General features: G+C 42.6%; 1 protein-coding gene and 2 long non-coding RNA genes across 7 annotated transcripts; 2 read left to right on the top strand and 1 right to left on the bottom strand.

Moving 5' to 3' along the window:
- The first annotated feature begins 7,247 nt into the window (after positions 1-7,247).
- LOC130911588 (uncharacterized) lies at positions 7,248-9,404 on the top strand. The gene is made up of 5 exons (XR_009062309.1): positions 7,248-7,535; positions 8,350-8,424; positions 8,531-8,665; positions 8,760-9,131; positions 9,226-9,404. It is a non-coding gene; the product is annotated as an uncharacterized LOC130911588 (long non-coding RNA).
- Positions 9,405-25,255: 15,851 nt separating this feature from the next.
- LOC130911587 (uncharacterized) lies at positions 25,256-34,904 on the top strand. Of its 5 annotated transcripts, none has more exons than XR_009062307.1 (6): positions 25,256-25,437; positions 26,895-27,011; positions 27,140-27,292; positions 27,502-27,530; positions 30,795-31,110; positions 31,221-34,904. It is a non-coding gene; the product is annotated as an uncharacterized LOC130911587 (long non-coding RNA). The 5 variants fall into 5 exon arrangements; XR_009062308.1 differs by having other exon boundaries at positions 25,259-25,437; positions 26,932-27,011; XR_009062306.1 differs by having other exon boundaries at positions 25,259-25,437; positions 26,920-27,011.
- Positions 34,905-41,492: 6,588 nt separating this feature from the next.
- Positions 41,493-52,048, bottom strand: LOC130911586 (collectin-12-like). The gene is made up of 8 exons (XM_057829266.1): positions 51,881-52,048; positions 48,358-49,166; positions 48,194-48,297; positions 44,123-44,247; positions 42,475-42,539; positions 42,280-42,365; positions 42,034-42,211; positions 41,493-41,934 (listed from the first exon to the last, which is right to left on the bottom strand). Exons 1-8 carry the CDS (start codon positions 51,942-51,944, stop codon positions 41,785-41,787), a joined length of 1,581 nt encoding a protein of 526 aa, XP_057685249.1. The 5' UTR covers positions 51,945-52,048; the 3' UTR covers positions 41,493-41,784.
- Between the last annotated feature and the right edge of the window lie 2,462 nt (positions 52,049-54,510).

Raw genomic sequence — 54,510 nt, 5'->3', positions numbered from 1 at the left:
GCTACACTAGAGTCATTACATTTTTCGTCTTTATTGTACATATTGACTTTATTCTCGCCAGAGGTGCCGACAGTGGCCGTCTCAGTTGTACCAATGAGACGTCGCAACAATAACCACCTGACTCCATTATACGTTATAAGTAGCGGTAACAATGTTTGTTCTCCGCTAGAGGGCACTCATGCTCTGGGTGATGTTTCATCGTGTTGTTCTGGTCTGAATTTGAGGGTTTGTGTGTCATCTTTTTGGCCGGATAGGTTATAGTACAGTAATGTAATGACAGTTCATCTACTAGTAGATGAAGTTGTGCTGAGAAAAAAATATATAACATTATTATTATTTTTTTTTTTCATAAGACATTGTAAGCAGTTACTGACAAAGTTACTCCTTACTAGAGTATTCTTTTCAACGAATATTTTTTACTTGTACTTGAGGAATGTTTTGGATAACTACTTTTGCTTTTAACCACCTCAGGTCAGACCTCGAAAAACACTTGAGTCTGGTCACTCGTACATCGAAGCGCCACTATTTTTGCTATTTGACTATCACTTCACCATTAGCAAATGGACTGGACATTTGTCGCCGTCAATGACACAAAAACACGATCATTCAGAGGCAGCTCTGTGTGTTAATCTTGTCTTAACACAAAATTGGAATTGCCAGTGGGTCCAATGCGTGTCCATTGGCTCTTGATTCAACTCATCGTTGACCATAGCAAATTGAGCCAAGTCTTATCACCAAATTCACAACAACATTAGGAACGTCTTGCAGTCCTCTCCAGCATTTACCACCTACAATATATGCAAGCAGAAAGCTGTTGTTGTGAGAGTTAATACTGGCTCGGAATAAGACTGGTTTGGTTTAACAGAGGTCAGAGGGGGGTTTGAATGACATGAGAAGGTAATCCCATGAAAACGGGAGGTGCGACTACAACAGTTGGCCGATATCCAACCTTATTCTGACCTACTAACGAGCACATGAAATCAACTAATTTTATAGATCAAAAATGTCATTTATTTACACACTGTGGTTATGATCTCCCCCCCCCCGTGAGTCATCACCTTATCGTGGTGGAGGGGTTTGCGTGTCTCAATGATCCTAGTAGCTATGTTGTCTGGGGCTTTAAGCCCCTGGTTGGGTCACCAATGGCAAACAGGTCCTAGGTGAGAGGCCAGACAAAGTATGGCTCAAAAAGACCCCTTATGATGAGCAACATTAATGAACCCCAGTTTCCCTCGCCCGGACGCGGGTTACCGGGCCCCCCCTCTGGAGCCAGGCCTGGAGGTGGGGCTCGAAGGCAAGCGTCTGGTGGCCGGGGCTGTCCCCATGGGGCCCGGCCGTGCTCAGCCCGAAAAGGCAACGTGGGTTCCCCTTCCCATGGGCTCACCACCTGTGGGAGGGGCCAAAGGGGTCGGGTGCGTAGGGAGTTGGGCGGCAGCCAAAGGCGGGGGCCTTGGCGGTCCGACCCCCAGCTGCTGAAGCTAACTCTTGGGACATGGAATGTCACCTCTCCGACTAGTTCCGACTAGATATAGTCGGACTCTCCTCCACACACAGCTTGGGTTCTGGTACCAATCCTCTCGAGAGGGGTTGGACTCTCTTCCACTCTGGAGTTGCCCATGGTGAGAGGCGCAGGGCAGGTGTGGGCATACTTATTGCCCCCCGGCTTGGCGCCTGTACGTTGGAGTTTACCCCGGTAGACGAGAGGGTAGCCTCCCTCCGCCTTCGTGTGGGGGGACGGGTTCTTACTGTTGTTTGCGCTTATGCACCGAACAGCAGTTCAGAATACCCACCCTTTTTGGAGTCCTTGGAGGGTGTGCTAGAGAGCGCCCCCTCTGGGGACTCCCTCATTCTACTGGGGGACTTCAACGCTCACGTGGGCAATGACAGTGAGACCTGCAGGGGCGTGATTGGGAGGAACGGCCCCCCCGATCAGAACCCAAGTGGTGTTCTGATATTGGACTTCTGTGCTCGTCACGGTTTGTCTATAACGAACACCATGTTCAAACATAGGGGTGTCCATATGTGCACTTGGCACCAGGACACCCTAGGCCGCAGTTCGATGATCGACTTCGTAATCGTGTCATCGGACTTGCGGCCGCATGTTTTGGACACTCGGGTGAAGAGAGGGGCGGAGCTGTCAACTGATCACCACCTGGTGGTGTGTTGGCTCCGATGGCGGGGGAAGATGCTGGCCAGACCTGGCAGGCCCAAACGTATTGTGAGGGTCTGCTGGGAACGTCTGGCAGAATCCCCTGTCAGAAAGAGTTTCAACACCCACCTCCAGCAGAACTTCTCCCTTGTCCCGGGGGAGGTGGGGAACATTGAGTCCGAGTGGGCCATGTTCCGCACCTCCATTGTTGAGGCGGCTGATCAGAGCTGTGGCCGTAAGGTGGTTGGTGCCTGTCGTGGCGGCAATCCCCGAACCCGCTGGTGGACACCAGCGGTAAGGGATGCCGTCAAGCTGAAGAAGGAGGCCTATCGGGCCTTTTTGGCCTGTGGGACTCCGGAGGCAGCTGACAGGTACCGGCTGGCCAAGCGGACTGCGGCTTCGGCGGTCGCCGAGGCAAAAACCCGGACATGGGAGGAGTTCGGCGAGGCCATGGAAAACGACTTCCGGACGGCTTCGAGGAAATTCTGGTCCACCATCCGGCGCCTGAGGAGGGGAAAGCAGTGCACCATTAACACTGTGTATAGTGAAGATGGTGTACTGCTGACCTCCACTCGGGACGTCGTGAGCCGGTGGGGAGAATACTTCGAGGCCCTCCTCAATTCCACCGACACGCCTTCCTTTGAGGAAGCAGAGTCTGGGGACTCCGTAGTGGGCTCTTCGATCTCTGGGGTTGAAGTCACTGAGGCGGTTGGAAAGCTCCTCGGTGGCAAGGCTCCGGGGGTAGATGAGATCCGCCCGGAGTTCCTGAAGGCTCTGGATGTTGTAGGGGTGTCGTGGCTGACACGTCTCTACAACATCGCGTGGACATCGGGGACAGTGCCTTTGGATTGGCAGACCGGGGTGGTGGTCCCCCTTTTTAAGAAGGGGGACCGGAGGGTGTGTTCCAATCATAGAGGGATCACACTCCTCAGCCTCCCTGGTAAAGTCTATTCAGGGGTGCTGGAGAGGAGAGTCCGCCGAGAAGCCGAATCTCGGATTCAGGAGGAGCAGTGTGGTTTTCGTCCCGGCCGTGGAACAGTGGACCAGCTCTACACCCTCGGCAGGGTCCTCGAGGGTGCATGGGAGTTCGCCCGATCAGTCTACATGTGTTTTGTGGATCTGGAGAAGGCGTTCGACCGTGTGCCTCGGGGAGTCCTGTGGGGGGTGCTCCGGGAGTACGGGGTACCGAGCCCCTTGGTAAGGGCTGTTCGGTCCCTGTACGACCGGTGTCAGAGTTTGGTCCGCATTGTCGGCAGTAAGTCGAATTCGTTCCCAGTGAGGGTTGGACTCCGCCAAGGCTGCCCTTTGTCACCGATTTTGTTCATAATTTTTATGGACAGAATTTCTAGGCGCAGCCGAAGCGTTGAGGGGGTCCGGTTTGGTGACCTCAGCATTGAATCTCTGCTTTTTGCAGATGATTTAGTGCTGTTGGCTTCATCAAGCCGTGACCTCCAACTCTCACTGGAGCGGTTCGCAGCTGAGTGTGAAGCAGTTGGGATGAAGATCAGCACCTCCAAATCCGAGACCAAGGTCCTCAGTCGGAAAAGGGTGGAGTGCCCTCTCCGGGTCGGGGATGAGATACTGCCCCAAGTGGAGGAGTTCAAGTATCTTGGGGTCTTGTTCACGAGTGACGGTAGGAGGGAGCGGGAGATCGACAGGCGAATCGGTGCGGCGTCTGCAGTAATGCGGACTCTGCACCGGTCCGTAGTGGTGAAGAAGGAGCTGAGCCGAAAGGCAAAGCTCTCGATTTACCAGTCGATCTACGTTCCTACCCTCACCTATGGTCACGAGCTTTGGGTCGTGACCGAAAGAACAAGATCCCGGATACAAGCGGCCGAAATGAGTTTCCTCCGCAGGGTGTCCGGGCTCTCCCTTAGAGGTAGGGTGAGAAGCTCGGTCATCCGGGAGGGACTCGGCGTCGAGCTGCTACTCCTCCGCGTAGAGAGGAGCCAGCTGAGGTGGCTCGGGCATCTGGTCCGGATGCCTCCCGGACGCCTCCCTGGAGAGGTGTTCCGGGTATGTCCCACCGGCGGGAGGCCCCGGGGACGACCCAGGACATGCTGGAGAGACTATGTCTCTCGGCTGGCCTGGGAACGCCTTGGGATCCCGCCGGAGGAGCTGGTTGAAGTGGCTGGGGAGAGGGAAGTCTGGGCTTCCCTGTTAAAGCTGCTGCCCCCGCGACCCGACCCTGGAACAAGCGGAAGATAATGGATGGATGGATGGATGTGTTATGATCTCCAATAAGACTCCAAAGTCGATCTTTTTGTTCTTCTTAGTATTTTACTCATTGCCTGCTATTGACAGCTGTAGACATCCAACTCGTTTAAACTGGAAAGAATGGTTGTGAATGCTCATCTTTCAGTGTCAGTGGCGACACTAGACATCCAATTCATTTTGACTGGAAGGGTTGGCAGTAGTCATTCGCTGCTAGCCTCTCCTAGCCAAAATGGATATGGACGTCTGGTGCCGTCAATGGCAACCAAACGTTGTGTAAAAATGAGTGCCCTATATAGGATTAAAATTGCAAAATCTTTCACTCCAAGTCAAGAAAATGAATGTTTAATAGTTAACACATTTTCTCTTTTTAAGAAATGAACTTCTGATGGAAGGGAAAAAAAAAAGAGCAAAAGTCACTGACCATCCACGTCAAAGTGTTTCCAGATGTCGATGAACTGGGCGGCTGTGAGCTCGGCCAGGTGCAGGTGAGGTTGCTGAGTCTGGGCTGCCATCTCGTCTGTCCCCCGTGGATTGGATGCACTTGCACGCAGGGCCGGCCCAGGCCACTTGGGGGCCCTAAGCAAAATGCCAAGGGGCCCATATTTTTGGCCCACCATTTCGTCACAGAGTACTGTGAAACCCATACATGCAATCCAACCCATACGTCCACATTTTGTATATTAATCAGATTTTGTTGCACCGCATACTTCAAACTTCTCACCCCAAATGATTGTCAGTACTTACAGTAGATGGCGCCAAACCTTTTTCTGATTGGTATACTACTTGATAATAATGTCCGATATAAATGAAATGACTATATCTACGCTCTCCAGTCCAAATGCATATTATGCCAATATTTCGTTTTACTACAATCAGCGGAAGCCGTACATTTGCCGTTGCCGACAGGTGACAGCTTGCTCCGCTTTACTTGATTCGCTCCAGGCTTTTGCCCTGCAGCTAATGGCAATTACCAGTACGACATATTGACAAGCTCAGCTGACAACAGCGTTCAAGTCGGAGTGTCTTGCACAACAACAACAACAACAACAACAACATAAACAACATGCTCAATTACCGCGATACTGTTGTAGGGCTGCAGCTATAGAATATTTTAGTAATCGATTAATTGATGGACCAGTCAGTTGGAATATTCGAGTAATCGGATTAGAAACATGAAAAATTAAAATACCTGAGCTCAGCCTCAAAGAGTATAATTATTATTATTTTTTTTTAATGAGGATCTATGTACAACAAAAGAACAATTGGCTAACTTGCATAGAAAAAGTCAGCTAGCTTAAATGCTATAAAATGCTGGTTTTTTTCACAATGCTCTTAACAAATGATTCAGACACATATTCCCACAAAAAACGGCTAAATATACCTATAAACTAAATTATGAATACATTAAAAAAACATTAGCTCAAACAAAAACTTAGCTCACGTTGGTCTTAACAGGGAGCAGTTGGATTCAGCCATGTAAAAAGAGGCAGACCAGAGGGCAGTGCATCCACCCTAATCAATAAAAGTAAATGCAAACAATTTCAAAATAAACCATTACAATGCCACTTTCATTAAACAAATACTCAAAGCAACAACATTTAATTCGAATGTTTTTTCTAATCGAATACTCGAGTTCATCGATTAATCGTTGCAGCACTATACTGTTGTTTCTTTTCTTCTACGATTTTCTTCTTTCCTTTCTCTGCTCCAGAGGGATAAATTCTCTTCCACATATCCGTGCATCTATTTTCCAAGCAAGTTTGAGCACCAATCATCGCAAAGCAGGTTTAACGTCACTCCCCAGGTTGCCAGATTGTAATGACAAGAAAATGGATGTTTGCATAGATCAACGGCAATGCGCCCCACATTATTCACGATGCCCTATTAACAACCTATAAAATGAGGTTTCCAGATTGGGGCCCCGCCCCCGAGTGGTCAGGGGCCCTAAGCAGCTGCATAGTCTGCGTATAGGCTGGGCCGGCCTTGATCCTATCCTATTGTTTAGCCACAACTGGATTCATTACCTTGTTACTTTTAATCCTTCACACAGCCGCTGGAAACAAATGTTTTATCCATCTGCAGGCGACCATCGTGATTTTACAGCACTATTTGGGTGTGTGTCTGCCTTAAGGCAAAACACCACCGCTTTTGTCCAACGGCGTCGCTGAAATCGACTAAAACTGAAAAGTGACCAAGTGTTGCCATTGACAGCACTTAAACCTCCACTCCATTTGAACTGGAAGGGCTGGAAGCGAACGAACGTATTCGCTGTCCCCCTCCTTGTTCAAATGGAGTGTATGTTTACTAGTGACAAACAGATTGAAATTCACAGACAAAAAAAAAATAAACTAAATGATTGTACACGTACATGACAAAGCAGTACTAACAAAGCATTTGTAATTGCAATCATTTTCTGGGAGAAATTGAGCATTAACTGACAGAATTGCATGGGTGCCAATACTTTTGGCCAGCAGTGTACGTCGGCTCCTTCATTGATGATGTGAGTATGCGTTGTAAAGTGAATTAATGTCGCTGCACATAGACTGTGAACATTCCTCACAATGCTTGGTGGAGAAACAGTTGTGATGATGTCTTCTTGGGTCCGTTTTTTTCCCCGATCGTACACAATCGTGATCTAGTTTTTATCGGCCATGACTGTTTGCTTGGATGACCAAACGTCCTCTTTGCCCGGACATGTCCACTTTTCACGTCCTGTCCGTTGCATCCGGCTTGATTTATAAATTCTGATGATCTGATGGGATGGTAGCATGTCTGATTAAGTGTTTACGAAAGTGAAATGCCATGGAAATATCCAATCTTGCCTAGCTTTCTAAATAAAACCTGTGATTGCAGGTGAACCAGCTTATGAAATGATGGAGACTGACCCAGACTGGGCACCACCCCTACATCTGGGACACACATCTGTTACACCGACAAACACTGCACGCTCTGCAAGACGAACGTGAGCAGCTACGGAAAGAGACACTGCAAGCACCAGAGATGGGGGTCCAGCAGGATGCAAACATTGAAGAGCTGCAGACCAAGGAGGGACCATCTGAGCCTGGTGAAATAAACAGTCACCAACAGAATGAGGAAGGGACACCTGACGCTGGAGAAGAAAGTGGTCAGCTACAGACTGAAGAGGGGACACATGAAGCTGGAGAAAAAGGTGATCAGCTAATCACGGAGGATGAGACGCACAACACCAATCAGGATGTGACACAGACTGTGATTATTGACCGTTTTGAAATTTTCACAGAAAACTCATCAAATCTGAAAGCACGTGCCCAAATGTTTTCCAGCTACAAGCACCACCACACTATGAAGTATTTAATATGTATTACACCCAAGGGAGCCATTTGTTTCTTATCAAAAGGCTGGGGAGGGCGTACAAGTGACAAACATATAACCCTGAACAGTGATTTTTTTGTTTTTTAAATATTTGTTACCTGGGGACAATGTCTTGGCTGACAGAGGTTTTGACATGCAAGAATGTGTGGGCATGTAGTGTTCAGATGTCAAACTCCCAGCATTTACAAAAGGCCGCTGTCAGCACATTTGAGAATCCATGTTGAAAGGGTCATCGGAAATGTTTGTCAGAAGTATAAGATCTTAAAAGGGAACCATACCCATAAACATGATTCTTCCATGTGAAGGGGAAGAAGCCCCAATGTTGGATAAGGTCACTTTCTACATACTGTACTACATAGACGTCATCATTTTGTAAGTGGGCCAATTTTGCACTTTCCCCAATAAGTTCGTTTTTATTTGGAATTTGGGAATTAGATGAACTCAAGACACCCCTCTCAACATTTTAGCATCTCTGAACATCGTCATTTTTGTTTTTCTAATTGCCAGCTAGGAATGGAGGCATCGTCTTCACAACCAACAAAAATGCAATTTTATTATTACTATCATCTAGAATTTTTCCTCCGTGTCATGTCCTGCTTTTTTGTGTTGACACTTGCCTTTGTGTTTCTCAGTGTACATCAGAAGCGATGACCGGCCACCATGCTTTGCTGCCTAAACTGCGCCTGAGAAGTACATGTACAAACAAGGTATTGTTCTGGATGCCTTTTAAAAAAACAACAACATCTCCTTCATTTAAAAAATGAATTGAACTACATTATTTCTTCTTGTCTGATGTTTTTTTACGCCTGACAGCTAGGAAAAACTGCCATGCCGTCACCGCAGCTCCAACAGACCAGCAGATCCTTGGCCAGCTCACGGTGACCTTTGGGAAATACAAAGGCAAGACCTTCTGTGGCTTATGGAGGAAGATGTCTGCTATGTCAAGTAGTGAGTATAAATAAGAAATTGATGTGTGTCTTTGTTACCCAAAAGAAAATAAAAAAATCAGTTTAAAACAACTACTGCATGCTCTCTTAAAAAGTCTCCTCGATAGCCACGTGAAGGAGAGGCGACGACAGATGGGAAGGTGCGACACCAAAACTGGGGAGTGGTGGCTGAAGGAGCAGCTTCTACGCTACGTGGATATGTTCCCTCCGGTGTCATGCCACTTGGAGCAGAACATCGACCGGGCCATCTGCGGGCATGGCAGCTTCCGGTCCTTCACGTTCGAGGAGATGTGGCAGTTTTATGACCTCTCCAAGTTCTTCCGTAACGATCTCGCCAAAAGCGCAGAAGAATGGAAGATGGTCCAGGAAGCCTTCTGCTTCGTGCGTCAGTGGCTACTGATGACAGAGTAGGACATCAATGTCACGTTAAGCGATTTCGACTGTACATCCTCACAAAGGAGGAGGAGGTCAGTAGGTCGATAAAAAAATAACATAATTTCCTTTGCCAGTGTTTTAATGCATTTCAGGGCTTACCCGTGATATTTATTTTTTGTTCTGTAGCAAGCTAAAGGCAAAGTTGCACCAGCTACGCCCCTCACGTCAGCTTGTGCATCAGCATTAGCAGCATTATCAACATGACCTGCTGTAGCAAATACACCATCTTCAGCAGCAGTAGCAGCAGCACAACAACAAGCACCACCACCACAAGGTGATGATGAAGACTGGCAATGTAAAATACTACGCGCCTGTGCGCTTTTTGCCCAATCTGCACAGGGTCACAAAAAATATTGATAAAAAAAAAAAAAAAAAAGACCTACATGGTCAAGGCGTCCACGTCCAAAGGACTTTCTGGCAGGTCTTTTGAAAACTTTGTAAATTTTAAGGAGGCGGTCAATGACCTTGTAAAATAAAACATATTGAGATGTACTTCATGTCTCAGCTACTTCTTTTTACACACACAAATAACCATATTGCTCGGCATAGCATATAGTCCTGTATATTGTGCACTTTCCCAATGAGTGCTCACAGAAAATTAAAAACCTAGTCCTTATTTCTCAACACGTCAATATCTGCAAAACACTTGCTTATCATTAAACTTATTTAAGACTCAATACAGGCTGCTTAACTTTTACTGTGTACTATATCTCCTTTATTTAAATACAAGAAAAAAAAAAACTGGAATTTGAGTGTAATAACAAATACATTTAAGGCATACAGAAATTGGGAAAAGTCCAAATGCCCATAATTGAAAGTGGGGAAAAAATAGGCCAAGACAACACAACAGCTAAAACAGTAATGAAGAAATCTATAATGCTGCGCTTCGGACCACGACGCCACTTGAAGGAAACAACGTCGAACTTTGGTCCCGCCCTCCCGCAGCCTCTGAACAGATGCTCAACCACCCTGCAGAATGGAAAGATGCCAAGGCCACCCAGAGTTAACTTGTTACCTGTTGGGCAGAATGACATCGTGAATGAAAATTTAAAACCTAGTAACTTACTTCTAATGGAATACTAGTTTCTTAACACTTGTATATCTGATTAACACTTGCATATTGCAGTTTGCTATTGGCCTAGTTCAGGAGTCGGCTATCATTTTATTTATTTTAACATCAACACTACCTCCTTCGTACACTTAAATTTATTTTTAGGTAGTACTAGTGTATATTATTTATTTATGTACTATTGACATTAATTTATTGTGTGATGCACTAGTAGGGTGTTGCTATTTTTAATGTCATTGTACTATTTGAATGACAGAGCCTATTCTATTCTAACATTCAAACAGCCGTATTCAACCGCCTGCAACTACCACAGAAAAGACAACACACAAATGGACCTAAAATATGAATGAATGAGCTCATCTGTGTATACGTATTTTATATATTCTGCGGGGGAAAATTCACCTAACAAAGGCATTTAGGATTCTTTTACATTGGCCAAAAACACACCTCCTTAAAATAAATTTAAAAAGCTTTGAAATGTTATAAATATTCTTAATTCCAGAATAAATATGGTTCAAAACATTATTTGAAAGCAGATTTTTCTTGATTTAGGTAAAAAATGACCAACGTTTAGATGTATGTGCTTAATAAGAACAAATGGCAATATTTACTGAAGTAAGTAAGTGGGATAATCTCACATTCATCTGTTAGTCTTTAACGCGCAAAACAAGATGGAGAAAATGATTTGACTAGACTATGTGGGCCTAAAGTGCAGTAAGTAACTGGAATTAGTGCTCATTGTTTAAATACACTTTCAACTCATTCATAAACTGTTTTACAAAAAACTCATAGCTGCCACCCTGGAGGGGATGTTCAATCCGAGTGGGTTCGGTCACAGATTGCAGACCGGAAGAACTGGCCAATCAGAGCAGGGTTGGGGTACCACCCCACACTCTGGACTGATGACCAATCAGAGAGAGCGTCTTTAACAGTAGGGCAGAATGCTACAAATCAGTCAACTTTTTGCAATTTGAAGACAGAGGCCGCATCGCTCCTGACCTTTGACCCTTGACCCTAATGTTTGACCCAGGGCGTCAACGTTGCATGCAGGTGTCGCCAGAGTTCGATTGCACTTCACGTGGGAGGAGGCCCCAAAAGACTGTAAGGTGGTTGTAAAGTGTATTGTGTTAGGGCTCCTTGATTGCAGGCTGGGAGACCAGACGGGCGAAGACGCCGACAGCTGCAAGCCATCGAAATCAGCCGCCTTTATAAGCCAGCTCGTCGTTGCCGCTCGTCGCCAGACCAAACTTTCAGTAATCCCGTCAGTGAAGTCCAGCATTCAGGTATTTACCACATTAATTCTTACCCGGCTAATCAGACCTCTTGTTCCGTCCCAGGATTCCCCGTGCCTGCTCCCTGAATTGTACCGACGCCTGATTGAGCTCCTGTCAACACCTGCCAGCTACACGCCAAGTGCACGTGCGGTGCTGCGACTTGTGCTCAAATAAACTTTTGAAAATCACCACAGCCACCCTTGTCTGCTTTGGGGTCCACTTCCCAGCGCACCCTAACAGCTTGGTCTGGCCATCACGGACCCCGCGGACATGGATCCGAGTTATGCTTCCCCGTCACCCCCCGCCGTTGATCGACACGCTCAAGCCCTCGAATATCTTTACCAAAAGGTAGGAGAAATTTCTGAGGCACTACAGTCTCTCCAGGCGCAGTTCACGCCGCTTCCCCTGCATCCGACGTCACCACCCCGCCGAGACTTCATCTCCCCAACGCCTCGCGAGCCGCACGTGCCACCCCCTGCCCCCTACGATGGCGACTTGGGCTCTTGTCGTGCCTTTTTAGTGCAGTGCGGTCTCGTGTTCGATCAACAGCCACAAACATACGGCAGCGAGCGGGCCAAGATCGCTTACCTGATCGGGTGCCTTCGCGGTCCAGCTTTAGCCTGGGCCACAGCTGAGTGGGACAAGGGCTCGGCGGCGTGCGCCTCATATGACTGCTTCACAGCCGAGATGCGCAAAGTTTTCGACCACCCGGTCCGTGGTAAGGAAGCCGCCAAACGCCTAATGTCCATCCGTCAGGGGGGGCGCAGCGTCGCAGAGTTCTCCGTGGAGTTCCGCACGCTTGCAGCTGAGAGCCAATTCAACGACGCCGCGCTTCAAGAGGTCTTCACCGGCGCACTCAGCGAATCGCTCAAGGACGAGTTGGCTTCCAGGGACGAGCCAGGGAATCTCGATCAGCTCATCGATCGTTCGATTCGAATCGACAATCGACTTCGCGAAAGACGACGTCAACGCAGCGAGCCGCCGCCTTTCAAGTTTCACTGTCCCGCTGCCCAGAGTATGGCCCTACTTCCGGGTATTCCCCACACATCGTCGCCTCTACACTGCCCTCTGCTGAGAGCCCCGAGCCCATGCAGCTAGGGAGAGCCAGGCTCACTGAGGAGGAACGCACACGTAGGCTCGCTGCCCAGCTATGCATCTACTGTGGCCAAGCAGGGCATTTCCTCCGCCATTGTCCGGTGCGTCCGGGAAACGGGCAGGCTCACCAGTAGGTGAGGAAATACTGGTGAGTCATGCGTTTAACAATTCCTCAGCTCGGCTCCAGCTCCCCGCCACACTTACTTGGAAAGACCAGTCCTGCAGAGTGAAGGCTTTTGTTGATTGTGGTGCTGATCAAAGTTTTATTGATCGCAGGTTGGTGAAACAGCTGGGCGTCGGAACGCGCTCGTTACCTGTCCCGTTAAAGACCATCGCACTCAATGGACAGGTGCTGTTTAGTGTGGGGGAGCAAACCGACCCTGTCCACCTTCTTCTATCGGGTAACCACCAAGAGGTACTCAGTCTATTAGTAATCGATTGCCCTCACACGCCGCTGGTTCTTGGCCTACCCTGGCTCAAGACTCACAGCCCAGCGGAGGATTGGACCCATCCCAAGCTCACTGCATGGAGTGCCTTTTGCCATAAAAATTGTTTAAAATCTGCCCTAGCTCCGGCCTATCCTGTCCAGAACCCAGACCAGCTAGACCTCTCATCAGTCCCTGAGTGCTACCATGACCTGAGCCTAGTCTTCAGTAAAGACCGAGCAGTGGCCCTGCCCCCCCACCGCCCTTATGACTGTGCCATAGACCTACTTCCTGGCGCCGCCCTGCCAAAGGAGCGCATTTATAAGATCTCGGAAGCTGAGAGGGAGGTGCTGCAGTCCTATATCAGAGTCCTTGGCCACAGGTATAATTCGTCCGTCCTCATCCCCGGTCGGCGCCGGCCTCTTCTTTGTGGGGAAAAAGGATGGCACATTGAGGCCCATCATTGATTTCCGTGGCCTCAACAAAATCACCATTAAGAACACGTACCCACTCCCCCTGATGGACTCGGCGTTCACACCCCTCCATGGCGCGCGTATATTCACCAAGCTCGACCTACGCAGCGCTTATCATCTGGTCCGTGTCAGAGAGGGAGATGAGTGGAAGACCGCGTTTAACACTCCCCTGGGCCATTTTGAGTATCTCGTCATGCCTTTTGGACTCACTAATGCCCCGGCGGTTTTCCAGAACCTGGTCAATGACGTGCTGAGAGACATGATCAACAGGTTTGTTTTTGTTTATCTTGATGACATCCTGATTTTCTCTCCTAACCTCACAGAGCACGAGCAGCACGTACGCCAGGTGCTCCAAAGACTCCTGGAAAACCGTCTGTTTGTGAAGGCAGAAAAGTGCGAGTTCCACGTCCCAGAGACCAAATTCCTGGGCTACGTCATTGCCAAGGGTGAACTCCGCATGGACCCTGGTAAGCTAACCGCAGTGGTAGAGTGGCCACGGCCCACCGATCGGAAACAACTCCAACGTTTCCTCGGGTTCGCAAACTTTTATCGGGGGTTCATCAGGAATTACAGCAGGGTCGCAGCACCGCTAACGGCCCTCACATCGACCGTTTCACCGTTTCGCTGGTCTGACTCTGCTGACGCTGCCTTCAGGTACCTTAAGCAACGCTTTACTTCAGCCCCCGTGCTGGCACATCCTGACCTTGCCTTACAGTTCATTGTGGAGGTGGATGCCTCTGAAATGGGCGTGGGAGCAGTCTTGTCCCAACGACAGACTGGCGATGGCAAGGTGCACCCCAGTGCATTTTTCTCCCGCAGACTAACCCCCGCCGAGCAAAACTATAGCATTGGGGACCGCGAGTTGCTGGCTGTTAAACTTGCCCTGGAGGAGTGGCGGCACCTGCTGGAGGGAGCTCGCCAGCCTTTCATCGTTTTGACTGATCACAAAAACCTGGAGTACCTCAAGGCTGCCCGGAGGATCTATGTTTTTGGAACGTTTTAATTTCTCTCTCTCCTATATCCCAGGGGCACGTAATATCAAGCCAGATGCCCTATCCCGCCAGTTCCTGCCTAGTGAGACCAGGGTGGACCCGGCCCCCATTCTCCCTTCCACCTGTTTTCTTGCTGCAGTGGAATGGGAGGTGGAGTCCAAGGTTAAGGAAGCCCTTGGGGAGCACCCGGACCCCCGGCAGGGGTCTCAGGCTAATTTGTTTGTTCCCGCATCAGTCCGGCAACAGGTGCTGGAGTGGGCCAAGTCGTCTCGCCTGTTCTGCCACCCGGGTATCCGCAGGACCCTCGCTGTGTTGCGCCAATGGTTCTGGTGGGCCACAATGCCTGAGGACACACGGGCTTTTGTCACTGCTTGCCACGTTTGCGCCCGCAACAAGACCTCGACCAAACCCAGCTCTGGCCTGCTTCGCCCTCTTCCCATCCCTAGCCGCCCGTGGTCCCATATCGCCCTGGACTTTGTCTCCGGTCTCCCCCCTTCCCGAGGTAACACCGTAATACTCACTGTGGTTGACAGATTTTCCAAGGGGGCCCATTTCATCCCGCTTCGCAAACTCCCATCGGCGAAGGAGACCGGAGAACTGCTGGTCCAGCATGTCTTCCGCCTGCATGGCATCCCGTCTGATATTGTGTCTGATAGGGGTCCCCAATTCACCTCGCAGGTGTGGAGGGCTTTCTGCGCAGCTCTGGACGTTGGTGTGAGTCTCTCCTCAGGTTACCATCCTCAAACCAACGGCCAGTGTGAACGCACAAACCAACAGCTGGAAGCAGCACTCTGCTGTGTCGCACAGTCCTGTCCCAATTCCTGGAGCGACCACCTCTCCTGGGTCGAATATGCCCATAATACCCTGCCGAACGCCTCCTCAGGCATGTCCCCCTTCCTGTGCTCACTGGGCTAACAGCCCCCCTTGTTCCCATCCCAAGAGCAGGACATAGCGGTTCCCTCGGTGCAAAGGCACATCAACCGGTGCACCAAGGTTTGGAGGAGAGCACGCGCTGCGCTAATCCGCTCGTCCGAAAGTTCCCAGGCCCAGTCCAACCGTCGCCGTACACCAGCCCCTGTCTACTCTGTGGGGCAGAAGGTATGGCTCTCCTCAAAACACTTGCCACTAAGAGTTAATTCCAGGAAACTGGCCCCACGTTTTGTCGGCCCCTTTGAAGTAGAGAAGGTAGTGAATCCCTGCTCAGTCCGCCTCAAGCTCCCCAGGTCTCTGCGTGTCCATCCCACCTTCCATGTTTCCCAGGTAAAGCCGGTCTCGTCATGCCCGTTGTCCCCTCCGGTGCAGACTCCCCCTCCTCCATTGTTAATTGACGGGCACCCAGCCTTCAAAGTGAGACGTCTCTTGGACGTCCGCCGTCGTGGCCGTGGGGTACAGTACCTCGTCGACTGGGAGGGCTATGGGCCTGAGGAGCGAAGTTGGATCCCAGCCAGGCAGGTGTTGTGCAGGTCCCTGATACGCGACTTCCATCGCGCCCATCCCGATCGCGTGCCTCGGGCGCCTTGTGTCGCCCGTGGGGGGGGGGGGGGGGGGGACTGTTAGGGCTCCTTGATTGCAGGCTGGAGACCAGACGGGCGAAGACGCCGACAGCTGCAAGCCATCGAAATCAGCCGCCTTTATAAGCCAGCTCGTCGTTGCCGCTCGTCGCCAGACCAAACTTTCAGTAATCCCGTCAGTGAAGTCCAGCATTCAGGTATTTACCACATTAATTCTTACCCGGCTAATCAGACCTCTTGTTCCGTCCCAGGATTCCCCGTGCCTGCTCCCTGAATTGTACCGACGCCTGATTGAGCTCCTGTCAACACCTGCCAGCTACACGCCAAGTGCACGTGCGGTGCTGCGACTTGTGCTCAAATAAACTTTTGAAAATCACCACAGCCACCCTTGTCTGCTTTGGGGTCCACTTCCCAGCGCACCCTAACATATTGAGTGTAATAGTGAAAGACACATATCAGCTCTGCACCCTGGTCCACCGGCTGAAGCTACACACCAGACTACAACCAACAAAGACGACAGCGGGGAGCAAAGTGAAAGCTCATCATCCTCAGTCAACTCCATGTGTACGAAGATTTGTGGAAGCGAAAATGGCTCACGTTCATGTTCCAAGATCTGCTTAGTGAAGCTGGTCAACGAGAGAAAGCTGTTAAAGTGTATGCTGTGTTGGACGAACAGAGCAACAAGTCTCTTGCTAAGACTGAATTCTTTGAAATTTTCAGTGTAAACTCTCAGATGATGCCATACACACTGAAAACATGCTCAGGTATACAAGAGACAGCAGGTCGACGAGCATCGAATTTCATACTGGAGGCTATGGATGGGAAATCACAACTTCCTTTGCCCACTTTAATCGAGTGTGAGATGGTACCAGACGACAGGACTGAAATTCCATCTCCAAATATTGCACTCCACCACGCTCACTTACAGCCAATTGCCAACAAACTGTATCCTGTCGATCACGACGCTCCCATTCTTCTGCTTTTAGGAAGAGACATCTTAAGAGTGCACAAAGTAAGAGAACAGATCAACGGACCAAATAATGCTCCTTATGCACAACGGCTGGACCTGGGGTGGGTCATCGTTGGAGATGTGTGCCTAGGAACAGTCCACAAGCCTTCGGATGTAAATGTATACAAGGCAAATATACTATCAAACGGACGCACATCTCTTCTTCATCAGTGTCCAAATACTATCAACGTCAAAGAAGACTACAGCGGTATGCAGAAACATCGTGGTTTAACATCACAAGCAAGCAAGGAGAACGAGCATGCTTAACCGAGCACCGATACTCTTGGATGTTCAGTGTTTGATAGAACTCCAGATGACCATAAACCAGCTCCATCAATAGATGACAACGCATTTGACTCTCATGGAGTCAGAGGTCTACCAAAATAATGAAAATAGACAAGTGACACAACCTGGAGTCGGCGCCAAAGATCGTGTGCAACGTCTACGCGGCAAGCTCTGAGGACCGCTACGTCTGTGTGACAGCGCGAACGCCCCTGGAGATGGGCAAAGACGACAGGCTAAAGACTGTCACCACCCGCCACAACACCGACAACCACCAGTGGCAGGACGTGGACTCGCTGCCTCTGATCTACATCTACGACAAATTCCAGATGGCAGTAGCTGCCACCAACCTGGAACGCATGGCTTCCTACTGCCCCAAGAGCTACGCCGAGCAGGACGAGGCGGCCCGTCAGAAAACCGGGTCCATGGATCTGCATTATATATATATATATTTTTCTTTCATCATTATTCATTCTTTTTTTTTTTTCTTTTTTGCATATTTATTGTCTGCTTTTTTTTTTTTTTCTTCTTTCTTTCTTTAGGAAGAATGAAGCCTCTCGAGTAACCTCTGAGAATTTGAAATTTTCTTTGGTTGTATAACATATACTGTACAGTAGATATATATACAGTATATTATATATTTAAAATATATTTTAATAAAACTATTTTTTTTTTCTATCCAAACGGAGGAGGCACATTATAAATATGGCGCAAAACACTCAGATGACTTGAAGTTCTGCTCCGAGACCCCCAATTTGGCCAAATTTCAAAATTGACCTATATGCATGTGTGATACATCATTGGAAAGCTTAAAATCTCAATTTTCTGGGGGAAGAAAAAATTTGAACAGGTGGCCATTTTAAAAAAAAAAAAAATTTTTTTTTTTTTTTAAACAGCGGAAGCCTATCTGGAGGTGAGAGAACGCGACAGCAGAATTACAGACGCCATGACTTTAACGAGATCTTATCGTGTACTTTCATTTATCGATCCGAAAACTCCATGTAGCATGTATCACCAAGTGTCAAGACAGAGCTGTGAATGGCCACAGCTGTTTTTTTGGCGGATTTTATGGGTAAAACATGGTAATATAACAAGAATCGCCACGCAGAAATCACGGACATCAAGGAGTAGTCGAGATTTTCTTTTTCATATATTTACCCTTTTAAACGTCCCCCCCCCCCCCTAATTTTCTTTGTTTGGATCGATTATGAATCATCTAACATAACGGGGAAAATGCGACAGTAACAAACAAATACAGTTAAGCGATAGTTATGAGGTAGATATCTGTGACTTATTTACAGACGCCAATTGTTTTCATTGTGACGTAATGTAATTAAAAGTTTAAAATATGTCATGTTTAAAAATGATTCAAAATTAAAATAAATATATTCAATAATAATATTAAGATAATAAAAAATTAAAAATATTTTTTTTAAGTCGTTTTTCTTAAACGAAATATTAGACACAGTTTAATGATTCTAAACTCAAAATGGCAGACATTTTGGATAATAAATATAATTACTTTCTTTTTATGGCTTGGCAGAAACAAAAACGGTTGCGCGACGTCTGTAAACGGGGGTTTCCAGGGTAAAACGGACCAACTAAAAATAGTTCGGGGGCTTAATGCACCATGAATCTGCTATGGCAGCATATAGACATATTGTTCTATCAAACACATCGGTTCTTTTGGCTCAAAATGCTACAGTTTATTTTAAAGAAGGGTGCAAGAGCAGAAACTGCTTTTTCAGTCTTGTCTGTGTTTTCCGCCATATATTAACGTTATATAGGCATCTTTGAGTGAACATCGAGTAAAATTCAAGTGACTCAAGGCCGGGCCAAGTGTTCTCTTTTTGGGGGAATCAATATATGGTCTCCCTACTGTTAGCATCATATCAAAACAAATGAATGTGTCAACAGTGAATGTAGTGGTTTGAAGGGAGATGGCGTGCAAATGTTCACTGAAGTTGGTTTATAGTTAAAATGATGTTGTTTAATGTTTAATAAACTAACACATTAAGAGGTCAGTGAATGTTGACTATATTTCTGTAGTCTACGTTATTTACCAGATACTAAATGTGTGTACATGTATGCACACCTGCACATGAGCCCCACAAAATAATTTGTTTTCATCTTCCTGTGCTCTCTAACCAGAGCCGCTGTAGTGATCAGCACGTCTGAGCCAAATCGTCACAAGTAGAATGTTCTACACTTTTTTTGTTATTATCATTTCGACAATATTTTATTGTTTGTGATGTTAAATTTATATTATCTTGCACATATCTAATGTGGTATAATAATCATAATAACGTTGATATTAAATAAAGAGTCATTTTCATTGGTGAATGACTTTTTGTCATGTGTGGATACATGGTTAAATAAAAAAGGGTTCGATTGATAAATAACATGTTGTTTCATCATTTAAAAAACAAATCATTAAAAAAACAGATTTGGATTTAACATTTTAATTTCGTAGGGTGCGTAATTTTTGAGCCATAGGACAACGGGAGATGAACAACGTTACGATCGCACCTGAAATAAAACGTTGGTTGCGCTTTTGATATTTGACCACGAGATGGAAACAACGTACTTTATAACAATGTCTGAATTGCGTCGTGCTCGCAGTTTTTGGTTTTGTTCATGTATTTTAACTAGATTGCTGGTTTCTTTTCTAAATACAACCCAAACACGGGACTAAGCGTATTGTTTATTCCCCCTGTGAGTGCCGTTGGGCAGAAAGTAAAGTTAAAATAATAATAATAAAATGTAATGCTTTGTCACCAAAGCTGAAGTTGATAAAAAACTAAGAACATCATGTTTTAGCCTACACTCAAAGTTGTCTATCATAGTGTATCATATGGGATTTTTCATTATGTACAATTCGGTTCAAAAGTCTGGGGTCAAAGCGACCCCAAACTTTTGAACGGTAGTGTATGTATAACAAAACTACATACTGTGGTATTGAAAGTTCCCAAATGGCTTTAAAACAGAAAAAAAAAACTTTATTTATATTACATATACATTCATATATGCTGTTTTTTTTTTTTTTTTTTTTTTTTTAACTGTTTTGTTGGGGGTAAGCAATTGAGCAGATAATTGGAACAACAGTTATTAGGATGGGCAGGGCTGCAGGCAAGCAGATAGATGGGCAGGCAGGCCAAAAGACAGGCAGGCAGATAGATACATTCCTATTCTGAGTGCCCTGCTGCCACTTTAAAGGGTACCACGAATAGAAAGACATGTAGTTCTTAAACGATAAATTCTAGTACGAGTTATAATCATTTGATCTTAAAACCCCTCTTAATGTTTTCGTTTTAATACAAGTTGCAAAATTTTAAATCAAAAAAGTAACTAGTAGCTCGCCATTGTTGTTGATGTCGCAGGGCGGCGATGTCACATGAGTACACTGCTGTACTTCCACAGTGTCACTCTTTAACTATGTTAGGTAGTGATTTAAATACACCACAAGGTGTCAATGGCGAGTATTAAATTATCAAGCCAATGACTACATTTGTCCCTCGACGGACGCCGTAGTTTCCTTTTTCGTGCGGGTCCATTTGTGCCTTACGTTCATTTGTACGTTGTCTTCACAACATACAAGACTCCTGACATAGTTTGTATATTGTGACTAAATATTGCCATCCAGTGTATTTGTTGAGCTAAACGAGTTGCTAAAATGTTTAAATACAGTTTCACCAAAGTCTTATGCGTATTTTGCATAATTCAGTGACGTGCGGTCAGGGGAGGCTCTGCCTCACCTGTCATCATGACAAAAAAGTAATTATAGCATTGATTTTTTATTCATATTTGTCCATTGCTCTTTATGTATGACTCATTTCAAACATTTTTATAGTCAAAATCGCTGAATTTGCCTATTTCCTGTTCAAATAAAGAAATGAAACGAGAGGTGCGGCAGCAACGAGTAAAGCCTCACCTCTGATTGCGCAATCCATAACAAACCGGGTTGATACATGGAATTGGAGCGTGCTGGTTGCCGTACATCTGCATGTCGCCATTATAATGTTTCCACATACGTTTATTTGACCTGATTTTCCACAGTCTGGCTAATGTCTTTATCCCTTAAAGTTTAATGTTTGTTAGCGACATATTTAGTTTTGCTGATGGGAAATAAAACCGCAGTGAAAAGGCACAGGCTGCGGCAGATAGTACTCTGCCGCACTGCAAAGGGGCGTACGTGAAACTAGACTTTCCGTTAAAAGTGGACGCGGTTAACACAACACCGGAGCTAAAAGGTTTGCTTCAAACTACGGGACAGAAGATAACTCGCGCTTTTCAAACGGACTGGTACACCGGAAAAGACTGGCTATGTGGCTGTCCTTCGAAAAATCGCCTTTGCTGCTTTCCCTGCCTTTTCTTCTCAACTTGTGCCAATGTCTGGACTAACACGAGATATTGTGACATTAAAAAACTACCACGAAGCCTCAGCAAACATGAGAGCTCGACCACTCACATTCAAAGCCTGATTGCTTTAAAAACTTTTGGAAGCTCAAGGATCGATTTGGCTTTGAAGAACAGCGGAAGCTCAACGGTAGCATCCTCAAGGCTAAGGTAAAAGAAAACCGAAAGAGTTTGAAAGACCTCATTAATGCAACCTGCATCCTAGCTAAACAGGAGTTAACATTTCGTGGTGAAAGCGTGTAAGCTCTTCTAAACGTGGCATATATGTAGAACGATTACATGGTTTTGCTGAGAAAGATGAAAGGTTAGCTAGACATTTGGACACGTCCACTGTGTTTTCTGGCATGTCAAACAGAACACAGAACGATCTAATTGAAGCAATCCTCTCCATTGAGGCGGAGAGATTTTTTTTTAAAGTAAAGGAAAATAAGGAGGACTTTTACAAAAAGGGCGTAGGTTTGCATAGGGACGGTAGGTACATAACACTACCAACTTTTCAGGATGCTAAAATTGTCCCCACAAACTTTTAATTAGCCTTACCTTTTTTGCATGATATAATGTTCAGTTATATAGAGAATTTAGATCTTTCAATAGTTCCATATGTTGTAAGGATAGAATTGACCCTACCATTATTAAGTGAATCATTTTCATTATGTTTATGTTTGCTAATAAAAACCAGACATTTATTCAGGAAGTTTTCAAAATGTTTCTTTAGTATTTTTTGAAAACAAAGGTTTGAATCGAACAGTGTATCATCTGAACCAATGCACGTAAAAGTTATTATCAGAAGATAAGGATTTATTTTGCATTGATCATTTTGCCTATTAATTAATTAGGTTCATATACATGAGAAATGTGGCCCTTTGCCCCCTTCATCCAATCTGTTTGGTCTAATTGATGTCCCGTCCCCAGCAAAAAGTGTACCTACATGCAAGTTATGCTGTTATATCGTCCCTACGAATGTTGAGACCAAACCTATGCCCTTCCAAAGTAACGCCGGTTTTTGTGGTGAAGGACAGGCGCAAGACCACAAACAGTTTTCATTTCAATCTTATAAAAAAAAAAAATAATAATAATAATAAAAAAAAACAGCTTAGACCAAGAAAAATACAATAGAATATTTAAAAACTCAATTTTGGCCTTAAATAAAATATTCTTTGTATATTCTTTTTGGACAAGCGTTCAGGAGGCATCCAAACCAGATGGCCGAACCCCCTCAGCTGGCTCCTCACAATGCGGAGGAGTAGCGGCTCGATCCTCCATCCCGGATGATCACTTTTTCACAATTATCCAAGAATGAACTCTTTACACTCTGCGTAGTAAAATCGGGGACGCGGCGTCCCCTTGATATGTGTTGGCCATAACGTCTGTTGTACCATAAAGAAAATAAATAATTTTTGGGCAGTACATAGACGAATAGTAGCTCTTTCATTCAATACCAGATGTCCTGACAGATCCAGATACCTGTTGCATTGTACCCAAATGAGTTTTCCGCAGAGCCAGGCGGTTTACCAAAAATTGACCGTTACCAAAATTCTTCACGATGACCGACGTAATTTTGACCATGTCGGTAAATTTGGTCATTTAATAAAACAAGTGAATATAGTCTTTTCATCCCGCTTTGACGCTGTGTTGTTCGGCTACGTTCGTTCCCCTTTAAGAAAGCAGTCAGTGTGTTTACATGTGAAGTCACGTGGTTATCAGGAAATCAAGCAAACAGCAGCCCAGTAGGCTAACGCTAGCGGCTAATGCTACAAGCAAACGTGATGGAGTCGGGCTTAAGGGAGCTTAGCCAAACTTTCACCCGACATTAAGTAGACTCTTGGCGGCCTCCAGGCAGGCTTTCACCCGCTTTCCTCACGATTTCATGAGAGGGTGCTTCTATTGCTTTCTACTGGCTGACGCTAGCGGCTAACGCTACAAATGAACGTGATGGAGTCTGATAGCGGCTCTAACCTTGTCAAAACGGCTGAACTTAATGAGTGGATTGGGCACCGACTGCATCTAGCAATTAGTATGTCGCGTTATTTTGTATCTGTGTGTGTGTGTGTGATTTCTTTGACAGCTTTTATGATGGTAAAGCATTCACCATAAATTATAATCCAACAGTGGGGCTTATAATATCACCATTTAATGGCCACCGCTATTTTTCTGTATGTGCTTGCTTTATTCTCTGTCATTACGGCCATCATAAAATCTTAAACGCTTCATTGGCATAAGAGCAATATAGCTTTAGCGTGTGTGTCTCTGTGGTGGGGGTGCATATGTGCGTGCATGTATTTAAAAAAATGCTCTGAAAAAAAGAAGAAAAAAAAAACAAAAAACAGAAACATTGAAGTAAAAAGCAAAAAGTAATAATGTCACATCAGCCATGAACAATAAGTTGTCTGTTTGAAGTGTACTGTTCAAGTCGTATGTCATTTGTGTTACAATGACATGTTTGCACAGTCGTCGTATTGATTTGTATAATGTTGTTCAAGTCATACTAGCTGTTATAAATGTTCACACTTGAATTCTTACTGTTTACAAGACATTTTCATATACTTAATGTTTAGACTGCATGTACAATTGTTAAACATGTTAAATTGAAAGCTGGTAAATAAAAAAGAGAAACAGTACAGAAAAGCAGTTTCTTTTCAGGTCAGTCACGTCAGCCTCTCGCCATAGTACACGCACACACACACCCACGCATCCCCCACCCCACACACACACAATTTAGTTTTTGTGTCTCAGTTTTTGTGTTTGTTTTTGTGTCTGTCTGTTTGTCAGTTTTTGTGTTTGTTTGTCTATCTGTCAGTTTGTATATTTGTTCGTGCCATGTGAGAGAATATTGTCAAAAGCTGGAGAGGTCATTAGCAAAAAGAGGAACCGGCTGAAACCAAATGCTGCTGAGATGATTCTGTTTTTAAATAAAAATGTGTGAAACACCCAAATCCCCATCCCAGTGTCACTAGCATTCTATACACCTACCATCAAGAGTTCCCTATTGCACAAGCATTTGCGTATTTCATTTAAAAGTAACACAACAGCTTTTTTTTGTTTGTTTGTTTTCATTATTATTATTATTATTTATTTATTTTTTTTATTAATCTGGGGGAAGAATAAAGAATACATTTCAGGCTAGTGGTCAAACCCACTACTGCTCGCACATCAGACATAGTATATAACCACCATACCACCCACAGGTTTCATTGTTCAGATGACACTTGGTCATTTGGTTAGATGACAATTCAATATATTTTTGTCCAGAAGATGTCACCACACTGAATTGTGTCAAATGCCTCGTAGCACGGAACCATCTCAACACATTTGCTTCAGCGGTACAGAAAGCAGCGGTGAAGCAGTGTCGTCTGTCGTGACTCACCACACTGATTCGTGGCAAATGCTTCATAACACTGAATGAACCATTTCGACACGTTGCTTGATATATATTTACTGCTTCAGAAAGCTAAGGTTTCTCCATCACTTGTACGACCCTAATTTCCAAATGTTCCACGTGACGTTGAGACGTGTTTGATGCACGAATTCTTCTTTGTTTGTATGTTTGTTTTCTTTTGATGCACGAGTTCTTTAGAGCGTCATCCTCCAGCCTTTGTGTCGTTGGACGTGCGTGCGTGCGTGCGTGACGTAGTCAAGCTTGTGTGTCTGTCACAGAGCGAAAGAGGCTTGCGTCGTATTAAATTCTCCTCTGAAGTTTATCTGGCTGATCTTCTATCTGGACCTGAGAGATGAAGAAGGCACAATCGCTCCTTTTCCAAGCGTTGACCGTGCTTGGCATTTGGGCTTCGCTTGGTGAGTTCACGTTTTTATTTGACTTCAAGGTTCACTGCAAACGTTGTTGGGACTGGATTTGTTTCTTCAGATCATTAGGGGATCAATATAAAAGGGCATTTTATTGGCCCCACCTCGGGGAAATGTATACTTGTCAGATTACTAGACATATTAAGCAAACTGTCAGTCTCATTTGAAACAATGGAAACAATACATAATACATCCGCGGTTTTGAGACACTTTCTGATCCGACTGTGAACTTTTGAAAAAAGGGTGTAGTAAAGCCTATTTAAAACTAACGACTGACTTTAAGCATTGATATACCACTCATTTAACTCACTGACCGCCACTGACTGAAAACCTGAAACATTCACTTCGGTTTGCCTTGGAAGGCTGCAAATGGATTGGACGTCTAGCACCGTCATTGGCACAGAAACGTGAGAATCCATAGCCAGTCCTCCCAGTTAAGAATAAGCGCACTTCTGTTGTTGTCAGTAGTAAGCTAAACGAACCAAAATTATACATTAATACAAATGTATATATATAACTATTTTAAAACTATTAAAATTATTATGAATTAAAAAAAAATAACACTAAATATTACTATTAAATTGTATAATAATAATTTTAATTTAATAATAATAAATTTAATAAATTCATAATAATTTATTTTTTAATTTAATTTTATAGTATTATATAATACTATATTATTAGTAGTAGTAGTATTACTAAATATAATAACACTAAATATATAATACTAAGTATTGACTAATGGCAGTTAAATACTCTTGTAGTTTAGTTTTGGTTAGTTTTAGTTTTATACTAAAGGGTCATAGTATTTACCTATGATATAAATAAATATCTACTTTTTTTAATTCCATTATAATCTTAATGATTTTTTAATCAATAAATTATCAATAAACCCAATAGATTTGTATTAATGTATAATTGTATTTTTTCATATATAAATAAAATTAACATTAAAAAATAAAAAATAAATACATATATGTTACAGTTCTACATGGACTGAGGTTTTCAATGCAACGCTTCACATTCCAGGTGTTTTGTTTCACATTGCGAGATGGATAATTTTGTATGTGGTGCTTGTGTGTGTGTTTTGTCATAATGTATCAAACGTAGGAAGAGAATGTCCAAAAGACATGTGCTTCAACACAACAGAAAACTTAGCTCCAAAACCATTGTCTGTGATCTCAATTGATCTGGATCATGAATACATATAGGTTGAGGTGCTGGAGGGGGAGGGATAATTGAACTTTTAATGACCGAAGGGAAAACAAACAACAACAAAAAACCTGCAGTTGAACACAATCTTGATGACTTTTACAATTGTTGTTACAATATGATTAACACCCCCCACCAACACAAACCTATATAAAGACAAACCGAACACTTTAAAATGCAACTTTTTTTCACCTCGACCTATAACCTTACTCACCTTGTCTTCACTGATGCAAAAGCATCTATTGCACTTTCATATGACAGTTGTTTTGGAAGGGCACTTCTTTCCTGGACTTGGTGGGCTTGGACTTGGTGCTGATGTGGATAAGTTCGCTGTAAAATGACACATTTCAAAGGTAAAGCGTTGGTCAACAACATGTCACTTGTATTCTGCTTGCCTTTAGCCAAAGCATCGAAAGCGTTACTCTTTGCACATCCTAAGTGTGTGTGGGTGTGTGCGTGCGTGTGTGTGTGTGTGTTTCAGACAACCCTATGCTGAGAGCTACAAACTCTTTTGTGAACAAGTGATCCGTCAAAGGATTATCGTTGACAAAGAAGTGCTCAGAATGGACAAGCCAAGAAGGTTGTTCGTGAACATCGTGAAGAACCATGAGGATCTTGATGCTTCAGACTACAGGTAATTTATAAATATTCATACTAAAAAGTTTTATTTTTTATTTTTTATTTAGTCTCTGAAAAAAAGCCTTGAGAGAACGTTTCATTTTGTTCTCTTTGGTGTATTTGTGTGAATGAGAAATATAAGCGCAAGAGTGAATGTATTATGTGGGTGTGTGTGATGTGAATATGTGTGTCTTGTGCTCATCTTTCCCTTTAACTTTGTTTCAGGCGGGATATGCTGAAAAGAAGATTGAAGTGTGATTTCCCCCAATTAGTTTTTTATGGGGAGAGATTTGTCTCAAAAATATTCTCACAAATGCTTTCGCGATTCACACATATCTTTTGTAGATGCACAAATATATCAGAGATTTTCACATGTATTTTCGAGATCCACAAATATATCCATGAGTTTCACATGTGTTTTTGTAATTCACAAGTATATCCTCGAAATTCACATGTGTTTTTTTTATGTAGTGCGTGCACTCATCATGAATTATTGTTTGTAAGCATTCGAATTGTATATGGGAATCAGCGGCCGAGTGCATTTATTTTTGAGACAAACATAACAAGAAACGGTCAAATTTTCTCACACAAGCGCATTCGCGATTCACACTTGTGTTTTTCGAATTCACAAATACATCCGCGATTCTCACAAATACATTAGTGATTTTCACACGTGTTTTTCAGATCCACAAATACGTCCGCGTTTTCCTCGTGTGTTTTTTAAATCCACAAATACTTCCGCAAATGTCGCATGTTTTTTTTAATGATGTGCGCGCAATTATCATGACTTGACATTTTTTAAGCATTCAGTTTTGCTTGTGAATTGCTGGAGCTGTGTTTTTTTTTTTTTTTTTTTTTTTTTTAAACAGCGAACACGCGCATTTCTTTTTGAGACAAACGTCACTCGATGTTTCACCAAGATTTTCTCACACACAGTAAACCAAGAATTTTCACGTGTCTCAAATAACCTCCGCCTCAGTCCGATAGGCGGCAGTATTGAGCGCATAGAAAGGTCAAAAGTGCCCATCAACACAGATGGCAAATGGTGTTCTACTTATGTAGCGCTTTTCCACCTTTCAAGGCGCTCAAAGCGCTTTACACTACATCGCCATCTACATACAGGTGACGCAGCACCAGGAGCAATGTGGGGTTCAGTATCTTGCTCAAGGATACTTAGGCGAGTTCATCAGGGCAGAGAATTGCACAACCTCTGGGTTGGGGGACAACTACTCTACCGCAGAGCCACGCCATCCCCATCCCCAGATCACATACGGACACCTAGCGGGTGACATTACACCGGGCAACAGATAAACAGGTGTCTTGGGTCCGTTGGAAAACCTACCCTATTCCATTTTTTGTTTTTATGTGTGTTAATAAAAAAAAAAAAAAAAAAAAAGAGAAATGAATCATCTCCCGTTTCCCAATTAAAAACTGCTAATTCAATAACGGAAACGAGACTTAATCCATTTTACCAATTACTGGTTTTGAGCTGAAGTCGAAAAACAAAATATGTCCAATATTTGTTTTTATTAACAAAAAAAAAAAAAACAACAGCACAAATATGCCAGGGGGTTATAAACATTTCAAACATTGCACATCAGGAAAATAACAAAACAAAACAAAAACAAAAAAACAATGAATAATGCTGTGAGCAATTATTCACAAAGAGATTCAAGTTTTTCCACAAATATTGTTATTTTCCGCTTTTAGATTATTTGATTTTTTAAACAGATTTATGTAGCACACAGTCTCGTTATGAAAGTGAGAAAAAGAAGGTAACAGCTTGCTAAATTTACATTTGTGTAGGTAGAATTTCGACAAAATGACAAGATTAATAATAGAAACAATCTCTTTCTTGAGATTCTTATAGAAACAAAAACAAAAAAGACATTTTCCCATTTGAGTTTGAAGTCCACATGTGTAGGCTCCTGATTCTGAACTTGCAAAGTTCTTTCCAAAATTTATTGGAAAAAGAGCAGGTCCAAAAAAGGTGCTGAACTGTCTCTGTATCAATGTCCCACTTTAATTTTTTTCATGTAGTGGTTTGCAGGATAGTACTTATCTATAGATAATTTTGAAAGCGACTTCTTTGACCTTACTTGTCAACCGAAACATATTGGGGATAGTCCATACTTAGGCGTGGACCAAATGATATCTCCAAAAAGACTTAACATATGCTTTGGATCTAATCTCGTTCTGAAATAGAGATCGAGTATATCTATTCAAATTTTTGTTATGTAGTAAACATAATTTCCCCACACTTGAATTTAGTATATTTGGAGGAGATAAAGTTTGAAATGGCATGTTTACATTTCTGCACAGCATAATGAATCCTGAAGGAATCGCATCATCAACACTAGCATATTGCTTAGGTCTAACTGGTAACTGAAAATAATCCCAAAACTCCGCGTAAAACATAGGTGCCATTAAAAAGTTGTGACACAAAAAGTGTCTTCTGCCTCTAATTGTCCAAAAATAAAGATTTGTTTTTGCAAAGAATTCAATGAGCCATGACCCGGAAGACGAGGCCTTATTGAAGAAAAACATCGTTTTCCGGTTCAAGGCTCATTGTAAAAGCGAACTCGGAGGAAAACAAATATTGGTCGTATTTTGTTTTTCGACTTCAGTTCAATAAATTGACATTGTAAAAACGGATTAAGGTTCGTTTTTCGTTTTTTATTTTCCAAAATTAGAAGGAAAAACAAACGGCCTCAAGGTACACGGACAGTCTTGATAGTTCTTGAAGTTTGGGAATCATACTTTTATAGTCTATGCGCTCAAAACTGCCACCTATCAGATGAAGGCGGAGGTTATTTGAGACACGTGAAAATTCTCGGCTTACTGTGTGTGAGAAAATCTTGGTGAAACATCGAGTGACGTTTGTCTCAAAAAGAAATGCGCGTGTTTGCTGTTAAAGAACACAGCTCCAGCAATTCACAAGCAAAATTGAATACTTAAAAAATGTCAAGTCATGATAATTGCACGCACATCATTAAAAAACATGCGAAACTTGCGGAAGTATTTGTGGATTTGAAAAACACTTGTGGAAAACGCGGACGTATTTGTGGATCTGAAAAACGCGTGTGAAAATCACTCATGTATTTGTGAGAATCGCGGATGTATTTGTGAATTTGAAAAACACGTGTGAATCGCCAATGCACTTGTTCTTGTTATGTTTGTCTCAAAAATAAATGCACGCGGCCGCTGATTCACAAATACAATTCGAATGTTTGCAAACAATAATTCATGATGAGTGCACGCACAACATTAAAAAACACATGTGAATTTCGAGGATATATTAGTGGATTACAAAAACACATGTGAAACTCATGGATATATTTGTGGATCTCGAAAATACATGTGAAAATCTTGGATATATTTGTGCATCGACAAAAGATATGTGTAAATCGCGAAAGTATTTGTGAGAATATTTTTGAGACAAATCTCTCCCCATAGTTTTTCACACCCCTTTCCAGCGCAACATGTCTGAAATGTTTTTTTTGTTTTTTTTGTTGGAGACTTTATCATCAACAGACAAACTTTTAGACAGGATACCTCAGTCATCAGGTACATCAGCTACCGACTCTACTGAGGTAAGACAAGAAAGTGACACTGAACAAATGGCTAGCACACCATCTGGTTGGAAATCCACAGAACAAAGAAGGACACTTTACAGTGCAGGGCTGCTATTGAGGACCATTCTAAGCGAATCACCCTCACTGAAATGCCCATGGCCTCCCACAGCAGAAGATTTAAATGTATGTGAAGCGAAAGCTGTTGTGCCTGTTGAACAGTACAATCGATTGGTGCAACAGAAGAACCAACACTAGCCGGGTATGTTGATATTCCTGATGATGTGAATCTAAAAGTTCTCTCTCTATGTCAAGACATTGTGTATCTGGAATGTCCATTCCTCCAACAAGTGATGCTCTCTTCCAACACAGCAAAAGGGCAAACTACGAGGCAGCAGTAATGCGACATTGTCTGACTGGTATGATGTGTGCCCCTTCACCAATTGGCAATGGATGGGACATTGAGGATGGTGAATTAACAGTAAAATGGATGACTAGAAATCCTGCCCCAGATAGTGTGCTACAGGTAATCCACTGTGGTTGCAAGATAAGCAAGTGTGAGACTGAAAGATGTTCATGCTTGTCTGCAAAAATGTCCTGTACAGATTTATGCCACTGCCAGGACTGTGAAAATATTTCAAAGGAAATGGGATGATGACACTGATGATACTGATATTGATGAGTAATCACCCACCATCTCTCCTATGTTTAGTTTCATTATCAAAATGTTACTCTCCATTTTAACACCTTTAAAACAACAACAAAAAAGGCTCTTTTCCCTTTTCCAAAAAAATAGACCTTTGTTCAATTTGACTGCCAAAAAAGATGGATGTTCCAATGAAGTGCTATTGTTTTATTGAGAGTGCACATTTCATATATGTGTGTGTATATATATATATGTGTGTGTGTATATATATATATGTGTGTGTATATATATATATATATGTGTGTGTATATATATATATATATATGTGTGTGTATATATATATATATGTGTGTGTGTGTATATATATATATGTGTGTATATATATATATATGTGTGTATATATATATATGTGTGTGTATATATATATATATATGTGTATATATATGTGTATATATATATATATATGTGTATATATATATATGTATATATATATATACACACTGATACACGGCCCATGGGAAAACCCATGGACAGTGTATCAAATACTTGTTCTCCCCACTCTATACATATATATTCCTAGATTTTGACAAAATTGGTGCAGGGAAACGTTGGGTGAACTTTTAACCCAAAGTTCAGAAGGGTATTATCTTATCAAAAAATGCATTGAACAAGTAGTGCCCAGACAGTGGAACGAAACCCATTTTCTAGGCACTTTTTCAGGGTCCACCCCAAGGCCTAATTCTATTTAACACAAGACTTATTTTTCATCCCATACAATTTATTTAGCAATTGGGGGAAATTACTTAGATACATACTGTAAAAATATTGGAGTAGAGAGATAAAAACAATGATGACATTTTGCTGCTGTCTGTTGCATTTTCCGCGTTCTGAATCTTCCCCATTGGGCTGATTTCTAAATCAGCTGAAATCGTTACTCTGCCGACGTCATCACCTAGATGGAGGCACTAGAGTGCTACAATGATAGGCGGGGCTAAACGGCAGATTAAAAGAAACATTTCTCTTCATCTGCGCTTTGCCAAATTGTTGTATATAGTCGAATGATCTCAAAATATGATTTTAATTCACATAATAATGCTATTTAATTTCATCGTGTCACAGGCGCTTTAAAAGTCAGTGATTGCAGGACTGGTTTACTTTCAAAAAGTGCTTGAGCCGAGTTTTGAGGGTTTGTATTGCGGGACACTCCCTGATGGCCCTACTATGACCCTAGTCATGGGGGCGGGGGCAAATCAAATACTTAAATAGTATTTTTTTGAATTAAGAAACAAAGCACATGAAAAAAAAATACATAGTAATGAAGTAATAAAATAGAAATAATTCTACATGAAATGAAATTCATTCTAAAAAAAAAATCAAAACTTCAAAATATAAATGAAAAATTATTGAAATAAATCAAGATTAAAAAAAATAATAATAATAATAACATTAATTCAAATAAGTGTCCCATGTGTGAATTTTGCTGTGGGAAAGTTATTCATTTAATTTTGTTTTGTTTGATGAATCTTGTGACCTCTCATATCTTAACTCTATGGCTGCCTCTTACGGTATTCAATCCATTTCAACTGATTGTTCGATCGCTTCCAGCCCCTCCCAGTTAAAATGGATTGGACGTCTATCAATATCTTTTACTTATTACCACAACAAAAATTGTGACCTGGGCTGGCGGTGGTGAGGTAAACTAATGATAACTTTTGGATAGATGTCCACTGATGTGACCACTGTAACCGAAAGGGTTAAACATCATCCTCAAAAATAAAAAGTGCAAATTACCACACAAATGTTCCTTTTTGTGCTATACACAAGTGTGGATGCAACCCCGTTGGTTACATAACTCTGTCGGAATGGCTGACGGTTACCCATTTGATTATTTCACCTTATAACGCATACTGTAGCTTGATCTGAGGCTGAAATGCATCCCAACTCTTCTTTCTTGATTTCTGTCCCAATTTACATCCATTGTCCAGTTCACTGGCGCCTGTGGCACAGCTGTGATGGTGTGTGATGTAATCCTACTTGGTTTAGTTATTGTTGGGTAAAGAGACATACTATACATTGTATCCAAAAAATTGTCCATTGCTGCCAGTTTGCTTGGATTTAATAAATCAATATTAAAATCTCCACAGATGAAGAATGTTTTCTGCTTAATAGTGGAAAACAATTGGCTCATCCATTCAGTGAAGGAATCAATACATGAACCCGGTGATCGATAGATTCAACTGACAATTATATTTTTCTTTTTTTCATTGGAGATCTCTATTGTCAAACATTCCAAGTGTTCTTGACATATCTATTCAATTCAATTTTATTTGTATAGCCCTAAATCACAACAAGGTTGTCTCAAAGGGCTTTGCAGAGGCAATATGATACAAAATCAGAAACAGCAAATGAAGCAATGAAGATGAATACATACATTTCAAGTCCTGGGCATCCCCCATCCTTAGACCCTCCATGTCGGCAAGGAAAAACTCCAAAAACTCCAGAGTCTTTGGGAGAAAATGAGAAACCTTGGGAAGTACCACACTGAGGAGAGATCCACTCCCGGGACAGATAGGCAGGGAGCACCAGTACTGCTAATGGGAATTAGCAGGCGAAGTTACAGTCCGTAAAGATACATTGGAGTAAAGGAACAAGAAGAGGTCCATCTAGCCAGATGAGACGGGGGTAGCAACGAGGACATCCATCCAGCCAGGGGTCCGGACAGTCAGGAGGCTGCAGCTGAAAAAGGGGTGGGGGGAAAGGGGAGACCGGGTGACGAGTGATGAAGAGACTAGACAGATATTACCATATTACTAGATATTACCATTGGAAAATAGAAATTAAGTAAGACAAGTGGTACTGTAGGTAGAGTGAGAAAAAGGAGATAGAACTCAGTGGCTGTACTTCCCCCAGCATTATAGCTTCTAGTGCAGCTGTATCTGTTAATACCATACATTTAATTGATTTATGAATATATAGGGCAACTCCACCACCAGTTTTCTTTTCTCTATGTATTTTAATTCGTAATCATCCATAAGAAAATCAATACCTTTATCAATATTAAACCACGTTTCTGTGATCGCAATTATGCTGAAGGGGTGTGTAAATTGGTGCAGATAGTCTTTGGTAGAGCTGACATTTTTGTACATGCTTCTGCTGTTGAAATGTATAATTGACAGTTTTGCCCATTGAGTTGATATGATTTTCATACAGATCTTGTGTAAAAATAATCGCAATTGGTAACAGTAGAAGAAAAGAAATGATTGTCAGGATCACTTTCTATATTAGGGACTCTTTTGTTGGACTCGTTGGATTTAAAGGCCTCAAGTTCTATTTGTTTGTTCTGAAGGGTTCGCAGAAGTGGATCAATGTCGCTCTTATTCCTGAGTACAGTTCGTGTGTTTGATGTATCGTTCATAGTCATTGTATGCAGAGATGGTACCTGGTCTTGATAGGTATCAGTACTTTTCAAGCTCTTCAATATCTCGCACCATCAGCACTTTTGCTTCCTCAGGCGTTCCGTTCCATTTAATGTATATTTTACAATTGACTACCCACGTGTGTTGAATCTTGCGTTGCTTTTTAAGATATCTTGCCTTTTTGGCGATATCAGCATTCTTCCGTGTTAAGTGATCGTTCATATATACGTCGGTACCCTTCAACTTGCGACCTTGTTTCAGCAGCATTGTCTTGTTTTTTCGACTGATAAATCTCACGATGATGGCTGGCGGTCTGTCATTCCTCATCGGCATTGAGTGGCACGCCTCGATGTGCTCCAAGTCCAACGTTATTCCCTTGCTCCGAAGGTAAGATGCCACTTGTTGCTCCACCGAGTTTTCCTCCTGCTGGCTGGGTTCCCCGTCGTCCGTGGCCACCGCACGCGCATAAGTGCGCGGTCGGATCTTATAAATGACTTTCCAATATATGGATTTAAAATTAAGACGTTGCCGGTAAAATGTTGTCTGTAAAAGTTGTAAAGCAATAAAACAAACAACAAAAATGAATGAAATGAACAAAAAACATTTTTTGTAATGGGTAAAAAAAATATTTTTCAAAAAGATCATGTGACTAGTGTTGGGTTTTGTGTTGTTTTTTTCCTTAGTGTGACTTGTCTCTGTGATTACCCATTGATTTCACCTGTCGTGCCTGCACATAGTGAGTCCTCCTGTATTACCCAGCTGTTCCTCGTTGTCTCGTTACCCCTTGTCTGCATGTGTGTGTGTATAAAAGCACCCAGTTTCTTTTCAGTCCTTGTTGCGTCATTGTCAATGTAAGTGTCTATGTCAACGTCAAAGTCCATGTCAGGTTCTCATCAGCAGTATTCACGCCTATCCAAGCCCTTGTGTTCCAAGTGAGTTTTTGAAAAGCAGTCTTTTGTTAGTGACAGTTTTTGTTTGCCTCAGTGCCTTCTTTGGATTATCACAGCCTTTGTTTGTACTTTGTTTTTCGTTGGCTTTAATTAAATCATTTTTGCACCATTCATCTGCCTTGCCTACATTTCCCTGCATTTGGGTCCACCTTGCCCGCCCGCGCTCCCTGACAACTAGCACCTTAGAGACGGTCATTTGCTTTGCTAAGCCACCCCCAAAAAACACTGGAGGTCAGAAGAGGCAAGATGGATATACATCATTTTTTTCAAACCTAAGCTTTCAAAAGCGACAACTACTGAGCGAGAACCAAGAACTGAAGATGTGGACCATGAAACACCGGAGAGCATCGCCAAAATGGTGAGCGGAATTTCAGTTGGCTCCACTTCAGACGTTAACCCCCAAAAATGGAAACAAGGTAAAAAAAAAAAAAAAAGTTCATTTTCAACGTATTATTATAAATGATGTTCCTGGCTGAAATATTCAGCCAAAACAGATGCGGCGTCTACTTCTCCACGAGGTAAGACAGAAAAACGCACACACGCAGACGCACACACAGCTGGGATGCCTGTATGTACGAGCATGGGCTAAGCTACTATCGGAGCATATATCGTGTAAGTTGATTTTATTGCTGACACTGCGTTTCGGGGTCATCAACATTTTTGGCCCCTCTTGCCAGAAAAGTCAAACTCCACCTTATGGTTTTACCACGCGATACTTTTTACTTTGACTTGAGTAGATTTGTGATGAAACACAACTCTTACTCCACTACTTTGGGCTACACTAGTCATTACATTTTTCGTCTTTATTGTACATATTGACTTTATTCTCGCAAGAGGTGCCGACAGTGGCCGTCTCAGTTGTACCAATGAGACGTCGCAACAATAACCACATGACTCCATTATACGTTATAAGTAGCGGTAACAATGTTTGTTCTCCGCTAGAGGGCACTCATGCTCTGGGTGGTGATTCATCGTGTTGTTCTGGTCTGAATTTGAGGGTTTGTGTGTCATCTTTTTGGCCGGATAGGTTATAGTACAGTATGATAATGACAGTCCATCTACTAGTAGATGAAGTTGTGCTTTGAAAAAAATATATAACATTATTATTTTATTTTTTTTCATCAGACATTGTAAGCAGTTACTGACAAAGTTACTCCTTACTAGAGTATTCTTTTCAACGAATATTTTTTACTTGTACTTGAGGAATGTTTTGGATAACTACTTTTGCTTTTAACCACCTCAGGTCAGACCTCGAAAAACTCTTGAGTCTGGTCACTCGTACATCGAAGCGCCACTATTTTTGCTATTTGACTATCACTTCACCATTAGCAAATGGACTGGACGTTTGTCGCCGTCAATGACACAAAAACACGATCATTCAGAGGCAGCTCTGTGTGTTAATCTTGTCTGAACACAAAATTGGAATTGCCAGTGGGTCCAATGCGTGTCCATTGGCTCTTGATTCAACTCATCGTTGACCATAGCAAATTGAGCCAAGTCTTATCACCAAATTCACAACAACATTTGGAATGTCTTGCAGTCCTCTCCAGCATTTACCACCTACAATATATGCAAGCAGAAAGCTGTTGTGGTGAGAGTTAATACTGGCTCGGAATAAGACTGGTTTGGTTTAACAGAGGTCAGAGGGGGGGTTTGAATGACATGAGAAGGTAATCCCATGAAAACGGGAAGTGCGACTACAACAGTTGGCCGATATCCAACCTTATTCTGACCTACTAACGAGCACATGAAATCAACTAATTTTACAGATCAAAAATGTCATTTATTTACACACTGTGGTTATGATCTCCAATAACACTCCAAAGTCTATCTTTTTGTTCTTAGTATTTTACTCATTGCCTGCTATTGACAGCTGTAGACATCCAACTCATTTAAACTGGAAAGAATGGTTGTGAATGCTCATCTTTCAGTGTCATTGGCGACACTAGATATCCAATTCATTTTGACTGGAAGGGTTGGCAGTGGTCAGTCGCTGCTAGCCTCTCCTAGCCAAAATGGATATGGAGGTCTGGTGCCGTCAATGGCAACCATACGTTGTGTAAAAATGAGTGCCCTATATAGGATTAAAATTGCAAATCTTTTATTCAGGGTCAAGAAAATGAATGTTTAATAGTTAACACATTTTCTCTTTTTAAGAAATGAACTTCTGATGGAAGGGGGAAAAAAAAAAGAGCAAAAGTCACTGACCATCCATGTCAAAGTGTTTCCAGATGTCGATGAACTGGGCGGTTGTGAGCTCGGCCAGGTGCAGGTGAGGTTGCCGAGTCTGGGCTGCCATCTCGTCTCTCCCCCGTGGATTGGATGCACTTGCACGCAGGGCCGGCCCAGGCCACTTAGGGGCCCTAAGCAAAATAATGCCAAGGGGCCCATATTTTTGGCCCACCATTTCGTCACAGAGCACTGTGAAACCCATACATGCAATCCAACCCATACGTCCACATTTTGTATATTAATCAGATTTTGTTGCACTGCATACTCAAACTTCTCACCCCAAACGATTGCCAGTACTTACAGTAGATGGCGCCAAACCTTTTTCTGATTGGCATACTACTTGATAATAATGAAATGACTATATCTACGCTCTCCAGTCCAAATGCATATTATGCCAATATTTCGTTTTACTACAATCAGCGGAAGCCGTACATTTGCCGTTGCCGACAGGTGACAGCTTGCTCCGCTTTACTTGATTCGCTCCAGGCTTTTGCCCTGCAGCTAATGGCAATTACCAGTACGACATATTGACCAGCTCTGCTGACAACAGCGTTCAAGTTGGAGTGTCTTGCACAACAACAACAACAACATCAACAACATGCTCAATTACCGCGAAACTGTTGTAGGGCTGAAGCTACAGAATATTTTAGTAGTCGATTAATTGATGGACTAGTCAGTTGGAATAATCGAGTAATCAGATAAGGAACATGAAAAATTAAAATACCTGAGCTCAGCCTCAAAGAGTATATATAATATATATATATATATATATATATATATATGTAATATACATATATATATATATATATATATGTAATATATATATATATGTAATATATAGATACATATATAAATATTTTTTTAAATGAGGATCTATGTACAACAAAAGAACAATTGGCTAACTTGCATAGAGAAAGTCAGCTAGCATATAAATGCTATAAAATGCTAAAGTTTTTTTCACAATGCTCTTAACAAATGGTTCAGACACATATTCCCACAAAAAACGGCTAAATATACCTATAAACTAAATTATGAATGCATTAAAAAACATTAGCTCAAACAAAAACTTAGCTTACGTTGGTGTTAACAGGGAGCAGTTGGATTCAGCCATGTAAAAAGAGGCAGACCAGAGGGCAGTGTATCCACCCTAATCAATAAAAGTAAATGCAAACACTTTCAAAATAAACCATGACAACGCCACTTTCATTAAACGAATACTCGAAGCAACAACATTTAATTCGAATGTTTTTTCTAATCGAATACTCGAGTTCATCGATTAATCGTTGCAGCACTATACTGTTGTTTCTTTTCTTCTCCGATTTTCTTCTTTCCTTTCTCTGCTCCAGAGGGATAAATTCTCTTCCACATATCCGTGCATCTATTTTCCAAGCAAGTTTGAGCACCAATCATCGCAAAGCAGGTTTAACGTCACTCCCCAGGTTGCCAGATTGTAATGACAAGAAAATGGATGTTTGCATAGATCAACGGCAATGCGCGCCACATTATTCACGATGCTCTATTAACAACGTATAAAATGAGGTTTCCAGATTGGGGCCCCGCCCCCGAGTGGTCAGGGGCCCTAAGCAGCTGCATAGTCTGCGTATATGCTGGGCCGGCCTTGATCCTATCCTATTGTTTAGCCACAACTGGATTCATTACCTTGTTACTTTTAATCCTTCACACAGCCGCTGGAAACAAATGTTTTATCCATCTGCAGGCGACCATCGTGATTTTACAGCACTATTTGGGTGTGTGTCTGCCTTAAGGCAAAACACTACCGCTTTTGTCCAACGGCGTCGCTGAAATTGACTAAAACTGAACAGTTTCCAAGTGTTGCCATTGACAGCACTTAAACCTCCACTCCATTTGAACTGGAAGGGCTGGAAGCGAACGAACGTATTCGCTGTCCCCCTCCTTGTTCAAATGGAGTGGATGTTTACTAGTGACAAACAGATTGAAATTCACAGACAAAAAAAATAAACTAAATGATTGTACACGTACATGACAAAGCAGTACTAACAATGCATTTGTAATTGCAATCATTTTCTGGGAGAAATTGAGCATTAACTGACAGAATTGCATGGGTGCCAATACTTTTGGCCAGCAGTGTACGTCGGCTCCTTCATTGATGATGTGAGTATGCGTTGTAAAGTGAATTAAAGTCGCTGCACATAGACTGTGAACATTCCTCACAATGCTTGGTGGAGAAACAGTTGTGTTGATGTCTTTTTGGGTCCGTTTTTTTTTTCCGATCGTACACAATCGTGATCTAGTTTTTATCGGCCATGACTGTTTGCTTGGATGACCAAACGTCCTCTTTGCCCGGACATGTCCACTTTTCACGTCCTGTCCGTTGCATCCGGCCTGATTTATAAATTTGTGAAAATGTCGGATTTTCATGATTTTTCACGGGAACAATTTGAGGAGAATCGCCTGCCTGCATTGACGTGGCTCCTACTAGTAGTGTGAGAAGTAGTAGTTCTGAGAGACGTTTATGCTGTTGTATTGTGTGTCGATGTGCTGACTTTATGCAATAATATGGGCCATCAGTTGACCCTTTGCGGTGCGTTGCTGCCACCTGCTGGTCAGAATAATTCGCGGCATCTGTTTTTTTTTGTCACGGTTTTGCCCATAAGCTCATTCACTTTCACAGTGCGGTTGTCTAGCGGTAGCATTGACACTCGTGAATGCTTTCGGTTACGTTTCTGCCTCGGAAACAAATGTCTAAGTATTTTATGTGTATAATAACATATGGATGGGCAGTGTATGTATACCTAAGTGGTGAAGGGTCACATGTACAAAACTTCTTAAGTTGTGGTGTCTTGTAGAGGCCAGCCAATCGGAAGGCCACAGTGCATTGTGGGTTGAATCGTTATTTTGAGTGTACACTTATTGTAAACAACTGAGCAGTGAGAATCGTCTTTGCTTTCATCATTGTCTTTGATAAATGGGACACTCGTGTTGTTTGAAAGGCGATAATTCAGTACATTTATTTATTCCATGGACAGCACAGAGCTCTCCTTTGCTGCAGCAGTTATAAAGTACGAGGAGTCGGGTCAATGTGCGCATGGACTCATTTTTCCGTTCAAAATTAAGGCGATAAAAAAAGGGCAATTCAACAGAAAATTGCTCAGCTCTTTCAGAGAGAGGAAAGAATTGAAGAGGCTTATTTCATTAAATTTTGTTACATTTGTTAGATGGGGAGGTTCAGAACATCTTCCATGTCAATGTGCGATCTTCAAAATACATTCCATTTCACTGTAAGTCATTTGTATTTTTTGTGACATGATTATTTGACAAAAAATTTTCACAATTGTAATTCTATGTTCTTTCGGAGTTCAATTTTTGCATTTAGACGTGAGGAAATGAGGGAAAATAAAGAGATAGAGGTTGGGAGAGGTTGGGGTTTCTGCTATTTTATTAACTGTTACATTGAAAAATACAATTTTGAATGAAAATCAACTTCTCATGTTTACCTTGTGATAGGATGTGTAATGCAGTAGCCTAATGCATGTGTAATACCGTTTTATTTTTATGTGTGTAAAAAAAAAATTCTGGCTCCGTTCATGTCGGGGAGTTCCAGCAATGAATTCTAGCCACTTTCCCCTCTGGCGGTCACCCTAGTTAAGAGCCGTCATGGCGTCAACATCCTGAGAAGAAGCAGCACCTCCCATTTTACTGCGCTGGCAGCCTCAAATCAGCCTGACGTTGGTGACTGTCACATCATCCTCCACCAACAGCCTGTGGATATCTTGCAGATCATAACCATCATTCTCGTATTCCACCTCAAAGTCGTTGCCGACGGCCAAGCGGAAAATGTCGTCGCCGCACTCGATGGTCATCTGTAAAAGAATGCATGATTAGTCCAGCCGACGTGAGAAGAAGCTCCAACCACCTCAATTTTTTGTAATTTGATGGTGTGCCTAAAATGACATAATGACCTCAAAGTCGCTTCCGGCTGCGAAGGGGAAGGAGTCCTTTTTGACGATCTTGTTGACATACTTTCCATCAACATGACTCCCGATGCGGGTCAATAGCTCAAGGTCCCCATCTTTGAAATCAACTTCGATGCGCATCGGGGTGTCTTCACCGTGGCCCAAAGATAGGTGGACGATAAACCTGCAATACAGACAGGTAGTTCTTGTAACAGCGAACCTAACACAACGTGGGGGAATGGTGACAATTACTTGGTTGGGTTCGGCTTCACTTTTCCTTGGATGACGATGATGCAGCCAGCGTATAGACGCTCTTTGAACAGCACTTCGGAAACTTCCTGCACGCACACATAAAGGCAGCGTGAAATTGATATATCAGTCAAGCGCTAATCGCTATGGGCAACCTCCAGAACATGCCAACTACAACTCATACAATCGTCAACTCACCTGGTACACATCCACTTGGAGGTTGCAAGTGCCTTTAATGCCGTTGTACATAATCTCATCGCTATCTGGTATTGAAACAAACATCAACCAAGGTAGGACACATGAGATTTGACATTAAGATTTTAAGTGTGAGTGAGCACATTGCATATTAGGAAGCCATGAATCTTCCCAGCTAAATAATCAGCACACCATGTGATCCTGTGCTCCATCGGTAGACCACATTCAAGCTGCGTCCGCAACACGGTCACGTTTCACAGATGTATATGAGCGCAGAACACTTGCAGCCTCGGAGTCAGAAGTATGATAGTGCACAATTTGCCAACTAAGCAAATGTATTTGATTGATAGGCAGCTAATAATGATGCCTGAATCTCTCAGAATGGAAAAAGTATTAGTGGTACAAGTAGGCCTCTATTATCAATCGTATGCAAGCTCATTCTTAAAGTAGACGAAAGACTAACTGAACTATATGAGGGGCCGTACAAGACATTTTTCATTCTGGCCCTCACACACACATACATTCTCCATTCACATACATATTCACCCTCACACACATATATTCTCCTCTCACATTCATATATTATTCACTCTCCAAACTACGGCCCGCCTCCACATTCGGTCCGGCCCCCTGAACAATCAATTTCTTTTTTTTCCAATAGTGTTATTTATTTCCTGGCTTTTTTCTGTGAAGAACCCAGAGGGCTATTTGGTTATTATCTATTTAATTAATAGTGATAATATTATATTATGTTGAGGTAATTATCGAGGTTTGATTGATTAAATATTTGCTTGGTTGATTGATTGAATATTTGCTTGTGCTCATACATACCATAAATACATAATGCCATATTTTTCTTACTTATATAACCAGTAAATGATTATTGCTTGCTATACCAGGTTGTAGTATAATGCTTAAGTGTTACAAAGGGTAAAAGGGGGTCGGGATGACAACTATTTTGCTTCATGGCCGCATCATTGCGTAACTAGACCTTCCGAGGCATCTTCAGCACCTGGCGTCTGGACTTCCGTCTAGACCTTCGAGGACAATTTTCCATCCATGGCCGCAGCGTTGCATAACTGAAGTGTCTGGATTACATAAGATCTTGCTTCCACATGTGTATTCACTTAGTTCCACCTACATGCACACACATATCCAATCGAAAACCACATGGGTGTCTCCAGCTTGCTCTCCCCTCCCTTAGGGCGACATCCATCTTTGTTTAGGACAAACCCCTAAATAAAATACCAAGGAGGATATTTTTCCTCGAGATCAATTTTGGTGACTCACGAGTCACATGTTGCTCTCCTTGGCCAAGAAAACTGAGTGTCTTCTCTCCTTATGTCTACCTAAAGATCTATTTTTGAACTTGACATATTATCTTTATTTTATATTATTAATTTTATTTACTTTTGTTCCGTGAAGAATCCAGAAAGGGTTATTTGATTGTGGCTTTCTGAAAAACAATTCATTTTTGCATTTAGGCACTCCTGCAATCGTCACACTTTTTCTGTTACAAACTGACCCGGCCCCTCATCAGAGAAGGGAAAAGTTATGTGGCTCTCACAGGAAAAAGTTTGAGAATCCCCTGCTCTAATCGAAAGCACAGTGTAGTATAGTTGGTGCACACCAACAGAAGGCGCCAACTCACCTTGGCATCGCTTGCAGATGTAACGTCTAAGGGAGGTGCAGGAGAGGTCGTTCAAGCGACCTCGACGTCCCCCCATCTCAACACAGTCTTCATTTTGGAGGTTAGGCTCACCTGCATCCCAGAGCCTGCACAGAAGTACCTTTCATACCGAGATCCTGCTATAAAACAACCTTTCGGCAGCTGCTCTGAAGCTCATCCCTAGTTGAGCATCAGTCGCATTTACAAATCAAGTGCAAAAAAAAAAAAAATCAATACATGAAATTATCCTTAAAAATATATAGTTAAAAAATATATATATATGATTTTGCTCAGTAAGAAGATTTTTTTTGTAATGATCACGTTTATTTCTTATAAGTGTGTTTCTTAGATGGACTTTTAGATGGAATTTTGTAAACCAGTGAAAAAATAATGGATATATGGGAATCAGTTTCTCATTTATGCCTCGTTTCACTGTAATGCAGTAATGCATGTGTGAAACCTTTCATTCATTCCATTTCTGAGCCGCTTATCCTCAAGAGGGTCACGGCTGGAGCCAATCCCAGATAACTGTGGGCGGTAGACGGGGTACGCGCTGAATCGGTTACCAGCCAATTGCAAGGCATAAGGAGACGAACAACCATTAGGCGGGGTACGCGCTGAATCGGTTACCAGCCAATTGCAGGGCACAAGGAGACGAACAACCATTCGCGCGCACACACTCGTACCTAGGGACAATTTAGTGTGGTCGATTAGCCTACCATGCATGTTTTTGGGATGTGGGGAAACTGGAGTACCCGAAGAAAACCCAAGCAGGCATGGGCAGAACATGCAAACTCCACACAGGAAGGCCAGAGCGTTTTTCAAAAAACCCTTGATCCCAGGACTGTGAGGCCGACGTGCTAACCACTGTGTGTGTGTGAAACCTGTTGTGTTTTATTGTGTGCTCTATTTAAAACTGTGCGAAAAGCACAACCACCCCCCCCCCACCCCCCCCCCCCACCCCCAAAAAAAAGGGCTCCGTGCCTACCCTTATGTCAGGGAGTTCCGGCAAGATATTCTACGCCGTTAACACACACGCGCGTAACGTAAACGTTGAAGGACTGTGATTGGTCCGCTCTTTTTCCGGTTCAGCACAACACCGCCGCCATTTTCAAACATTCGCACACGTCTTCTGTGTTGCCCACGCGTCAACATTTGTTGTTCAGTATTGATTAGCTGCAGCTGCAAATGCACTCTTTTCGGTTGCGCAAAATTGTTCAAGCCCACACCTCCTCTAGTGGCATGGTGGTGAGTTACAGAGCAAACTGTTCCCGTGACGCAGAAGTTCAAGTGCGCAATGACGGCGTAGGGCAGGCTTCACTAAATCCGGACCTCGGTGCCACTTTTCCTGTCGTGTTTTCCATGTCTCCCTCCTCCAACACACCTGAATCAATATAATCAGGATCATTATCAGGCTTCTGGAGAGGTTGCTGATGACATAATCATTTGATTCAGGTGTGTTAGGGGAGAGAGACGTGGAAAACACGACAGGAAAAGTGGCACCGGGGTCCGGTAGTGTTGTATCGGTCGCGAATGATTCGTTCTTTTTGAACGAATTGTTTGGGTGAACGAGACCGAACTAATCACCATCTGCACTGATTCGTTCTATGAAGTTGGTGCTTGTTCACTGCGTGGGAGGGCGTTGAGCAAGCGGCAGCGTCTTCTGACATCGCACACGACCAATCAGACGCCAGCCTCATCGCGGGCAGGGGAGGGACCGGAAACAGAATCAGGGCGTATGTCACTCACTTCCACGTGTGGCCAATAAGCAGCCAGCGTGCAGGCAAGGGGGCAAGACTGAGTTTTGTCACTTTCCGTTCAGTGACTCGGTCCTCCGGTTCCTGACCTAGCTTGCTGCTAACGTGACTTTCCAGTAATGACTATGCGGTGAACGAATCAAAAAATGAAAGGAAAGGACTTTGTCACATATTTGTTAACGTGGAGCCTATCAAATGCAGCTCAAAAAGACAAAAACACCACACAAATCTAGCGAGCATGGTTTAGTGTACTACTTTTCTCAACAGACTCGGGACTACCTATTACGACATACTATCAAATTTACAGTAATTTAAAACACGGGTAGCTACGAGGCAAGCAAAAGCTGAGCTGCGGTCGCGTGACGGCAATGAAGGGGGCAAAGAACTGTCACTATATGGAGGCTTCATGGCAGCGATATTTACCTCATATGTGCACAGAAAAAAAGAATAGTATGATCACCATAATACTGATTTGCAATGAAACGGTATACACATGTCCATTTTTTCCAAGTGTTTTATTTTTTTTTTCCCATGTCAGGTGTTGGTTGGTTTGACAAATTATGTCAATCCGTCCATCATGTGCTACTCAAGCGCCCCACAACAACGCACATGGACACGGGAGATGTCGCAATATGTCTACATTTTTCTTAACAGACTAATGAGAGTAGAAAGGCGATATCGTAAAGAGCAAACAATTATTTCTCGTCAGCATTTGACAATCTGAGATGCGGGGACGACAGGGGAGCTGACCGGATTATTTTATTTATTAATACCAGTGCAAAACGTCAATACGATCACCATAATACTGATTTGCAATGAAACTGTATATACATGTCATTTTTTTCCCGAGTGTTTTATTTTTTTCCCCCGTGTCAGGTGTTGGTTGGTTTGACAAATTATGTCAATCCGTCCATCATGCACTACTCAAGCGCCCCAAAACAACGCACGCGGACACGGGAGATGTCGCAATATGTCTACATTTTTCTTAACAGACTAATAAGGGTAGAAAGGCGACATCGTAAAGGGCAAACAACCATTTCTCGTCAGCATTTGACGATCTGAGATGCGGGGACGACAGGGGAGCTGACCGGATTATTTTATTTATTAATACCAGTGCAAAAATTCAGTACGATCATCTTAATACTGATTTGCAATTAAACTGTCAAATATCAAAATGCAGTATTGTCTTTATTTCAGAGCAGCACATTCGAAAACTAGCTATTTACACTTATAGTTTTAACAATAGTGACTAAAAATAATAGTGATGAGCATGAAAACAAAAATACAACAGAGTGAGAGGTAAATATGTGTTGGTCGTTCCATTTAGAAATTAAACTTTCGATTTATTTTTATTTTCGTGACAGCAAGCATGCTGCGTTGGCTGGTAGCAGGCTAGCAGCAGCATTGTATATGTGATCGAGAACATGCTAAAGAAAGTCCGTGCGCCCCCGACCCCAAACCCCCACTCCTCCCACAAAAGGAAAATGTTTAACCGTGTCCTAAATCGAAATGCAAGCACGAGCCATGATTTTGAGCCCATAGAACTAGGACAGACGACGCGGAAGTTCTCCCTCGCTTTTGCAGCAGCGGGTGGGAGGGAGACGAGGCTGTCTGTGAAAGCAGAATGATATTGCCTGTCACTCATTACTGAAACTACGACGAGTGGTCAATGTGCAAGAGAGGGAGGGACCAAGAATGTCACTTCCCGTTCAGTTATACTGCGAAGCGGTCTTTGGTGATTCGTTCGGCAACGTCACTTCCCGTTCAGTAACCGAACGATTCATTTGGACGGGGAGGGAGATGAGGGGGGCGAACGATTCGTTGAACGATTCGTTTGAACGAATCTTTTTACTGAACGATCCGGAATGGATTCGTTTACTCAAGTGAACGACAGATCCCGTCACTAGGGTCCGGATTTAGTGAACCCTGGCGTAGGGCCTACGGCGTCGCTCCGCTGTCACCGGAACGCAGAAGCATAAATCAGCCTTGACTAGAACCATTCTTCTTAACAAAACGGCCTGTCAAAAAACATTTCAGAAATTCTTTTTAACTAAACGGCCTGTTAAAAAGCAGATACGCTGAGGGATGTTATTTTGATCGATTCTGATTCGGTTGTGCTTTACCAATCATCTTATTGATAATAGCAGTCGCCACATAAGGCTGTTCAGTTCCCTATAAAGCAAAGAAGAAGCACTTTTCCTTGGGTGCAGCTGTCATTTTGGGTGTTATAGTGATGAGTGAGTAGGAAGTACCCAAATTTTACGTGTCTACATTACGCTTTCCTTATACTGCTTACGCTAGTTCTGATTTCAAAGGAGTTCCGTCAATCCACTTCCACGGGTATGGGCTCTTCAGGCCGATCCAGTAGTCAAAGCCATCGAGTTGTTCTTTCAACCAGTCCTGAAACAAATTGCATCAGTACTAAAGGGCACGAGAGACACTTAGTGAAAGGCCGCTCACCCTCTCCGCGCTGCTCCGGATTATCAGCAGGTGCCCCCCATTGGATGAACAGTAGCGTTTGGCATCATCCCAAGATTTAGAGTCATTGGCAAAGCAGTAACTATGTTGGTTGTTGAGCCGCCAGGGTGCCTGACAGCCCTCAGCAGACTTGGGCCGTCGAGTAGGCGATACAACCTTCTTATCAGGGCCCGTAAGAGGAGGGCCCGTAGCACGAGGGCCCGTAGTAGGAGCGACCGTAACAGGAGCTACCGTAACAGGAGGGCCCGTAGGAGGACGGCCCGTAGCAGGAGCGACCGTAGCAGGAGCGACCGTAACAGGAGGGCCCGTAACAGGAACGCCCGTAGCAGGATGGCCCGTAGCAGGAGCGACCGTAAGAGGAGGGCCCGTAGCAGGAGCGACCGTAACAGGAGGGCCCGTAACAGGAGGGCCCGTAGGAGGAGCGACCGTAGCAGGAGCGACCGTAGCAGGAGCGACCGTAACAGGAGGGCCCGTAGCAGGAGCGACCGTAGCAGGAGCGACCGTAGCAGGAGCGACCGTAACAGGAGGGCCCGTAACAGGAACGCCCGTAGCAGGATGGCCCGTAGCAGGAGCGACCGTAAGAGGAGGGCCCGTAGCAGGAGCGACCGTAACAGGAGCGACCGTAACAGGAGGGCCCGTAACAGGAGGGCCCGTAACAGGAGGGCCCGTAGGAGGAGCGACCGTAGCAGGAGCGACCGTAACAGGAGGGCGCGTAACAGGAGGGCGCGTAACAGGAGGGCGCGTAGCAGGAGGGCGCGTAGCAGGAGGGCTCGTAGGCCCGCAGCAGCGTCCTAAGGGCGTCAAGAAAAATATTCAAATAATATTTGATGATAGCAGTATTCAAAAAATTCAAAGAAAAGAAGAGCAAAACCGTTCATAATAAGTCTTTAAATAATAATGAAATCATTTTTCTAGTGGACCCTCTGCCCGTTTCACTTTTTCCTGTGATGTGATAATTTCACCACAGACCCCAGTCTCACCACCCAGCAGACGAGTGAGCTACCTGAAGGTGCTATTTTTAGCCTCCGCAATTGAGCGACGTTACGGTGACGTCAACTTCATGAAAAGACAAAAGCCCTCCGGGTCAGAAGAAAAAGAAAGAAGAGACCATAAACGTGAAGAAAAACAGAGGTTTGTTGTGATTTTTTTTCAACAGCATAAGCACGTAGACTTAGCGCAACTGCAAGCTAGCGGTTATTCACATAGAGTTTATATGACTTAGTGCTAAAGAAAGATTATACTGTATCATTAGCCAGGCTGTTGTTTTAGAAATATTTTCAGTATTCAGCCAGCTGTTGATTAGTTTCAGTTAAATTTACTCCCCCTCCAATTTTTGAGAAATTTGGACAAAGTCTATGGGGGACCCAAATTGTCTTGCTTACTTTCATGTGATGTGAACCACTTTTACCTTGTGTGAAATTTTGCCTTTCAAATAAATTTGCCTTGCCTAAAAAAGTGGCAAGGTTAATTATACAAATACACCATAAAATATGCATTAATAATTTCAAAGTTCTGTGGTATGGGGGACTAAAAGTGCCATGGATTTAAATGCAAACATTTGTTTTTAAATGTGTCATTAATTCATTAAAATGGCGATCACGTTCATGTAAAAAAAAAAAAAAAATTCAATAGGTATTTATTTGCTGTCTTATTTTATTTAATTCATTATTATTGAATAGTCCTGTGTAGTTGCAGTGCTTCAAGAATGTATTTTCTTTCAACTACGCCCATCAAAGATAGTGACCGGGTCCAATAGACAGGTACAGTAGGCTGCAAGACTTTAGGCGCTATCATGCTGGTTTGACAATGAGCAGCTATTTGACAAATATAATGTAAGATTCCACTTTCTTCTCTAGATGCTCTTCTGAAATATTTTCCTTCTGCCTCTGTACATTCTGGGCCATCTTTTACAGCGAACTTATCCACATCAGCACCAAGTCCAAGCCCACCAAGTCCAGGAAAGAAGTGCCCTTCCAAAACAACTGTCATATGAAAGTGCAATAGATGCTTTTGCATCAGTGAAGACAAGGTGAGTAAGGTTATAGGTCGAGGTGAAAAAAAGTTGCATTTTAAAGTGTTCGGTTTGTCTTTATATAGGTTTGTGTTGGTGGGGGGTGTTAATCATATTGTAACAACAATTGTAAAAGTCATCAAGATTGTGTTCAACTGCAGGTTTTTTGTTGTTGTTTGTTTTCCCTTCGGTCATTAAAAGTTCAATTATCCCTCCCCTTCCAGCACCTCAACCTATATGTATTCATGATCCAGATCAATTGAGATCACAGACAATGGTTTTGGAGCTAAGTTTCTGTTGTGTTGAAGCACATGTCTTTTGGACATTCTCTTCCTACGTTTGATACATTATGACAAAACACACACACAGGCACCACATACAAAATTATCCATCTCGCAATGTGAAACAAAACACCTGGAATGTGAAAAGTTGCATTGAAAACCTCAGTCCATGTAGAACTGTAACATATATGTATTTATTTTTTATTTTTTAATGTTAATTTTATTTATATATGAAAAAATACAATTATACATTAATACAAATCTATTGGGTTTATTGATAATTTATTGATTAAAAAAATCATTAAGATTATAATGGAATTTAAAAAAGTAGATATTTATTTATATCATAGGTAAATACTATGACCCTTTAGTATAAAACTAAAACTAACCAAAACTAAACTACAAGAGTATTTAACTGCCAAGAGTATTTAACTGCCATTAGTCAATATTTAGTATTATATATTTAGTGTTATTATATTTAGTAATAATAATACTACTAATAATATAGTATTATATAATACTATAAAATTAAATTAAAAAATAAATTATTATGAATTTATTAAATTTATTATTATTAAGTTATTAAAATTATTATAATAAAATTTAATAGTAATATTTAGTGTTATTTTTTTAATTCATAATAATTTTAATAGTTTTAAAATAGTTATATATATACATTTGTATTAATGTATAATTTTGGTTCGTTTAGCTTACTACTGACAACAACAGAAGTGCGCTTATTCTTAACTGGGAGGACTGGCTATGGATTCTCACGTTTCTGTGCCAATGACGGTGCTAGACGTCCAATCCATTTGCAGCCTTCCAAGGCAAACCGAAGTGAATTTCCAAGGCAAACCGAAGTGAATGTTTCAGGTTTTCAGTCAGTGGCGGTCAGTGAGTTAAATGAGTGGTATATCAATGCTTAAAGTCAGTCGTTAGTTTTAAATAGGCTTTACTACACCCTTTTTTCAAAAGTTCACAGTCGGATCAGAAAGTGTCTCAAAACCGCGGATGTATAATGTATTGTTTCCATTGTTTCAAATGAGACTGACAGTTTGCTTAATATGTCTAGTAATCTGACAAGTATACATTTCCCCGAGGTGGGGCCAATAAAATGCCCTTTTATATTGATCCCCTAATGATCTGAAGAAACAAATCCAGTCCCAACAACGTTTGCAGTGAACCTTGAAGTCAAATAAAAACGTGAACTCACCAAGCGAAGCCCAAATGCCAAGCACGGTCAACGCTTGGAAAAGGAGCGATTGTGCCTTCTTCATCTCTCAGGTCCAGATAGAAGATCAGCCAGATAAACTTCAGAGGAGAATTTAATACGACGCAAGCCTCTTTCGCTCTGTGACAGACACACAAGCTTGACTACGTCACGCACGCACGCACGCACGCACGCACGTCCAACGACACAAAGGCTGGAGGATGACGCTCTAAAGAACTCGTGCATCAAAAGAAAACAAACATACAAACAAAGAAGAATTCGTGCATCAAACACGTCTCAACGTCACGTGGAACATTTGGAAATTAGGGTCGTACTAGTGATGGAGAAACCTTAGCTTTCTGAAGCAGTAAATATATATCAAGCAACGTGTCGAAATGGTTCATTCAGTGTTATGAAGCATTTGCCACGAATCAGTGTGGTGAGTCACGACAGACGACACTGCTTCACCGCTGCTTTCTGTACCGCTGAAGCAAATGTGTTGAGATGGTTCCGTGCTACGAGGCATTTGACACAATTCAGTGTGGTGACATCTTCTGGACAAAAATATATTGAATTTTCATCTAACCAAATGACCAAGTGTCATCTGAACAATGAAACCTGTGGGTGGTATGGTGGTTATATACTATGTCTGATGTGCGAGCAGTAGTGGGTTTGACCACTAGCCTGAAATGTATTCTTTATTCTTCCCCCAGATTAATAAAAAAAATAAATAATAATAATAATAATAATGAAAACAAACAAACAAAAAAAAGCTGTTGTGTTACTTTTAAATGAAATACGCAAATGCTTGTGCAATAGGGAACTCTTGATGGTAGGTGTATAGAATGCTAGTGACACTGGGATGGGGATTTGGGTGATTCACACATTTTTATTTAAAAACAGAATCATCTCAGCAGCATTTGGTTTCAGCCGGTTCCTCTTTTTGCTAATGACCTCTCCAGCTTTTGAGAATATTCTCTCACATGGCACGAACAAATATACAAACTGACAGATAGACAAACAAACACAAAAACTGACAAACAGACAGACACAAAAACAAACACAAAAACTAAATTGTGTGTGTGTGTGGGGGGGGATGCGTGGGTGTGTGTGTGCGTGTACTATGGCGAGAGGCTGACGTGACTGACCTGAAAAGAAACTGCTTTTCTGTACTGTTTCTCTTTTTTATTTACCAGCTTTCAATTTAACATGTTTAACAATTGTACATGCAGTCTAAACATTAAGTATATGAAAATGTCTTGTAAACAATAAGAATTCAAGTTTGAACATTTATAACAGCTAGTATGACTTGAACAACATTATACAAATCAATACGACGACTGTGCAAACATGTCATTGTAACACAAATGACATACGACTTGAACAGTACACTTCAAACAGACAACTTATTGTTCATGGCTGATGTGACATTATTACTTTTTGCTTTTTACTTCAATGTTTCTGTGTTTTTTTCTTCTTCTTTTTTTCAGAGCATTTTTTTAAATACATGCACGCACACATGCACCCCCACCACAGAGACACACACGCTAAAGCTATATTGCTCTTATGCCAATGAAGCGTTTAAGATTTTATGATGGCAGTAATGACACAGAATAAAGCAAGCACATACAGAAAAATAGCGGTGGCCATTAAATGGTGATATTATAAGCCCCACTGTTGGATTATAATTTATGGTGAATGCTTTACCATCATAAAAGCTGTCAAAGAAATCACACACACACACACAGATACAAAATAACGCGACATACTAATTGCTAGATGCAGTCGGTGCCCAATCCACTCATTAAGTTCAGCCGTTTTGACAAGGTTAGAGCCGCTATCAGACTCCCATCACGTTCATTTGTAGCGTTAGCCGCTAGCGGCAGCCAGTAGAAAGCAATAGAAGCACTCTCTCATGAAATCGTGAAGAAAGCGGGTGAAAGCCCGCCTGGAGGCCGCCAAGAGTCTACTTAATGTCGGGTGAAAGTTTGGCTAAGCTCCCTTAAGCCCGACTCCATCACGTTTGCTTGTAGCATTAGCCGCTAGCGTTAGTCTACTGGGCTGCTGTTTGCTTGATTTCCTGATAACCACGTGACTTCACATGTAAACACACTGACTGCTTTCTTAAAGGGGAACGAACGTAGCCGAACAACACGGCGTCAAAGCGGGATGAAAAGACTATATTTACTTGTTTTATTAAATGACCAAATTTACCGACATGGTCAAAATTACGTCGGTCATCGTGAAGAATTTTGTTAACGGTCAATTTTTGGTAAACCGCCTGGCTCTGCGGAAAACTCATTTGGGTACAATGCAACAGGTATTTGGATCTGTCAGGACATCTGGTATTGAATGAAAGAGCTACTGTTCGTCTATGTACTGCCCAAAAATTACGTCTTTATGGTACAACAGACGTTATGGCCAACACATATCAAGGGGACGCCGCGTCCCCAATTTTACTACGCAGAGTGTAAAGAGTTCATTCTTGGATAATTGTGAAAAAGTGATCATCCGGGATGGAGGATCGAGCCGCTACTCCTCCGCATTGTGAGGAGCCAGCTGAGGGGGTTCGGCCATCTGGTTTGGATGCCTCCTGGACGCTTGTCCAGGAGGCTTCGCTGAATGTAAGCCAA

Source organism: Corythoichthys intestinalis, unplaced genomic scaffold, assembly GCF_030265065.1.
Source record: "Corythoichthys intestinalis isolate RoL2023-P3 unplaced genomic scaffold, ASM3026506v1 HiC_scaffold_62, whole genome shotgun sequence".
Classification (NCBI taxonomy): domain Eukaryota; kingdom Metazoa; phylum Chordata; class Actinopteri; order Syngnathiformes; family Syngnathidae; genus Corythoichthys; species Corythoichthys intestinalis.
This window is presented reverse-complemented; position numbering and strand designations above follow the sequence as displayed.

Coding starts and splice junctions, on each gene's coding strand:
- LOC130911586 (XM_057829266.1), bottom strand. CDS start 51,944: ATGAAGAAGGCACAATCGCTCCTTTTCCAAGCGTTGACCGTGCTTGGC. Junction 44,248..48,193: donor CCTTTGAAATCAGAACTAGC/GTAAGCAGTATA, acceptor ACTTCTGTGCAG/GCTCTGGGATGCAGGTGAGC. Junction 42,540..44,122: donor CATCTGCAAGCGATGCCAAG/GTGAGTTGGCGC, acceptor TTTCAATACCAG/ATAGCGATGAGATTATGTAC.